Source organism: Cupressus sempervirens, chromosome 11 (assembly GCF_028749045.1).
Source record: "Cupressus sempervirens isolate cs-2001-9-10 chromosome 11, ASM2874904v1, whole genome shotgun sequence".
NCBI lineage: Eukaryota > Viridiplantae > Streptophyta > Pinopsida > Cupressales > Cupressaceae > Cupressus > Cupressus sempervirens.
Window position 1 is genome coordinate 355,400,664 of NC_143128.1, and position 72,089 is coordinate 355,472,752.

A 72,089-nucleotide genomic window follows, 5' to 3' on the forward strand; every position below is an offset into this window, starting at 1 on the left:
CTAGCAAGTGTGATGCTAGAATTTGATAAGGCCACAATGACAAAGGCCATTAAGAAGTAGATAGGGAGATTTTCCCCCAAATACAGGGCATTAAGTATTTTGAAAAATAACATTGAGGACATTGTTCAAAAATCTACCCAAATACAAAAAGTAATATATGGATTGACAACACCTAAGGCAATTAAGTAGACACCTATTGAGGTAGGTGTAGATAAAGGTGAGCAAGAAGTAACTAAGGTTACTAAAAATGGCATTGAAAAAGATGCACATGTGGAAGGCACTGAAAAGAATATAGATACACAGGCAACAAATGAAGTTGAGCAACAAATAGAACATAGTATACTAGATATACAAATGTCGAGTGATAGTCCACAACATGTGATAGATGTAGACACGGATACAATAAAGATCAAGGATGTTTCTAACATTGTCATTCAAAACATCAATCCCATAATAGAGGAGGATATGAAGAAGATATTGCTAGACACCACCACCAAGGCACAACTATGTAGTCATCCTATATTGGTGATTGTAGATGAAATTGAGAAGGTAGAAAAGACATCTATAGAGGAGGAAAAACAAGACATAACTCAAACCCCTCAATTCACAGTGGTACAATTAGTATACCAAAGGAAGGAGACAAATATCAACACGATGGTGTAAAATGTGTTAGTACAAGAAGTTGTTATAGAATCAAAAGAAGGGAAACAAGTTCAAATAGGTCAAGAAGATACTCCTGTACCTAAACAAAAACTCAAGGTGCAACTAAAATTGAAAAGAAAGAATAGGATAGGACTGAAGAGTCAGTATTGACTACCAAGCCTAAGGAGTAATTAGCAATACAAGCATTGGTTACTCTATGAGAAACTACTACTCCTCCAAGTCAAGCTCTTCATAGGCCGAGTGTAGAAGCTACACCACTGCAATCATCAAGGTCTAGTCCTAACACATCCAAGGCAGATGAAGTTACATCATTTGGTGATGTCAACTTGGATGAGGTGATTTTTTTGCCAAAGTTTGATCTTGCAACAATAACTATTGAATAGATGAACATACTTTAGGATGCTCTTGCAAGGAAAAAGCACCAAGAACTACTCAGAAGGGAGAATAAGAAAAAGCAAGCATTTTGAGATATCAAGGACATCTTTCTTGATGCATTTAGTCTACTTGGACTTGAAGAAGACAAGCCAGTCATGGAGTAGTTGGAAAACATAGTAGAAAAGATTAATGATACAAACCTAGATTCAAATGCAAAAGTACTTGAATGGTTTGAAAGGAATTTTCAAAGCAAAGTCAATGAAAAGATATAAGTGCCATTGCACTTAGTCAGGTTGAATTAGAAACTAAGATTGAAAATGTAAAGAAAGTATTGGAGAATATTTTCTCTTTGTACCAAGTTATGTGATAAAAATCTATTCATACAAGAAGTGCAACAACATATTGACAATCTAGAGGGAGATATGAAGAAAATAGGTACTACTCGACCTAATTCTCCAGCTCAGAGTCAGAAGCACTTTAGGAATTCAATGAACTCCCAAGGTCAGTTGGTAGCCCTACATGCTCAAGACGCAAACATTTGGGCTACATTGATCAACATCCAGTCCATGTTGACCCCACACATGGAGATAGTGCACAAGGAACTAGCCTTTATAGAAACAGTGATGAAGACAAATCCCCATCTTTCTATACATGAAGGCTTAGTTCACCTTGTTGTCGAGTTAACTATCCAAATCAAATCATTGGAGGTAGCATGTGATAATTTGGATGCAACTTTGAAGATAATACTTGAGGTCCATAAAAATTTCTTGGACAAACACACCATACATGTATAACCCTTTGACCTAAATGTCAAAAAAGGGGTGAAATAAATAAGGGGGAGAAACAAATTTTGGGGAGAAATAAGAAGAATAAGAAATAAGGAAATGGGAGAGAGATATTATATATAGCATTTTTGAGAGAGACAATGACTCCAAGGAAAAAATGAATATAGTTTTGGGGGAGATCAAACAAAGGGGGAGTCAAAGATAGAAACAGAGTAAAACATAGATTCAACATATGCATATTTACTCAACAGGAGTATTGGTTTAGATTCAGAACAACATGATCAACTTAGGGGGAGTTATAAGATTTTGAGTTATGATTGTTAAGTCAAGTTTTGCAAAATTTTGAAATTTTGAATTTTTGTACATGTGCCTAACATAGATAGTGAGTATCTAAGTTATGCTCATAGGTTAAGATCATTCATGCATGACCATGTGTTTTTACCACTCATGTCAAAGGTGGAGATTTTTGATCTTAGATTAGTTTTGACATATGAGTGTTTATACACTTAAGTCATCTACAAGTTAGAACTTAGTTGATGCCAAACAAGTAATGCATGCTGAGTGTAACATGTCAGATAATGCATGCTGAGTGAGATACTCAGTAAATGTCGAGTAAACAATTAGTGCTGAGTCACTCAAGTGCCAAGTAGTTAGTGTGTGCCAAGTTATTTAGATGTGGAATGATAGCATTGAAGTTGCAGTTGATGTCAAGCATCAGGGACTTCAGATGTCGAGCAAAACAATTTTGACATAGTTGTTTGTAATGAAACAAACTACTATATAAACCATTTTGGAGTAGACTTAAGGATTTCTTTGCGATCCTAGATGATAAGAATGAATCTTAATTGAGAATCCCTATGCAATACATATAGTCAATTAGTTAAGGGGATGAATTGAGTAGCTAGATTGATGAATTACAATCGTTGATTCATACTTAACCCTAAGTCACTTAGGTCTTCTTAAGGAGGACAAACCCTAAAACATGGTGTGAGTGAAGAGATAAGTTTGCATGTGCAAACAAAGCATTCAAGTGTGACTAAGGAAGAGTAATCATAGTGTATGAATTGCAGAATTAGTTAGAGGAGAATAGAGTAAAGGAATTATAGGACATAAGAGATACATTTGATCAAAAGATGATCAAGGATACATGCAAAGAGGTTTTCTATTATCTAGCAGTAGAGTGTTCACCATAGGATCATTGCTGAGATATTCTAACAGGTGAATCAATTCAATTTCTTCACATAGTAGTCTTAACAATTTGTTATAAATCCTTTAACATGGTGCTTACTTCATTGTAAGTTGAAGTCCTTTAACCATACACACTTCTAATAGGGTGTTGAAATTATTTAACAGGGTAAGATCTAACAATCTTGTAAGCCTTTAATATGCAAACCTTTCATAGGGCAGATCATATTTCATGATGAAACATTGTAACCTTCATTGGATACACTTTACAATTGCAGTAGTGAAGATTTGTGGGTGTCATCCCCATCCCAGTTTTACCTTCTCATTGGAGGGTTTCTAGATAATCATATCTTGTGTTATATGTGGGAATATTTTTTTTTTCATGCCATGGATGTATATGATTAATTTGGTATTTTAATTTACATGCACAATTGTGAGATGGATGTGTGGTGAAAGATTTTATGGTTGAAGTTTTGAAGGACTGATTCACCCTCCCCTCTCAGAGTTTACTTTCCCTATTTTATTTCTAACAATCCTAAGACCAAGGAATTTTCCTTTAACCTTTCTAATGCTATTTATGTTGTGAAGCAATAAGAGACTTCAAAGTCTCAAACATCTAACAAAAATAACAATTTTGCTAAGAAAAGACATGTGTATACACCTATGGTTGAACCTTATGATGTGGTATTGAAGACCTTACTTGCAAAAAAACCTATCACACTTCTATACAACTCTTGGCCCTATGATCCACCCATCAGACCTAATTGGTGGAAAGAGGATCATTTTTACAACTATCATAGAAGCAAGGGCCATAACACTGAACACTACTTTAAGCTAAAAGATGTCATCTAAGATGTCATCGATGCTAACAAAGTTGTGATGGATGGATTAGTCAAAAACTTTGGTCACAAAGCCTTTAAACTACCATTACTAGAGTACAAGAAAGGAGAATCATCTAAGGCTAATAAAAAAAATCACGACGCAAAGATCAACTACACATACATTGACATTGACAATGTCATTAACATGACAAAACCTGTTGAATAACTTTGCATGATGGGTCCAAATTTTGACAAAGAACCCAATTATGGTAGAAATGATGAAAAACCTAAGGTTATCCTAAAAACACAAAATGCTCAACAACAACATAGGGATAGTCAAGCTAAGGTAGTTCTTAGAGTGGCATAATCTTCCTCCTTGCATGGTGAGATTCTTAATGCTGTCACTAGGGGGTAATCAAAGTTGTCCTTAAAGTTGCAAATGATCCTAAAAATGCCTCATCATCTAAAAAATAAACTACCTCAACCATCTCTATCAATGACCTTGTTAGTTAGCTACAAAAAAACCTAACACAAATATCCATCTTTGCATTGTTAGAGTTATCTCCTTTGCACAAGGATATTCTTGAAAAAGCCTTATGCACTGCCAATGTCCCCACAAATATTGATGTAGAGTGGTTCCAAGCTATGGTGAATCACATTTCTTCACCTCATTATGCCACATTTTTCAAAGAAGATGATAGATCTCTTAGTCATCCCCATATTCTTGCTCTCCACATAGAAGTTCAAATCTTTTGTACTCGTGCTCACCGAGTCCTGATAGACAATGGTGTAGGGTTAAACATTATCTCTTTCAATGTTATCCAAAAATTATGCATGTCTGAATTTTCCATTGACCCTAGGTGAAAGATCACCATTAAAGCCAATGATGAGGTTGAAAGAATTTCTAAAGGTCTCCTTGTGCTACCAATTTGTGTTAGTTAAGTTGAAAAAGATATAGTCTTCCAAGTTCTAGACATCCCACTCATATATATTTTGTTGCTAGGAAGACCTTGGATTCATGATATGCAAGTAGTACCATCTACATACTACTAGTGGATAAAGTTTCGTTTCAACAACACTAAGATAATCATCCTCGGAGACAATTCAATGTCCATCAACACACTATCTGCTACCAACACATTGGTTCCTCACAATCACTCTTCTCATGAGCTCAAACCATCTTTCATAGAGTGTGATTAAAAATTGAAAATGAGCCTGGGTATGGGTGAGTACACTCTAGATTCTATTGCTGCCCTACCAGTTTCTCGTCAATCTTATGAAAAACCTTCTAAAAAATTGAAGCTCTTGGCTTCCACTATGACCATTTTTGGCACGTTTGTTTAGTCCCCCCTAGAAGGAGAAAAAGAAGACCAAGCCGCTAGGGATTGGATACATAGGGAAGAGGAAGATATGGAGGAAGTCACAGTCACTAGTCCTATCTATCCTAAATGTTATGGCAAAGGATACAAACTTCTACAAAACATGGGATATCATGGCCACAGGTCCTTAACTGGTAATAAGAAAGCTCTCACGAAACCCTGGAGTCACACTGGGGGTTGCAACCATAGAGACACTACTAGCCTAAGCTTTGGGATAGAAGATAAATTACCCAGATTTGACAAAAGGGTTCTTGTGTTTAGTGAATCAGAGGATGAGGATCCATCCTTTATTGCTACTACTTTACAAAATGAGGATTTCCTGCCTCAAACTTCCCTACTTTGTCGAGAAGAACATATGATCACCTCTAATGATGTTGAGGCTTCCACCTCTTGACAATACCATTCAGATGAATCTAATCATGAAGATCCAAATATAGGATAGATAAGAGAGAATATTGCTCACTTGATTGCCAGGAACTAGAGTACAAATTTTGGCAAATATGAGTGGGAAATCCTTTCTGATACATCTTGGGAATTAAGCATGGATGTCATACATGCCTATGCTACCAATCAAACATAGCTGAAGAGTCTAGTCTAAGGTATGACACGTTTGGTTCACAAAATGCTTTAGTGGAACACATTGATCTTTCTAGGCCTATTCCTGATTTGTATGCCTTTGGAACTTTCACTATAGGCTTAACTTCTCATGTCACTAGAGATGACTCTTTTCGTATTATAACCTTGAAGCGTCTACATCCCTCTCATTAATCGACCCCAATCTCATAGATTGGTCTGTTCAACATCAAAGACCTCCATTACCATCTTTCCAAAATGACTAGGAGATTGCTTGCTACTCAATGCCATCGAACCAGTGATATCTTCCACCAGTGAACCCATAATTAACATAATAGAAACATATATCAAGTTCAGATGGTGAAAACCACTTTGTGGTTGTGTCTGAACCACAAAATAAAGACTTCTCTAAGAGTGAAAACCTCTTTGAGGCACCCAAGGATGAGGTGCTTGGTAGTTTGCCAAGTTATTTTCATGATAGATCTTTGGTTCTCATTGAACCCACATAGCCTATCAACTTGGGTATAGAACAATCTCCCAAAATCATTCATGAGGTTCAGTCTCTATTAGCTGAAGAAAAGAACTTTACTAAGTTCTTTTTGTAGAGCTCTAAAACTAGTATGTGAAGAAAATTTAATAATTTAACTAAATATTGAAAAACTATGTAAATCAACACTACTTATGATAAGACGAAGGAAACACCATTGAGGCAGGCAAACTAAGAATGTTAAGCTCCCCAAGTGTGATCTTGATGTTATTGATGTGTCTGAGTATGGATGGATGTGTGCTCAAGCATGCTTCAAGCCTTCAATGGTTAAGAATCTTCAAATGGATGAAATTTGGTGTATGGGGCGAGTGATGATTTCTACATGGCAAGGGTGTGATTTAGTGATTTTATCTCTAAAGGGACATTATAAGTTTGCATGGAAGTTGAATGATTTATGAGAGGAGAAGGGTCCAATTTATAGGCTAAGGGGTAGTGAGATGGAGGGTCAAGATGTGAGGAAGGGCTAGGATGCAAGGAAGGGGGAGCACATGGATTGTGCTTCTTCAAAGCTCTAGCCTTGTGACAAGTATCACAAGGGGATTAGATGGTCAAAGTAGAGGGTCAAAGGGAATTATGAGGGAGGAGTGTGGAAGAGGGCTATAGGAGGCATTGAAGGGCATTTAAGGCATCTAATAGCCATAAATGCTCTTGGATAGGAATGTAAGAGGATAGGGAAGACTTTTGACTTTGGTTTGGGTTAGAAAGTCTTAACCCATGTTTAAGGGTGCACACATGTTTAGGAGGGGATTAGGTTTAGCTTAGGATGATATTAGGAGGCAAGTGAGTTGGGGCTTAATGAGGTAGGTTAATTAGTTGGTTAAGTGAGTTTAGCATGGGTGAATGGGTTGGATTTAGCTAATGAAAGAGTTTAGGGATGGTTAGGGATTTGGGATGATTTATTTAATAAATGGGGGATGTGAGATTAAATTAAATAAATTCATGCATTTATTTAATTCAATTGAAAAATTAATTTTGGGTTATCATTTGATTTTATCAATTGGACTATAGTTAATTAGATGAATTAATTAACTAGGGGATGATGATTAATTAATTAAATATAAAAAAATTAATCAATAATTCCCTAGGAGATGACTAAATAAGATTACCTAATGGTGTAATTAGATTTAGGTGTCTATATTTTGCCCCTCTTTGACATAGTGTTAAGACAACACTATTTCAAAGAAGTTCGAATGTAAACGAATTGAATAATATTTTTAAAGCAACAGGGTTGCACCATTCTCGAGTAGAAGAGGAGAGAATGGACTGTGTGATGGTCCCCCAAGAAGGTGGTTGAGAGAGAAAATGAGGCTCATCAATTTCTTGAAAAGGGATTGTTGGTGTTTTTTACACTATTAAGAAACAAAATACTTAATACCAAGATGATTAAAAACACAATAACCTAAGGATCAACTACTTCCCATAAACAATTATATGTTCTTTAGATCTAGACCCGATTTCAACAAAATCATGGAATATTTTCTACTCTTTTGACTTTGCAAAACCAAGGCGGGTGCACCTGAGGGATGAAAGATTTTATAACCTAATACTACATACATATTTCACTCATTCCATGACATATTATAATAATACACATCCCTTATAGCAGATTGGTCACAATTCTTCTTAGATCTACAAGTAATTTTGGGCAATAGTAGCTAACTAAGACTCCTAATTTAAATGTAAACAAGTGATGACCAGCTTTGACATTCTTTAAACATTAAAGTAAAATTGATTTTGATTTTAAGCTTGATGCTTATTAATGGTTTCTCCATATGTAGATTGAACTAGTTGATCAGTGCCTCGTCCATTGGGATTTAGAGTCTATCCAAAATCTTGACCTAATTGATTGCATTATAATCAATATTATCAACAATTCTTACTGAAACTCATTCTTACACATATCCTCCCTGCTACCATGGATATCCTATCATATCCACTAAAGCATTTACCTAATTCATTAAATTAAAAGAAATAGTGAAAAATATATACAACTCAGCCTAATTGTATTTAATTGAACAAGCTTTCCTCATGCAATTTCAAGATAACCAAGTAATAAAAATGGAGACAAGATTCAAAAAGAAAAGATATGGGGACAATTCATCTTTATATTAATTTCTTTTGAAAATTGTATAATAACTTTAATAGAACTCAAAATGACTCAAGATAAGACATCAAGATCCTGTAACATTAATGTATTCTTAGATACTTGTAGAGAAAATATATCATAAAGTTTGCATCAAAGACTTGACTGAACAAAACTTAGTAAAATTAAAATTATACAATGACTCAGACCCTTTCTCTAGCCTTGGAATTTCACTTATATAGTGTGAGATGCAATAAGATTCAAGCATAGAGAAACTAACAACTATCCTTAAGACAAAAGATATTTACATTGTTACTATCATAAAAAGATAAAAAATGGTGCAGCAGAATGGTTTACATCATGAATATTCTTTTGTAGGGACCACTTCTGTTTCACCTTTTTCTATTTCTTTGTTGCTGAGAATTTAATGATTGGCTTTATGGCTATTGTAGCTCCTCGAAAGATGTAGCCAATGGAACTACACGTGATTGATTTGACTCAGATGTCTACAGAGTTACTTTATCTCGAGATCTTCTATCCTTGTCATCACATACTATCAAAATTATAGTTACCTATGATTCTTTTGTTGTATTATCAGTTTGAACCCCAATTTTGGTAGCTAAAGTTGGTTGTCCATTCTTGTCTTCTAATTGTACTAATGTATCAATTATTTGAATTTAATCTTGAACATCATTAGTTTCATCAAGTTCTAACTATCTTGCATGGACAAAGTCTATCATCCATTTGTTAAAAAGTAGATCATCTAGCCAGTTAAAGCTTAGAATATCCCGCTACCTTTTAATTACATATTTCCCAATTCTATCAATTTCAGAAAAATATTTCCTCAAAGAATCATAAAATAACTGTACCTTTACAATTTCTTTACTTGTAGCTACCCACCATGCATTCCCTTTCTCATTTATGACATTATTCATTCAAAGAAAAAATAAATCATTCAATTCCTTAGCCCATTCCTATTTATTTTTCAATTTGTCCCTCTTGTCTATGGCATGTGGGAAAAGTTTAAAATCAACACTCTTATATTTGTCAAGATAATTAACAATCCTCTTTTGAAGCTCAACTCTTTTATCATTGAATTCTGAGAGATCATTGACAATATCATAAGTCTTTTCTATATGTTCACAAGATAAACTGATAACAAAAAACATAGAAGAGTAACACCTTTACTCCTTTTACTCCATTTATTGACAATTGGCTTCAAGGCTTCATCATTTGCCTTTATCTCATCCCATATATTTATTGTCTTTGTTAGTTGCTCATAAAATAAGGGTCAATCAATTTTATTAACTAAATACATGAGAGCTTTCCTTAGTTTATCCTCATATTGCACATTAAGCTCTACATGTAATGCCCATAACTTACTTTTTTCTTCTTCAAAGTCTTATGTAGTACAATATTCCAGCCTTTGGGGAGTATTTGGAATCTCAACAAGAGGGGTGGATTTAAAAGGCTCCATTGGTGGATAAGGATAAGTGATTTGAGGCTGGCTAGATTCTCCTACCTTACTCTTTCCTAACTATTTATCCATCTGGGATACTTGAATTTCCAGCTGATGTATCCTGTTCCCTCTTTCTTCATATACCTTTAGTATTTCTTCAAAATTTGCATTGAGTTCTAGGAATTTATTTTTATCTTTTCCAGCAACTACCACCCCAAAGTCCATCATTTCTCTAGTCATCTTAGACACTTTCTCATTGTCCACTTCATTTGACCTGTACACAATGATATTACCTATATGCCCAGCATTTGAAATTTCTTGTAGCCTAATTTTGTCTCTTTTTTCAATTGACCAAATCACCAATTCTTGGTGATCATTGATGTAGTTTATTTCTCTATGGGTCTATAAGATTTCCTCCTTAGTTTTAAATTGGGTATTTTTCTCTTTCCTGATAGAATAAAAGACTATAGCATTGGCTATGTCCCATTTAGGAAATATCAAAAGTCCTAATTCTTTCAATAAGTATCTTCCCCCTTCAGGGGTCAATTGTGAAAATTCCTCCATGAAGTTAGCTTTAACTTCTTCAATTTTAGAGTCCAATTTATTTGGTTGCTCTGCCTTTATTAATTTGCATTTATTCTCAAAATTGCCAATGCTGCTTCTCCACAAAAATTGAGCAAAGGCTCTAGACTTTACAAAGTTTTCATCATTAATGAATTTTTTGGAGGCTTGCACAATTATAGGGTCTATCTCCCTACCTCTATAATCTGCAACAGTAAGGTCGAAAGATGGCACATGAGGCTCTTCAAGCATTCCTCCTTTAATATCAATAGTAGTAATAACAATATCCTCTTCTCCTCCAATTTCTCTTAGCTTTTCTCTTAGAGATGCCTCATCATCTATTCTAAGGGGAGTCTAGGATGGTGAATATTCTTCAGCATGAGAAGATGATCCTTGTTCTAACCTCTACTTCTTGGGGCATTTGTATCAAGTGGGCTTTCTGATCTTGGCCTCTTGTATGGAGGAACATATTGCATATTTTGAGCCACTACATATCCTGCCTTTCTTTGTAGTGTGTATTGGCCTAGGGTGATAATCATTCTACTAGCTAGTCTTCTCTCCACCTCAATAGCCCTGTTTGGGTATGCTTTTCTTATAACCTCTTTCTTCTCATTTAATGTTTGCATGATCCCAACAAAGTTGTTCATTAACACATTTAATTTCATTCCCCAATGTTTTTTATCTGACAAGGGATCATATTTTGGCTCAAAAACATTTATAAAGTCAAAAAATTTGCTATAGACTATCCATTTTTCTTTTTTGACCTCTTGTTTTTGCAAAGAGAACTTATTTTTGATTATATCCTCAGGAAAATATATAAATTTTGTTTGGGCCTTAGCCTTACTCCTTTATTTGAGGAGGTTATAGAATCCCTCTGAATCAAAAAAACGAGCATGGGATTGGGTCATTTGATATTTATCTGATAATCTCCCCAAATTTCTCTATCCCTTCTTAACAAACAAAAAATCATGAATGATAGTAACTACTGGAAAGAAAGTACCTTTAGATCTTCCTAACAAATCCATCTCATTAATTGATCCAATTTCCCATAATAATTTTGCAATTCCTACCTTCAAAGGCACTTGATATGGTAACACATGGGGTTTTCCCAAGAAGCCATAAACTCTAAAAAAGTAGAAACAACATAGGGAATGATATCTCCCCAATTGTGGCTTACAAATAGTCCTTTAGCATGATATATAGGCCTTATCAATTCTAATAAGGACTGTGGTATTCTAGGGCTATCCCCTCTCAACAATAATCTGAGCGTTGAAGCAAAATATCTATCAAATCTAACAAAATTGGCATTAGTGACCTCCCATTTCATGTCTGCAATCCATAACTGAACCGAGAGCCTTTCTCCATCTCTTTCCAATTCTAGTTTCATTTCTTTGGAGAAAAAAGTAACTCCTTTATATAGCTAGATATGCATTAACATTGAGTACCAACAAAAAGGCCTATTAACCTTAGCCTATGCTATTCCAATTAGACCATTATGAATTTCTTCAGCTAAGAAAGTAGCAAATTCCAGAATTGAACTCATTTTATATTATAGAGTTTGAGTTATAATAAGAACAATAGATCCTTGGATATGATCTTGCTCATCCATTCCAAAGATTTTGCAAAGAGAGAAATATAAGGCCTGTGACCTGGGATTAAAACACTTTTTCAATAAGGGTTATGGGGTATTTAGTGTGACTAAAGGCAATGATCCAATCTTAGCAAAATGCTGTTACAATGGCCCTCCCCTTAGATATGCCCATTTTGCATCATATCTGGCATGAAGGTCTTCCATGCCAATTTTCTCATGAACAACATGGTTAGGGTTCAGCTTGAATACCTCTCTGATCAGTTTGGGTGAAACCCTAAAAAGTTTATCCCCTACATGGTTCTTTTCAACCCTAGTAATTGGATCATAATTCTTGGCCATGTCTGCTAGTAGATCACCATCAAAGAAAACTCTAGGGGTAATCAGTTTTCCTATATCAAATTCCTAGACATTGCTTATTGGAGTATCTAAATTCTATTCTACAAACCACTTCTTGAAAAGTTCTAAGCCTCCCATAGAGACCTCTACATCCCTCAAGTATGTTGCCTTATCATAGAAAATCTCACTAACTAGTAACCTAGGATTTTTCAAAATAAATTCTCTACCCTTAGTTAACTCATTTATTGATGGAGGCATTTGTTTGAGAAAATCATCATGAACTACTCTCTTCAAGTAATCTATTTGGCCAGAAAAATCCTTGTGAGGAGGCATTTTTAATTTACCCTAATATGATCACAATTTTTTAATTCTTAGAAGTTTCAGAAAACTTAGTTGTCTCTTCTTGCTTATTTTCCCCTGTGAATCCCTTTGTAATTTTTTGAAAACCTTAAAAAATTCTTGCTCTAGCTTTGGAAATACTAGCACTATAATAATTTTGTGATCTTCTAGCTCAAAAATGGTGAATTTGACAATTTATTGTAGTATTAAGGTTGCACGAAGTGGCAATGAACAAAATTAATGCTTCTAATAGTCAATATTCATGTTGCACCTTGAATTTTAAATTTCCTCTATCAATCATGAAGCATCAGACAACCTAATTTGAATTTAGAAAAGTTGTGTTGAAAGTTTGGAAAATTTTCCACACATCAAATAGGTGCATTCTTGCATTTTATAAAGTTTAGGCATCTTAATGAAGTGTTGAAGCACTGATCATCGATTTTCCAAAGATCTAAGATCACATAAAATCATTATAACTTTATAATTATAGCATTTCAAAATTACAGCCCCACTGGTACACTCACTTACAACTTAGAAAATACATGTACAATCTTACAAATCACTACTCTAATATCATCATGCTTTTCTACCCTGGCATGATTCGACAATCTCCTTAATGAATATTTATGCTTCTGGTGAGATTGTATGAAAGTTTATAGCATCAACATTTTAGATTATACTACATGATCCATCATCAGGATGAGAGAGCTAAGAAAAAACATACTATGTTGTAGACCTAGACTGAATAAAAAGAAAAAGAGAGGGGGGGCTAAGGAGGACAGCACACAGGTCAAGGAAACAAAAGAAGGAGAAGGAGGATACTAAAGAGGTCAAAAGAGAGTAGGAAAAAAGGAAGATAAGTTAATATGAAAAATTAAAGGAGAGCCTAAAAATTAAAAACGATTAATAATAAAAATGAAAATAAAAACTAAAAACTGAAAAGAAGAAAATAATAATAATTAAGAAAAACAATAAGATAAATTAAAAACACAAACAAGAACTAGAAAGACTGAATTACACATAATACTAATACTAATATATAAGCAAATATGCAAAAAATCTGAATGTATATATATATATATACCTACTAGAACATATAAGAAAATGAAAAATGAACGATAGAAAATGAAAAAATTACAAAAAGAATAAAAATGAAAAAATGGAATTATTAATCGTGTTTAATTTTTAGGCTCTCCTTTAATTCTTCATATTAACTTATCTTCCTTTTTTCCTACTCTCTTTTGACCTCTTTAGTATCCTCCTTCTCCTTCTTTTGTTTCCTTGACCTGCGTGCTATCCTCCTTAGCCCCCCCCTTTCTTTTTATTTTTATTCTACAACATATTATGTTTTTTCTTAGCTCTCTCATCCTGATGATGGATCATGTAGTATGATCTAAAACGTTGATGCTATAAACTTTCACACAATCTCATCAGAAGCATAAATATTCATAGCATGGATTGTGGAAATCTGTTACAATCTCCTTAATGACCGGTCCCACTTTGCCACATAGTATGTAGGCACTTTATTACTTTGATTAAAGTTCCTTCACTTTCACATTGCAAGTAAGTGCTACCCATTGATCTTCTCCAGATCAATAGTGTTATAGATCTTGCCCTATTTGATCCAATTAGAAAAGTCATCCCATGAATGCATTGTCCTTTTCCAACGTGTTTTGAAAATTTCCAACTATATATACCGCATTACTATCTTTTAAAAATTGCAGGCTTATAACCTCATCATATGCCACATGTCAAGAAGGTGCTTGCCCACTTCATCTAAACTTTGAGCTTATTCACATTGTGGGTAAGCACACCTGTTGATCTTCTCAAGATCAATGGTGTACGTATCACATGTCCTTTGAACTATATCACCACCCTTGTGACATCATTAAAGACACATGTTGCCAGGGCACTTTACCACTTTGTTTTAACTCCCCACATCTTCATGAAGTGGTAATATACCCACGATTGATCTTTCCAAGATCAATAATGTGTAGATGTAACACCCCAAAGTGACCCCACTTCTTAGTTCAACCAGTGAGATGACTTGAAAATTTGAATGTGCTCTAACACTCATTAATAGCTCTAAAATTTTTTGACAACTCTTGGCCTTTTATGGCACAATAAATGAGTTATCATCATGAAATACCATGTGCACAAAGACACTTTCTTGCATTACATAAACTTTGAGAAAATTCATCTTGCAGACATGCGACCATCGTTGATCTTCCAAAGATTAATGATCAGCAAGAACAAACCACCACAATTAAAGCATTTTACCTAATACTTAGGAAATAACTATGGTTAGGGCACCACTTAAAATGAAAGGCTTATTTTGTGAAAAGTAAATAAAATAATTATGAGAAAATGAAAACTTAGGATAAAGGCTTCCCATGCAATTTAATTGAAAAATTACTGTCCACTATTTTGAAGGCTAAGGCACCAAAACAAAGGTTTTTGAAATTCAAAAGATTTTCATCTAGGGTTTTAACAAATTTCTCAAAGTTTAAACACAAATCTAGGGTTTTCACTATAGGGTGTGACAAAATATAAAGAGTGAAAAACTAGGCCAACAGGGACAACAAGCTAGGGTGAGTAGGTGGATGTAGAAGGACCAAAACAGTGTTAAAATTGTACTTAAATTACAAAAATAATAGGCTAGAGGAAAAGGGGGTTTCTGGGGCGGTCAGAGAGGGAAATAGGGCACCATAGGGGGGTCCTATAAGGGGGTCTAAAAGGGCTAGGAAGTGTTATTTTCTCTCATACCTACAATGAAGTATTATGATTTGGAGCTATGAGTCAAAGTACATGATAGCTATGTAGGGACAACCGTAGCATTGAGCGAATGTGGTATGATGAGTACGAGCATGACAGACACTAGACCTATTGATAGGAGGGAAAAACTTTGCTTCGTGATTTTTGCATTTTATTTTAGAGTGAACCTAAATTTTAGAAAGAGTGTTCTTGTAGGCACGGGTCTGGTGGGATCGCTCTAGGGATCCATGGGTTCATAATTTCATGAAAGGGTTGAGAGGACAGGTGAAAAAATGGGTCTTGGAGGCCATTTGTGAGAGAACACAATTGGCTAACAGGTTTTGTGAGATCATGAGTTTTCTTAGAATTTTATGCGGTTTAGCAAACTTGACCATAGGGAAGCCATCCCGCTAGTGGGATTGCAATCCCACGAATAAGGGTGGGTTAGAAAGAGTCAATACAAGAATGTGTTAAGTTTGACCTTGAGGATGACCAGAGAAGATGCATTCCTGCAGTGATTTGTAGCTACTGGAATGTGGGGTGTAAAATGGGTAGCAAGAACATTGGGTAGGGTTTGGTTAGGACTAGAAAAGGTTAAGGAGCAATCCCACAAAAAAATTTAGCAACATGAATGCTAGGGGAAAGAGGGCCCATGGGAAGGTGGGGAAAGGGTAAGGTACTAAGTGGGTGGGAAAAGGGACGGTGATGATATATAGGTAGGCATTTTTGTAAGCAAAAAAAAGGACTAACATGAGTGTCTCTTTGCTTGATGCAGTGGTCATTGGATGCCTTTGTGTCACGAGAGTGACGTGCTATGGTGCTTTGCATCAGAGAGTAGTTTAAACTAGGTTACCTGGCTAGACTACTACATGCACAAACCTATATGGCTATGGTGACAACATTATGTGAGCACTGGCACAATGCAACCAATACATTTCATTTGTCAATAGGCAAGATGATAGTGAAATTAGAGGATTTGTAAAGGATATTTAGACTACTCATGTGGGGTATGCTAGTGATGGCTAGCTAAGATGTCACAAGAGAGGTGGCTGTGCGATGATTGGTGGGGCCCAGAGTCTAGTTCTATATTCAGAGGGGCCAGTTTGCTTTAGACAAGCATTTGGATTGGGTGACTGTGGCACAATAGATATACTTTTATGTCTATGGGCTAGTATCAGGGTATATTGCCCTAGATATTAGTAGTACAGGAGTAACACTGACATTGATACCAACGATCATTTAGATCATGGATGATGAAGTTCCCACAACATGAGGCTCATTGATGCTAGTGGAGCTATATCAAGACCAACACCAAATAGTTTACTAGGCACAGGGCACCACCAAGGGAGGAGCATGGGCTTCTCTACCTTATTGTAGGTTTGGGCTTGGGAACATATTGCGATATTTGGGCTGATTGGGTGGAGAGATAGGTAGCCAGAGGAGCCTGTGGTATATAGTTGGGGTGATTCTCTTACTTATTACCATATAAAGGAGGTTGACTACTGGGAGTCCAGTTGAATGAGATATAGGTAGTCATATGGAGGTTGTATATGCATCTAGGGCCATGGGAAGAGGAGGGGCAATAGTTGTCATATATTATTTCAGCTTATTTCATTTTTGGGCAATGTGAGTACATTGTCTTGCAGTATCGATCAGATAGGGTGTTACGATAGTTTAGATGGCCACAAGTGGTATCAGGGGAGCCCGTCTAGTATTAGAGGGTGATGAGAGAGTCTGTGACTTTATTTAGACCAATGCTCTAGAGAGAGGGGTTGCTACAGGCATGATAAGACCTAGCACCATAGGATTGGGATTGGTTTGACAAGGTAGCATATGCCAACTCTACACATGAGTACATGGATGGGTTTCAGTGCCCGAGACTAATAGGCCAGGCATAGGTGATGAGAACAGTGATAGTGGCAAGGGAGATTTCCTGAGTGATATAAAGGGGGAGGTATGAGGTTAGGGGCTTGAGAAAGTGAGCAAAGGCTATGGTCTAGGGGGAGGTGCCACAAAGGCGAACACAGAGGGTGGTAGAGGAGGAGGGGAGACAAGAGGATACAAGGTTGTAGCTAGAGAGAGGAGAGGAAAGGAAAGAGGAGGTGAGGCTATAGGGGGAGAGGTCAGCTATGGGGGGAGGAGGAGGAGGTAGATCATCTCCAAGTGGAGGAGATGATTTCAGGTTGGCAGGGATGTATGTGTTGCTTCAACAGACACAAGATATTATGAGCTAGCTATTGTGTGATACACAACAAGAGAGAGACTAGCTCAGGGTAGAGCAAGATTAGTTTTTACAAGTGCGAGATGTGGCTGAAGGACAAGAAAAATGAGTAGAGGTTGATTTGAAGACATTATAGATAGAGTCAGGGTGGTTAGGGGGAAATTGGAGGTGATGGAGGGGGAGAGGGAGAGGCTATCCGGGAGATTAGACATGGTGCAAGAGGAGAGAGATAGATTGGTGGTGGAGGTAGTGATCGTGCTGGCATAGATGGTGGTGGGGGGAGGGGTGGAGGAGCTAGGATGACTAAGGAGGGAGGTAGCAACTTTGAGGGTGCAGATGGTAGTGGGTTGTGGTTTGGAGGAGCTAAGACAACTGAGGGAGAGGTGGAGGACCTTCGGGAGAGAGCATAATTCTATAGAGGGATGTATCATGCAGCGGATCAGATTGAGCACTATAGGCAACTGACATAGTTAGGTACTATTGGCACTCATATAGGCACACAGGGTAGGGGAGAGAGTGGATGGAGCACTAGGGGCTTATAAAGGACTGGCAGGTCTCAGCAGATAGGACAAAGTCATAGGTTTGGGCTGAGCCAGAGACGAGACAAGGGGGCAGTGGGAGAAGAGATGAGGTTGAGAGCTTAAGCACTAGAGGAGGGTAGATGAGGTCACCACCACCACCACTAGTGGTGATGTAGGGTGTAGAGAAGGACCCTTATGTGTCTCATGATAAGGATGGAATGGATGAGGATGAGGAGGAGCAATGATATGCTACTGTAGATGCTTAATATCGTCCCTAAACACTATATTAATTAATTTTAATATTGCCTATGACATCGTAATTAATTATTAATTAATTAATTATATTGCTCACATTCTTCTACTTATTTAATTAAATTAATTAATTAAATAAGTTTAGTCTCCTAGTTATTTAAATTTAATTTAAATACTCCTAGCCTTAATGTGTTAAATTAAGTTAACACATGATCCTCCATATTCCTCTTTTTAAACAAATTTTATTTATTTAAATTCTCCACATCCTATTAATTCCTCTAAATTGATGATTAAATTAAATCTCATTTAATTTAATCTTAAGCCTAGCCTTGAGCCTAGCCTATAACTATCATTTTCATCCTCTTAAGCCTATTTCTTCTCTAATCCCACTTAATCATTCCTAATCATCTCTTTAATCCCCCTCATTAGCCTAAGAGTGTGCTCACATGTGTGAGATGGCATGCCTACACACTCTTGTCTCCCACTCTTCTTCTCAAGTTTTCTCACACATGTGTGAGCAAACTTTGAATTCTTGACCATTTGCATGGTTTGCATGTCACCTTATGTGGCATCTACATGGATGCCACCTCACCAAGCCCTCTCTTGAGCCTATAAATAGAGGGCTTGTCTCAAGCATTTTCATCTCCCATTATTGCATTGTTACCATGCCATTTTGAGTTTTGAGTTTTCATGCTTGATTTGTATAGAGATTTCTAAGATCATACTAATCATTTGGTAGCTGATTTAGTTTGCATCTTGCATTGTTCATTTAGTTTTCTTCATGCATTTGCATTTCCATTCCATAGCTTACATTCTTAGTTAGTTTCCTTTATTGCATATCATCTTCATTATTGAATGCTTTCAAGAATGGCTCTCTCCATAGCCATTTCTTGAATTGTTCTTCATCCCACATAGCTTAGGATCTTAGTGCATTTTAATTCACACTTGCACTCACACATTCAAAAGATTCATTTATTGTTGTGTTTGGGAGAGCACACCAAACATACCCCCATTTTAACACACCAACAAGGCCTCTTATGGGTTCCTTTGTTGAGCTGTAGAGGTGGCTGAAAGATTGGGTTTGTTAGCTGCTTAGGGTTGCAAAACCCAAGCAAGCATTAGTTAGTATTTTTTCCTTTCATTTTAATGAATCTTTGATGCACTTTCAAAGTTTTTAGCTAATGTTTTTTTTTAACCTATGCTCCTAATAGGTCACATTTTCTAGCACAAAGCTGCATTTTTTATGATGTACAATATTTTGGATGTATTTTTGCCGGCACAGACCTAATGTATCTGTATGAATATTTGTACTATATGGACCTGGATTGGACTATGATGGAATTTTGTATTCTTTCAAGGATGGGTGATGCATTATTTATTCTTTGAGAATGTGGGATATATATATATATATATATATATATATATATATATATATATATATATATATATATTCTTTCTTTTGGGTGGGATATGTGTGTACTAAGTACTGTGCCATGTGGTTGCTTTATTTGTATGAGCTACATGTGGATATAGGGACTGATATGTGTTATGCAGGACGTGATGTTGGATGTTATGATATGCATGATGTTATCGATGCTTTCTGCTATAGGATGTGATGTTTTTATATGAGATGTTGGATATGCATGATGTTACTGAAACTCTATGATGTAAGATGTGATGGTTTTGTTTATGTGATGCATGATGTAAAAATGAGAACTAAAATAAGCCTAAAAATTTAGGGTGATGCAAATGGACAACTTTAAAATAAACCTAAAAACTATGATGATGAAAAAATGGACAACTAGAAGTTTATGATAATGAAAATGAACCTAAGATTATGATAGTGAAAATGAACCTAAGATTATGATAGTGGAAATGGGCAACTAAAATTATGAGAAAGAAAAATGGATCAAAACTTATGATAAGAAAAATGGGGCTAAAACTATGATGATGAAAATGTGTCTAAAACTATGATAATGAAAATTGATCTAACACTATGATAATGAAAAATGGATCTAAGACTATGATAATGAAAAAATGGATCTAGAACTATGATAATGAAAATTCAAACTATGAAAATAAAAAATGGATGAGTTTAAAATGAAACATGAAGTATATTGTTATTTCTTGAATGATGTACCTATGCAAATCAAAGCTTAGACTATGCAAACATTAGTGGATTAGCACATATATATCAATATAAAACATATTCATGAAACATTAGAATAAAAACTTGAAATGTGAGCAAATCCAAAGATAATGAAATTGAAGAACAAACTATCAAATTAAGTCTTTCAAAAGCATCTCATGTCTCCCTAAGTATGATAGCTAAATTGTTCTCAGATCAAGCATCTCAGTGACATCCTAGAATGGGATATTGTGGGATGAAAATGAAACTAAAGCAAAACTAGCATGAATATGTAAAACTATAAACTAAAATGAAACTATAATAACAATGCATAAAAAATTCCTTGATAAATGAAACTATAATGACAATTCATACAAATTTCCTTTATTATCTTAAAATGAAAGTATAATAACAATGCATAAAAACTTCCTCTATTATCCTAAAATGAAACTCTAATAACAATGCATAAAAACTTGATTGAAATGCTTAAGATGAAACTATAACAATGCCTAAAAACTTCCTTTACTATCTTAAAATGAAACTATAATAACAATGCATAAAAACTTGATTGAAATGCTCTTAAAATGAAACTATAATAACAATGCATAAAAACTTGATTGAAATGCTCTTAAAATGAAACTATAATAACAATGCATAAAAACTTGATCTTTTGCTCTGCAAATACCTTGTATTTATATATTTTTCAAAGGGGTTGGGATTAAGTTTGGTTTTACCAAGGGCAAAAGGTTAAATAATAAAATAATAATATCCATGAACCCATTATGAATAAAATATTCATTATAGAGAATACACTCAATTATAATAATATCCATGAGATCCACTTTGAATAAAAATATTCATAATGGAGAATCACACTTCAAATATTAAGTTATTATTTTGGGTCCATTTGGATTAATATACAATTTTCATGATCCCACTTTGATTAACATATGATTTTGGAGATATTTGAATATAATTTTTTTTTGAGGATAAATGCCCATTTTAATTTCTTTAAAATTGAATTTCATGTGTAAATTTCAAATTGGTCCAAATAGTTGATTAATTTGAATTTTTGATATAATTCAAATTTGATTTATTTATCCTTAATTCTCCAAAGTACATATGATTTTAACCTTAAAACCTTGCTAATTTGGTGAAAGCCCTGATTAAAAGATGTGCCCAATTTTAGGTGTCTACAAGTGCCCCTCTTTGAACTGATATATTTAGCATATTGGTTCAAATAATTCTCTTGAAAAACCTGATTGGTTGATGATTTGAAAAAAACTTGGATGCCCCAGTTTGATTGGCTGGAGTAGAATGGATTGAATGGTTGAAGAAGTTGGATGAGAAACTTAGATAGATGATGATTGATATTGATATGTTGCCCCCTTAAAAATGAAATTGGAAAACTCCAATTGTATTTCTAAAAAATGATAATGAAAAGATTGTAGAATGATAAGAGTGATTGCACTAAAGAATAGGATAACACAAAAACTTTAAATAACATAATAGTGTAATCACCAAGTGATATGGAAGATCAATCAACTAGGTCAAATAGATGAAACATTCCTATCTCAGGATTCAGAGTTGGGAAAATGAACATGTCCTATCTCAAGATATAAAGTTGGACAAATAAGTTCTTTAGAATAGAACCATTAGCTAGATAGCTAGATGTGGTTGACTTAGATTGATGTAGGATAATCACTTGCAATGAAAAAATGATGCATTTTTTTTGGAAATTTGTGAAAACAAGACTGTAGAGGAAAACTCAAGTCCTCTAGTGCAGATATTGCACATTGTAGAGATGAAATATGATTTGGTTGATTTGGATGAATCTAGTTTAGACAATGATTTCATTAATGAAACTAGAGAGAAGGCAATTCTTTATCAAATACAAAGAGATGGAATGAATGCAATGGTTCAGAGATTGGTGTGGTAGAAATAGGAGAGAATTCCAATAAATTAGGTGGCACCAATCATATGAGGTATCTGATCAAAAGATGAAGGCGTGGGTGCCTTTAATGAGCAAGAATTCATAGAGAAAATAAAGATTGTTTGGTGCCCCTAGTGATAGGATCCACCAAAGATGATAGTGGTTAGATTGTTTTGATTGAGCATGGATGCACCATAGGGTTTGATGATGAATTGGGGATAAAGAACTTTAATTGGACACATTGGTAGAGTGATGATGTTTTTGTTTTTGATTAAGTAAAATAGGTTTTACAAGAATCCTAAAACCTGAAAGTTTTTACAACATATCAAAGATAGAAATAATAAAAAGTCCAGCTACAAAGAAATGGCTTAACAAAAGCCAACCCAAAACAATAGGCTCGTGGCTAGGAAACAAAAAAACTAGCTTCACTATAACAAGAAAAAACTAGTTGCACAAAGAGAAGATGAGACAACAAAGTAGCACTAACTATCAGTTCTCTCTATTAAGAACCTGTAGGGTCTTTGCAGCTTCATTGGTCTTCCCATCATTCGCATCCTCTTGGTCCTAGTTCTGAGCATCCACCTAGTCCCTGGTTTCTTTCAGATCATTCTTAACCTACCTAATTTCCAAGCTGGCCTTCTCCATCATTTCCCTACCAAAACCAACACTAATCAGTGATTCCCCTAGAATGTTAATGTTCTCATTTAGAGCATTCAAAGTGGTGATCACCTGATTAGCTAGGTTCTGATGAGAGAAATCCATCCTTTGAAATCTTCATTCAACCTCGATGATTCTATTCTCCTGGTCTACCTTGTGTTCCTGGACATTGAAGTATTGTTGGCTTCCATCCTAGCTTCTCTCCTCTTCATTGTGCCCTTGGTCACTGCCATTTTTTTGGCTTCTTCCTAGTTTCTTTTCCCCTTTAGTTCTTCAATTTCATGGAATAAACATTTGATAGACTAAAATTTTTCTATCATGTTGTTCTTAGCATTGTTCACAAGGTTAAGCCCAGTTGCCCTCACATTATCTAAGATCATGACTAGAGCAGGATGAATGAGATCATCATATTGGACTTTGTCATCAATGTCCTCCATCACCTGGATAATTAATGGCTCCCTGACAATCCCCAAGTTTTCATTGACATGGTGGGTGACCCCATCAATTTTGACTCTCCCATTTTTCTAAGAATCCACCATAATCTTCGTGATGCCCACATCAAAATCATGAAGCTTCTCCATGAATCTAGTGATTCTTCCCTTTTCCAATTTATGCCAAACCTTCAATTTCTACTTCCAGTTCTCTGCCTCCTCTGACGACTCTCTCCTAATTCTCTCCCCTACCATGGTTTCCTCAGATATAATAAACCCCCACCTGCTCATAGATTGCTTATAGACCTCAACCTCCTTCAAGCTGTGAAACTCGAAAACAATTTTGAATTTACTAGTATTAATGGTAGTATTCAAGACAACCCTTAAAGCGTGCCGTGCGTACACGCTATCATGTTTTGAAAAGAGTTTTGCATGAATTTTATTAACTTCCACTCTAGCATGCATTCTAGCAAATCTTCCCATCATTAATTTTGGATTTTCTTAGTACTTCCTTGGATGCGATCTTGCAATATTAAATTATTTACTTCCACCATAAAGTTGTCACCAACATGCCACATCATCTTTGAATTATTAGTGACCACTTCATTAGCAAACTAGTTACCTATTGAATTGGCTTCCCTATACACATGGTTGATATAGGTCTTGTTGAACTTACCCAAGTTAGACTTTAACTCCTCAATCAAATTCGCAATGGTCCAAGATGGCATAGAGTTTCTGTTGAGAAAATTTATGATATTTAATGATCCCCCTCCAGCCATAGGTTCTCAAACCTAGAAGCTAGGGCCAATTTAACAATGTGACTAGCAGTACTAGCTTCAGCAAAATGGTTCATCTGATGTCCAAGTGGGTAGGAAAAAGCCACAATTCCCCCATCATAGCTATTTTTGATGATGCCTCCACTACCAGTGAGGCTGGGGTTCCCTTTAGCAACCCCATCAAAATTGGCTTTGTACCAATTTTTAGGGGGAAGACACCACCTAGCCTCCTATCTTTTCTTGTCCTTATCCATTTTCCTTTGTCTATTGTTCCCACCTTCTTCAATATTTCCTTCCTTTGTAGTGGCGAAGTTCTCCTTCATTAATCCTTCAATTTTCTTTGTAATAACAAACTTAGGGGATTCCCTATCTCTGAAAATTTAGTTATTCTGCTCTTTCCAAATACCCCAGCAGAAATGCAGGAGGGACCAGGAGAAAATTAATTGGGTGATCAAACCTATGTGTGAACTCCTCCATTGGCTGAAGAATTCTTGAATACTGATCAGGGGGCACCAACTGACCCCAAAGTCCCTAGTCAAGAGGTTCCAAACTTTGGAGGAATAAGAGAAATGAATAAATAAATGATTGACCATCTCCAAGTCATGTTTGCATAAACTAAATTTGTTGGGTATGATCTAGCCTCTTTTAGCTAAATTATCTAGAGTAAGGATTTTGTCTTGGAGAAAAAGCTAGAAGAAGATGTTGATTTTTGGGGTAAGGCCAAGAATCCATGCCTTAGACCAAATGGGTTTCTCCATTTTGTCTCACAATGAAAAGTACCCAGAGGTGACATAATATTGCCCATTCAAGTTACCTCCCCAGATGAATTCATCCCCCTTGTTATTTATGAGAATGGAATTCAAGTTAATCATCCAAGAATTAAGGTTCAAGGATATCATAGACAGGTCTTTCCATCCATTACCTATTATGTAATCACTGACATTCAGACCATATCTTCTTATGCATGGCTCTACCCATCTACCATAGTTAGGATGATCAATAAGAGGTCCCTGGCTTGTCTAGTCATCTTGCCAAAATAATATATTCTCACCTTTACCAATTTTCCATTTAGTCTTGGACTTAGCTAGGGCTTTTCCCTTAGGATCCCATTCCATATGTAAGATCCTTGAGGAATCTCAGTCTCATGAATCAAGAAGTTGAGGGACTACCTTCTTAGGTACTTCTCAACCATAATTTCCCTCCATTCTCTGAAACTTTGGAAGATGTGCTAGATCTGTTTTGCTAAAAGGGCATTATTGAGATGTCTAATTTTTCTAATACCAAGGCCCCCATAACATTTGGGGAGGCAAAAAAGATCCTAGTCGATAGGATGATATCTTTTGTACTCATCAACCCTTGTCCAGATAAAGTTCCTCTGAATCTTCTCCATTCTGTTAGCTTGCTTTGTCAGAATCCTAAAGAGGCTTAAGGCATAAGTGGGGAGATTTTGGAAAATTGATTTCACCAAAGTGCATTTATCAGCTTGGTTGAGAGTAGCAACTTTCAAGCCAACTAATTTCTTGTTGAATCTATCAATGATGCTGTTCCAAAAAGATTCTAGGGGTTTAGACCTCAAAGGCATACCAAGATAACTTGCAGGAAGGGTACCGGTACCACTTCCCAAGATACGAGCAATTTTCCTCTATCTCTTCAATGGAGTATTGATGAAGTAGACTGAACTCTTGTCCCAATTAATAGCCTAGCCAGAACCCCTAATATAAGAGTTCAGCAATCCCTTAAACACTCTGGCCTCTTGGACTTTGCCCTCTCCCCCCAATATAGTATCATCCACAAATTGCTAGTGGGTGAAAGAAAGATGACCAGATGAAGGCTTGAGACCTTGCAGACTCCAATCCTATCTTTTTCTTATAATAAGCCTTCCCAAACAATCAACCAAAATGATGAAGAGAATAGGGGATAGGGGATCACCTTATCTCAGCCCTCTTGAAGGGAAAAAGAATTTTGATGTGGAACCATTAACCAAAATGGACAAAGAAGGAGAAGAGACACACTGAGAGATGAGTTTACAAACCTGGGAGTCAAATCCAAAAGCTTGGAGGACTACAATAAGGAAATTATAATCCACCCTATTGTAAGCTTTAGAAATATCAAGCTTGAGTAGGAAACTTTCCCTCTTGCCAGCTTCAAGAGAGTGAATCACCTTGTGCACCATGATAATAGAATATAGGATCTGTTTCCTTGGGACAAAGCTAGTTTGCTAAGGGGAAATAATCAAGTGAAGAACTTTGAGAAGCCTAGAAGTAAGGACTTTGGAAATGATTTTGTAGAAAGAGTTGCAAAGACTGATGGGCCTAAACTTATCCATTGAATCTACCCCAGGATTTTTAGAATGAGAACTAGAAAAGTGGCATTGAGTTCTTTCAAAAGGTTTTTGGCCCCAAAGAATTCTTGCATAGCCTTCACAACGTCCCCTTTGACCACCTCCAAATAGACTTGGAAAAGAAAGTCAGGAAACCATTTGGGCTAGGGGCCTTATCACCTGGAAGGGAATTGAGAGCTTGAAAAATTTCCTCCAGCAATGGGATAGCTTTCAGCATAGATTTGTGGTGGGCTTGCAGTAGAGAAGGAATGGTAGACAAAATATCCTCTTGATCAGGCATTGAAAGAGAATGATTGTTAGAGAGAAGAGAAGAGAAAAATTGCACTTCTTCATTTACAATCTCATTATCTTTGGATAACAAAGTTTGTCCTTTCTTGATGTTGGAAATCTTGTTACTGGATTGATGTTTTAAAGTAGATAAGTGGAAGAACCTGGTGTTCTAGTCCTCTTCTTTAAACCAATTAAATCTTGCTCTCTATTTCCAAAAGTGTTCTTCCCTGGAGATGATGTTATGGAGGTCAGTGAGAATAGACCTTTCCTCCAACCAATTCTGATCATTATATTCATCTTGCTGAATCTCTTCTTGGATTATGCAAAGCTATTTAGTCTTCTCATCCTTATCCTAGAAAATGTGGCCAAAGTCAGATTTGTTCTAGATTTTAATATTTCTTTTAACATTCTTCAATTTTTGAGCCACCTTGAACATTACAGTTCCCTCCACCTCAATGTTCCATCATGAAGAAATCTTCATTTCCAAAGATGGGTGGGAAATCCACATTTTCTCAAAATAGAAAGGGAAGGAACTTTTGAACGTAAGAGGACAAATAGAGAGAGATATGGGGGAGTGGTCTGATCCCATTCTAGGAAGAAGGGAAAGTTTACAGGAGTGGGTTTGAAACCAAATAGGATAAATAAGGGCTCTATCAAGCCATACTTGGATATGTTCCCCCCCAAATCTCCTGTTAGACCAAATAAATCTGCCTCCAGGAGATCAACATCCATTAAGGCCAAGTTGTTAATGAAATTTGAAAGGTCTAACTTACTCTCTTGATTCGGGGTAAGCCCTCCACTTTTTTCATCATCAGAGAAGGGGGAGTTGAAATCCCGCATTATGATCCCTTTGTTTATGTTGTTGGTGTTAATAACCTCTGTCAACTTAGTCCAAAATACCTTTCTCTCCCATTTGGAATTGGGAGCATAAAGATTTAAAATAAACCAGGATTCATCACTATAAATATGGGACACCTTGCAAAGGAGGGCATTACCAACATTGTAGATAGTAAATATCTAATAAACCTTGTTATTATAGAGAATCAACACCCCTCTTGCAGCTCCCTCCAAGTTTGTGGCCTCGCTACTCATATTTTTGTTGAAAGAGAGCTTGCTTACCACTTCTTTTCTCATTTTGGTTTCTTGAATCAATAAAAAATCTAGTCTTTGGTCTTTGATCATATTCCTAACTGAATCCTATTTGTGAGCCCTATTTAGGCCCCTTATATTCCAAGAAATGATCTTCATCTCTTACTTCCAGAGTATTCCTTGATGGTTCTCTGGCTCCCGTCTGCCAAGTTCTTTCTGGTCTTTTCCTGCAATAATTGGTTTGTATTTTTCCTTCTTGGAGTCTTGGGTTTTCCCCCAACATCAGCGTTAACCCTATTTCTGGTTGTCACTAGTGACAGAGGAGGGTGGTCATGGTTCTACTTATTTTGTTAAAGCAAACTCCAGTCATTAATGCTGTCTTGAGAGAAACTATCAATCCAATCTTCCCTTTGTGAGATCTGATCTAGAGAATAGTTGTTAATGAGCTCTATGATCTTAGTCCCCAGACCTTTGGATGCTGGCAGGTTTGTTAGGGGAATAAGATTTCCCACCTGACTAGACCCATCATTGGCAACTTCGTCACATTGATTGTGCTCCACCACCCTTAAGGAATCATCAACTCCATTATTCAAGGGGTCTGAGTTAGAGGCCCTTGAAATCTTTGCTTAGGGGGTTTCCTACTTTCCTTCATTCTACTCCTTTTCAGACATTGCATTATCTTCTACCATAGCTATGGCCATAACAGTTGGGCCGTCCACCATAGACCCCTTTGGGACACTACCATGGACACCGTCCTGTATAATAGAGTTAGAGTGGTGTGGACTGTTGCCACTTTTATCACCTTGGACTCCATCCTGCCTGGTGGTGTTGCTCTTAGCCTCCTTGTCATCCTTGTTCTTAGGCTACTTAGCAGGTTTGCATCTCAAGATCAGTTTCTTCTTTCCCTTGACAGAAGTTCTAGTGGGCTTGGATTTATTCCTTGCTATGGCCATGTTGACAGGAGCTTGACTTTCCTAACTTTTCTACTTCATAGCCCTTGGGCAATGATTTTCCTTATGACTAGCCTTCAAGCAAAGGAAACATGCAAAAGGCATAGTTTCATATAACAGTTTTTGAACATGCACTCCAAGTTTTGAGTGAAAAGCCATAGTTTCTGGCATGTCTGTTCCTTCTCTAACCCCTATGTAGATGCGAGCATAGTTAAATCATCTTTCAGAGGTAGTGATTGGATCAATAGATAGAAGCTCTCCAAAAGACCTAGCTAGCCCCACAAAAACATCTTCATTCTAGAATTTTAAAGGCAATTTAGGTAGTCTAACCCATATAGGGGCTTGGACAAAAAATGAGTCATTTAGATTCAGCTTGGAAGACCACTTCTGGAGAACCAAAGTGGAACGACCAATAGCCCATTGATCTTCATTGAGAATGGCCTTGAGGGCTTGATCTCAAAGAGGGAAGACCATTTAGCTGGCTGACCTCCATTAGGAACCAAAGGAATCTTGACCACTTCCTTGGGGAAACATTTGGGTCCCCATTAGCATTCTCCAACTGGTCCCCTATACACAACTCTTGACCGTCCCCCTTCTACGACCCGTGCTCTAGTCTAGGGATCCAAATCTAACAGTCTAGAGGGATTCTGCCCTTTCCAAAATTCAAAATTTGAAAATTGCCTCTGCTTTCGCTTCTACTCACCATTATCTACATGTTAATGTTATAGTAACATATCAATTTTTTTATGATGATGTTGTTGTTGATCAAGATAGTGTCTCTGATATCAACTATCATTAGGGTCATGAATAAAGGGTAAACCTCAAACTTTATACAAACCTTTGAAAATAACTTTTAGATGAGGCCAAATGGGAACTGAAGGAATGAAATGTGAACCTATATAATATGAAATGTGATGCAACTAATTGTCACTTTTGAAAGAGATGCCTTTTAATTTTCATCATTGAGCACTAAAAATATGATATAGTACAACTACCACTGGTTCAACCATGGTAATATGAATACTTTATTATTCTGAACAAACAAAAGAAAATAAAACTATGTACACAAAAAAAGAACTAGTTACATTATGTACACTAAATTACAAAATTGCCGTAGTATTTAACAAACATTGTAAATAAAAAATAAAGAAAAGGCCCATGATTTCATCTTGGCATCTCTAGTCTCAGACATCATTGAGTCACTAGAAATCATGGCATAGGAGAAAATAAGAATTTTTCAATCCTTTGAAGTCATGGTCGTGTGTGAAGCAAGTGTAATATACAACATATGTGCAATAAATGGGAATGTGGTCCCCACTTGGAAGAATAAAATTTGTGAAAAATAAAATAGTGTGAGTTTTTATGTTTGTGGACGCACATTGGATTTGACTTAGTGTATGACCACTAGAAAAAGAATAAGAAGAAGTTGAATACCCTTAAAAATGTGCCTAGCCTTTGCTAGCTTCGAACAAGGTAAGCCTAAACCTTTCATTTTTCTTTAAATTGTGACAATTCAATGTTCTACATTTAGATAAGAAGTTGATCTCTAAAATTTCATTGGAATTAGGCCTATGCTCTCAACTCTTTGAGTTGATAAAAATGACAAACATTCCAAAGAAACATATAGAGAGCAATTTGGGAAAGAACAAACACATAGGCTAAATAGGAGCCTCATGTCTTCTTTAGTTTAAAGGCTCGTAAATGAACAATCTATGTTTAATGTGTTCAGAGAATCATAGTAGGGATATGCTCTCATCCTTTTAGGGTGATCAAATTTTGTAACCTACTTTTGACTCCTATTTCCTTGATTTTCATAGGTAGATTACACAACCATAGTAAGGCATACCTCCTAAGAATTTTCCTTGACAAGGCCAGTGAGAGGGAAAGCCTTTGACTTGCATTCGTAATGGGATGCAAGACAACAGTGTTCAAAATATAGCCTTCCTCGAGTAGTCTCGTGAGAGATTACGCCAAACCTCCTTTGCATTGGTGGGAAGCTCTCTTTTTAAGAGAGGCAAATTTGAACATTATTAGGGATCTACCACTAAAACCTTGTAATAACCAGCTTGTTTAGAGCCATTCATAGGAAGCCATTTTTGATTTTTAGGCGCATGTCTACATTTTCTATCTTTTTGGTGATTTGTTGATGTTGAATATGATTTTGGAAAATTAAAATGAACATTTTAAAAGAACAACTTTCAGACAAATTTGGGACACAAAAAAGCCACAGATGACAACATTTGAACAATACATTTGAACAATCAAATAAAACATTTTAAAATTCCTACAACACATTTGAGGAAACAAATACAACTAGTGAGTACTTGCACTTCAAATATTGAAAATCAAAAATTAGTTTTGGATACCCTTGTTCCTAATCTACATGCTATAATTTGAACAAACCAAAAGGACCATAATTCATTTCAACTAAGCAAGACATTATTTTGTTATTTTGTTGTCTGCAAACAACTAAGTTCAAGTCCAACCAAACACAACATCACCAAGTTTCTTGATAGTTAACAACATGATAGTTTACATCATTTATCTCCAACTTTAAAGAACTTGGTTTGATCTTGTCGCATTTGAGTGACTTTTCATCTTGCTTAGACATTTCATCCCTATTTGGTCCCAAGGTTTTTCCTCATTTTGCAACATGAAGAGGCATTATTAAGGTTATACTTACTACTCATGTCATTAATAAAATCTATTAGTACCCCAAAAGTAAGAGGAAACAAACCCATTACTTTGAGAATAGAAGTAGCAAAAAAGGTACCTACATGCACAAGTGCAAGATTATCAAGACAAGCTATGACCACAAGTTCATCACTATCGTCAAACGCTATTGACTCTGAAATTGAAATGAACCCCTCATCTCTTTTTACCAATATGATATATATTGATCAAGAATCTAAAATAAACCAAGTTGAACAAGAAGACCAAGCAAAATAATCGTCAATGAAAATGGCCTTCCAAGGGTAACTAGGAAGTGATGATATTATAATAGAAAAATTGATGAATTCTAATAGGACCCTGATTTTCTTGATGTCATGAACAAAATGTTTGAAAGGAACAAAGAACGATACCTTTTATTTCTTGTAGAACAAGGAGCCAAATCCCTTCTAATTTTGACATAATAAATATTAAGAAGGATCATGAAGACACTCCTTTTGAGATTATGACCCAACAAATGTGAGACATGGAACTACAAATGAGTGTCCTCTGACAAGAAAAAGCACAACCAACACCTTTTAGTGTAGAGAAGATATGTTCCTTCCCATTTGACAAACAAGTCATTTTGGTACCATTTCCTCCAAATGTGCAAATTCTAAAATATGACAAATACAATGGAACATCTAATCCTAAAGATCACTTGTAATAATTCTACATGACAAGTATGGAATTTCTACATGAGACAACTTACCTAATGAGGTTGTTTCCAAGAAGCCTAGGAGGACAGGCCATGGAATGGTTTTCCAAACTTCTCCCAAACATCCAAACTTTTGAACAATTGGCCTTGTTATTTGTCATGCACTATGCCTAAAACATCGAGAAACCATTTACCATGATTGATCTTTGTAATATAGAACAAGCTTCTAATGAGTCCTTTCAAAACTTCCTTCAAAGATGGTGACGAGTATTCACCAAATACAATCAAAACATTCTAGAGAATGAAAAAATTGCCATTTTCATGAATTGCCTTGTCAAACTTATGAGGTATTGGTTACAATTACAATTTCCTCAAAAGTTTGATAAAATGATTGAAAATGCTGCTAATGTTGAAGCAACCTTAATCAATAATGATAGTCTCAAACTTTTTAGAGATGAGATAGGATTTTCTACTAGTCCTTTAAGTTCCAATGACTCCACCAATAACTCTACAGACAAATCAAGAACTACATGGTGAAATAGTAATAAACATTTGGTTAGTGATGGAGTTGTTGCCAACAATCTCCATCAACAATCTTCCCGCAACATGTCAAGTTCATCATCTTCCAAAAATGATAATGCCAATGCTAGCAATGCTATTTGATGTGATAACAATCCCCCATTTTATTGATGTAATGACCAAAATATCTCAAATAATTCAGTGTCGTACAATCAAGTTCAACAAAATGTCTCAGACGATCAAATATCGTACAATCAAGTTCCATCACCACAAGGGTATACCAACAAATCACCTAAAGTATATACCCCATTAGGTATCCCTTATGAGGTAAATACACTCTTAGTTGATAATCTCATAACATTACCTAAGTCTAAGCCATATGAATCCATAAGTAAACCAAAGTGGTGGAAAGAGACAAAATATTGTGCCTACCATCAAAATCAAGGGCATGTTACTCAAAATTATCACTCTCTTAAAAATGCCATCAATAAGTTAATCAAAGGTAATCAGATTGAGGTCAATAGTTTCTGAACCATTGAAGATCACAAGACATTTAAGACCCCCTTTTATGAATCATGCGAGGGGTGAATCATCAAAGGATAACCGCAACAAAAATATTGATGAGAAAGTTAATTACACTCGAACACATGACGATAAAATCAACATGATATCAAGTTTTGATGATGTGGCAGGTGTCATTACTACCAAAGAAGAGTGTGAAAGCTAACATGTGAATGTTACTACTCAAGGCCAAGCCTCTAAAGTGGTGTTTCCAAGAGTAACACATAATCCAAACCAAGCCATGACAAGTTCGAGTACTACAAAGTGTAATTTGGTTAACCAATTTCTCAAAACTCCCGTGCATATCTCTATTTTTGAATTGTTCATGCATATCTCTATTTTTGAATTGTTAAATATATCTTTATGTGTAGGGGATATATGTAACAATTCAAAAATAGAGATATGTGCAGGAGTTTTGAGCAATTGGTTAACCAAATTATAATTTGTAGTACTCAAACCTATCATGGCTTGGTTTGGATTAGGTGTTACTCTTGGAAAACCACTTTAGAGGCTTGGCCTTGAGTAGTAACATTCACATGCTAGTTTTCACACTCTTTTTTGGTGGTAATGACACCTGCTACATCATCAAAACTTGATATCATGTTGATGGTATCATCACATGATTGAGTGTAATTAACTTTCTCATCGAGATTTTTGTTGTGGTTGTCCTTTGATAATTCATATAATAAAGTTCCACCAAATGTCTCAAACAATCAAATGTTGTACAATCAAGTTCTATCACTAGAAGGGTATACCAATAAATCACCTAAAGTATATACCCCATTAGGTATCCCTTATGAGGTTGTGTTAAATACACTCCTGGATGATAATCTCATAACATTACCCAATTATAAGCCATATGAACCCATAGTCAAACCAAAGTGCTGGAAAGGACAAAATATTGTACCTACCATCAAAATCGAGGGCATGTCACTCAAAATTATTACTCTCTCAAAGATTCCATTGAGAAGTTAATCAAAGATAATCAGATTGAGGTCAATATTTTTTGAACCAATGAAGATCACACAACATTTAAGACCCCCTTTATGAATCAGGAGAGGGGTGACACTAAATTATTTGAGATATTTTGGTCATTACATCGATAAAATGTGGGATTGTTATCACATCAAATAACATTTCTAGCATTGGCATTATCATTTTTGGAAGATGATGAACTTGACATGTTGTGGGAAGATTGTTGATGGAGATTGTTGGCATCAAAAACTCCATCATTAACCAAATGTTTATTACTATTTTTCCATGTAGCTTTTTTACTTGTCCTTAGAGTTATTGGTGGAGTCATTGGAACTTGAAGGACTATTAGAAAATCCTTTCCCATCTCTAGAAAGTTTGAGGCTATCATCATCAATTAAGGTTTCTTCAACATTGGTGGCATTTTCAAGCATTTTATCAAACTTTTGAGGATATTGTAATTGCAACTAATACCTCATAGGTTTGACAAGGCAATTCATGAAAACAATAATTTTTTAATTCTCTAGAATTTTTTGATTGTATTTGGAAAATACCCATTGCCATATTTGAAGGAAGCTTTGAAAGGACTCATCAGAAGCTTGTTGTGTATTACAAAGATCAATTATGGTAACTAGTTTCTCAATGTTATAGGCATATTGCATGACAAATAATGAGGTCAATTGTTCAAAAGTTTGGATGTTTGGGGGAAGTTTGGATGTAGTTTTTTATTTGTCCTCTTAGGCTTCTTGGAAAAAACTTCATTAGGTAATTTGTCTCATTTAGAAATTCCATACTTGTCATGTAGAATTGTCATAGGTGATCTTGAGGATTAGATGTTCCATTGTATTTGTCATATTTCAGAATTTGCACATTTGGAGGAAATTGTACCAAAATGACTTGTTTGTCAAATGGGAAGGGACATATCTTCTCTACACTAAAACATGCTGGTTGTTCTTTATCTTGTCAGAGGACACTCATTTTTAGTTCCATGTCTTGCATTAGTTGGGCCATAATCTCAAAAGGAGTGTCTTCATAATCCTTCTTAATATTGCTTATGTCAAAATCAGAAGGGAATTTGGCTCCTTGTTCAACAAAAAATAAAAGAAATAGTTCTTTGTTCCTTTCTAACATTTTGTTCATGACATCAAGAAAATTAGGGTCTTTTTGGAATTCATCAATTTTCCCTATTATAATACTCATCACTTCTTAGTGACCCTTGGAAGGGCATTTTTGTTGAGGATTATTTTTCTTGGTCTTCTTATTCAACTTGGTTTGTTTCAGATTCTTGATCAATATATATATCAGATTACTGAAATAGATGAGGGGTTGATTTCAATTTCAAGCTCAATAGTGTTTGACGATTTGGAGGAACTTGTGGTCATAACTTGTCTTGATAATCTTGCACTTGTGTGTGTAGAACTGTTCTCACTACTCCTATTCTCAAGATAATGGGTTTGTTTCCTCTTGTTTTTGGAGTACTAATAAATTTTCTTGATGACATGAGTAGTAAGTATAACCTTATAATGCCTCTTCATGCTGAAAAATGAGGAAAAAACTTGGGACCAAATAGGGATGAAATGTCTAAGAAAGATGAAAACTGCACTCAAATGGGATATATCAAACCAAGTTCTTTAAAGTTGGAGATAAAGGATGTGAACTATCCTATTGTTAACTATCAAGAAACTTGGTGATGTTGTGTTTGGTTGGACTTGAACTTAGTTGTTTGTAGCCAACAAGATAGAAAAATAATGTCCTGCTTAGTTGTAATGAATTATGGTATTTTTGGTTTGTTCAAATTATAGCATGTAGATTAGGAACGAGGGTATCCAAAACTAATTTTTGATTTTCAAGATTTGAAGTGCAAGTACTCACTATTTGTATTTGTTTCCTCAGATGCATCATAAGAATTTAGAAGTGTTTTGTTTGATTATTCAAATGCATTGTTCAAATGTTGTCATCTGTGGTTTTTTTGTGTCCCAAATTTATCTGAAAATTGTCCTTTAAAAATGCTCATTTTAATTTCCCAAAAGCATATTCAACCTCAACAAATCACAAAAAAGGTAGAAAATGCAGACACATGCCTAAAAATTGAAAATGACTTCCTGTGAATGGCTCTAAATAGGCTAGTGACTACAAGATTTTAGTGGTAGATCCCCAATAATGTTCAAATTTACCTCTCTTAAAAAGAGAGCTTCCCACCAATGCAAAGGAGGTTTGGTGCAATCTCTCACAAGACTACTTGAGGAAGGCTATATTTTGAACACTATTATCTTGCTTCCCATTACAAATGCAAGTCAAAGGCTTTCCCTCTCACCGGATTTATTGAGGAAAATTCTTGGGAGGAATGCCTTACTATGGTTGTGTGATCTACCTATGGAAAGCAAGGAAATAGGAGTTAAAAGCAAGTTGCAAAATTTGATCACCCTAAAAGGGTGAGAGCATATTCCTACTACTTTGATTTCCCAAACACATCAAACATAGATTGTTCATTTACGAGCCTTTAAACTAAAGAAGACACGAGGTTCCTATTTAGTCTATGTGTTTGTTCTTTCCCAAATTGCTCTTTATAGATTTCTTTGGAATGTCTAGCATTTTGATCAACTCAAAGAGTTGAGAGCATAGGCCTGATTCCAATAAAATTTTAGAGATCAACTTCTTTTACTTATCTAGGTGTACAACTTTGAATTATTGCAATTTAAAGAAAAACAAAAGGTTTAGGCTTACCTTGTTTGAAGCTAGCTAAGGCTAGGCACATTTTTAAGGGTCTTCACCTTGTTTTTTTGTCTTTGGCTACACGTCCTGCAAGCATGAGTTAGAAATTTTTTTTATGAGTTTTTCTTTGACATGCTTTTTGCAGTAAAAAATTCTTGGCAACATCCCAAACCTACAATAAAATATTCAAATTAGAATTCCATGATTTGGGTTACAAATTTAATTTGTTTATAAAAAATCATTAATTTTGTTTTCTTAAAAATATGGGTTTGATCACAAAAATCTAAATTTTTTACACTAGGCTCCTTTAAGCATCCCAAACCTACAAAAAAAATTGAGATTAAAATTTGTTGATTTGGATGTTAAATGATTTTTTTTTTAATGAAAAACAATAAACAAATTATTAAAAATTGATTGTTGCTTTGAAAAATCTGAATTTTTTGCTGTAGTTGCAAGCCATTTTCCAAAACCTTTAATAAATTTTTTAGAGTGAAATACATTGTTATGCATCCCAAAATAATTTGCATATGAAAAATCATAATTAAAAAATAAAATAAAATAGAGGTTTTATTAGAAAGATCTAAAATTTTGCATGTGATTTTGCCCTATTGTCTGAAACCTTCTATAAAATTTTCAGACCAAGATTCATTGATTTGATCTACTTTTATGATTTTTATGAAAAATCATAAAAAAATTGTAAAAATGGAATTTTGATCATTTTTTTAAAACTTTAAAACATGAGAAGGAAGAAGAAGATGAGAAATAAAAGAAGAATAAGATGGAGAGGAGGAAGAGATCTCTCAAATGCTCCTTCAAAAATGATGATTGTTGGGTATCTTCTCAAAGCTTCTTCAAACTTGCAAAAACAAGATGATGAAGCTTTCATGGTGGGGACCATTTTGTATGCTCTTGAATGATGTACATGTGCAAAATCAAAGCTTAGACAATGCAAACATTAGTGGATTAGCACATATATATCAATATAAAGCATATTCATGAAACATTAGGATGAAAACTTGAAATGATAGCAAATCCAAAAATAATAAAATTGAAGAACAAACTATCAAATTAAGTCTTTCAAAAGTGTCTCATGTCTCCCTAACTATGATGGCTAAATTGCTCTTAGGTCAAGCATCTCAGTGACATCTTAGAATGGGATATTGTGGGATGAAAATGAAACTAATGCAAAACTAGCATGAATATGCAAATCTATGAATTAAAATGAAACTATAATAACAATGCATAAAAACTTCCTTTATTATCTTAAAATGAAACTATAATAACAATGCATAAAACTTCCTCTATTATCCTAAAATGAAATTGTAATGACAATGCATAAAAACTTGATTGAAATGCTCAAAATGAAACTATAATAACAATACATAAAAACTTGACTGAAATGCTCTTAAAATGAAACTATAATAACAATACATGAAAACTTGATTGAAATGCTCTTAAAATGAAACTATAATAAGAATGCATAAAAACTTGATCTTTTGGTCTACAAATACCTTGTATTTATAGATTTTTCAAAGGGGTTGGGGTTAAGTTTGGTTTTTACCAAGGATAAAAGGTTAAATAATAAAATAATAATATCCATAAACTGATTTTGAATAAAATATTCATTATGGAGAATCCACTCAATTATAATAATATCCATGAGATCCACTTTGAATACAAATATTCATAATGGAGAATCCCACTTCAAATATAATAATATCCATGAGATCCACTTTGAATAAACATATTCATAATGGAGAATCCCACTTCAAATATTAAATTATTATTTTGGGCCCATGTGGATTGAAATATGATTTTCATGATCCCACTTTGATTAAAATATGATTTTGGAGATATTTGAATATAAAATTGATTTTGAGGATAAATGCCGATTTTAATTTCTTTAAAATTGAATTTCATGTGTAAATTTTAAATGGGTTCAAATATTTGATTAATTTGAATTTTTGATTTAATTCAAATTTGATTGATTTATCCTCAATTCTCCAAAATACATATGATTTTAACCTTAAAACCTTGCTAATTTGGTGAAACCCATGATTAAAAGATGTGCCCAATTTTAAGTGTCTATAATTATGATGATGGAAATGATAAGTAACATGGAACTCAAAGAATTATTATGATACAAATGATGACTAAAAATGAAAAGGATTATAGAAATGTGGTGAGAGGTGAGTGGACATGATATGAAATGTAAGTAGAAGATAGGGAAATGTATGTGGGTATAGGATTTGTAACATATCACTGATTGACAGTAGCCTTGGTTGGGGGGGGGGAACAATGTGCATAACTTTGGCCATAATACTTGTGGGACATGGGATCTAGGGAGATGTGATGGGTTAGAGGATCAAAAAGAAGGGAAAAGGGGATAGGCTATTAGATTGGATCCAAGGTAATGGGATGGAAATAGGGTGATAGGAGATTTAGGGACTTGTTTAGGAATAGAAATTGGTTAGGAAGGTGGATAGATGTTTGCGGTAAGAACGTGTAGGATTTGATAATACAGATGCAGTAAAAGGGAGATAAATGAGGTTTTCTTATTATGGAACAAGGTGTTGGGATGATGGAATTATGCTTGAAGCTTGAAAGTGGGGTACTTCATAAAGAAGTATCACCATGTAGTTTGAGCACTTAATTTGATATAGGAATATTGGTATATACCAAGGTTATTAAGAACAACAAGGTCATTACCCCAATATACATAGGACTAACTTGAACAAGCATGCAAGGATTGCCCCAACATCACACATGAATCCTAGAGGATTCAGAGTGGAAATGATACTGGGTAGTTCACAAGCAAACGATATTTTCCAATTCTACCATGTGATCATGAATGAGCTCATGTTTGGAACATTCAAGAGTCACATCCGACTGACTCACAAGAAGGAAAAGACTTGGTCAAAACCTTGCACTCTAATTGCCCCATTTGCAATGCACCATGATATAAAAGATCATGGTGACCTTGAGGAGGGAGCAACCAAATTGCATGGAAAAGATACTTTTGAGAACCAAAAGTGAAATCCAATATAAGGAGAAAAAAATAAATCCATGGAAAAAGTAACCTTTTAATAGAGAGATTGGTAGGACTGGATACTAATGAGCCAAGGTTAGATACAAGGAAGGATGCATCCTACAAGAACCTATCGGTAGTATTTGGGACTATGAAAAAATTGGCAACCATAACTTTCTTAAGACAACTCTTTGTTGACACAAGATCTTGCTACAAGGTTCAAAAAATGACTTTTCCTTTAGGAGAAATGTGACCGATGACTTGAAAGGAAATAAAAGGTATGTTCAAAGAGACTAGACTAAGAAGGACCAAGATGAAATGTACAACAAACTAATCAAGACATGCATAAGGATTTGTGTACAAAAGATTAGAGTAATAGACTAGAAATTTATATTTACAATGAGAAAAGCTCAGGATGAGGAGGTAGCATGATGTGATCAGATATAGTACACTATATTACAAGGGTATGATATACAAACATGGTACAAGAGATAAAGCACAATTGATGTGATACATGTGGTAAAGTACATGAGATAATATACAATTAATATGATACACATGGTATGGTACAATAGATAAAATAAACTAATATGATACATGTGGTAAGGTACAAGAGATAAAATACAATTGATACGATGCATGTGGTAAGGTATAGGGGATAAAATATAATTGATATGATACATGTGGTAAGGTAAAAGAGATAAAATACAATTGATATGATACATGTGGTAAGGTATAGGGGATAAAATACAACTAATATGATACACGTGGTAAGGTAAAAGGGATAAAATACAACTGGTATGATACATGCGGTAGGGTATAGGGGTGTGACATATGTGCTAACCATGATATATTATATTTCTCTGATTGGATTTCCAAGCTCAAGGATGGGGATAGTATGCTATGATAGTGATAGTGCGACGATGGAATTTTTGTAACACCTTGGGGAAATGGGAAGATGAACAATGAGACATGGAGGATGGTATGGGAGGTGTGGATTGCTAATAGATAATGAAAAGGTCAAAGTACACATGGCACGTATTTTCCAAGTTTTCACCAAGGTACCTATCCAAGGTGGTTGAATTGCCAAGTTTTGACCATTGGATGCTTATTTTTCTTTACTATTTTATCTTTTTTTCTTTTTTGAACCTTTATTTAAAATTTTTTTGAGGCTTTTTCAATAGCAGTAACAGGATACATTGAGGATCTTAGGCATATAATTTCTTGAGGTGAATGATGTTGGCAGGATCATTTAGTGTTTCAACCTCAAGTGTTGATAGTTGATAAGCTCTAGAGCCAAAAGATGTTGTGACAACATATGGACCAAGCCACGAGGGCTCAAACTTTCCCTTCTTTTCTTAGCTTCTTGGACCTTCATGTTTTCTTTGAGGACCATGTCACCTACTTGAAATTGTCATGGGTGAACCTTCTTGTTGAAGTTGCACTTTAGGAAATTTTGATAGACCATGGGATGGTCATAGGCATGATGCATTTTTTTATCAAGTAGATCTAGCTAGGTGAATTTAGCTACTTTGTAATCCTCATCGAATATTTTCCTGTGGAAATAAATGCAGAAGGATGGGAGTTCAACTTGTGTAGGAAATACTACTTCAAAACCATATACCAGGGAGTATGGAATTGTGCCTGTGGATGTACAAAATGAAGTGTGATAGGCCCATAAGGCAGGGTTGATTTGCAAGTGCCAATTGCAGTCAACATCATTGACAACTTTAATTAGGATTTTGAGTAGGGTTTTACTAGTTACCTAAGCCTGACCATTACCTTGTGGGAAGCAGGGGCTAGAAAAATGGTGATGGATGTGGAGGGAAGTGCACAACACTTCCATATTGATATTTTCAAAGTTACCTCCATGGTCAGTGAAAATTGGTAGTCTACATGCCAAAGTGACATATGATATGATATAAGATGAATTTAGAAACTTGAACTCCCACGGTAGTGATAAGTGGGATTGCTTCTACCCACTTAGTGAAATAATCACTCACAGTGATTGTCCACTTGTGTCCTTCTAAGGAGAGAGGTGATATAACACCAACAAGGTCAAACCCCTAGCATGTAAATGACCATGGCAGTGCAATAGGTTAAAGACTTTGAGCTAAGGCTTGGATCAAATTTTCATGTTGCTAACATGGTAGACATCCTTTGACAAAGTCTCAAACATCATGTTCTAGAGCAAGACAATAATATCCAGCTCTAAGTATTTTCTTGGCTAGGACTATACTAGTGTGAGTACCACAAAGTCTAACTTGTACCTCTTTGAGAGCCATTGCAACCTCATTTTGGTCTAAAAACTAAGAAAGAGTTTCTTGATAACCATAATGATATAGGTTGTTAGCTATGATAGTGTAGCAAGATGCTTTATGAATGAGTTTTTGGCATTGGGTTCTTGTGAGATGGGGAGATATGATACCATTTATTAGATAAGCATGAAATTTGTGGTACCATGGGGATTGGGGACCAACCAAGATGCATACTTGTGTAGCTTCATCATTCTCATATGTGGGCTCATGTAGCTGCTTAACTAAGAATTCATACCATGTAGCTTCTTGATGGATCTCCAAGAGTGAACCAATAGTAGCCATGGCATCTACAGCCTTGTTTTACAATCTAGGCACTTGTGTGAATTGGATCCGAGTAAAGCATTATTTTAGCTAATCTACCAATTCTTTGTAAGGATAGATTTTATCATCCTTGGTTTGATACTCATCGAGGAATTTCTTGATAACTAGCTATGAATCTCCAAAGATCTATAGCTCTGTGATGTTCCTCTCAACTATTATTTTGAGCCCTGCAATGAGAGCTTCATACTCTATGATGTTATTGGTGCACTAGAACTAGAGTTTGAAAGACTTCAAAATGTAGTCACCTCAAGGAGTGAGAAATAATATGCTGGCTCTAGAACCATGGGATGTGTAGGATCCATCAAAGTATAGTTTCCATGATGGTTGTTCCTTTATTAGGAAGAGATGTTCATCTGAGAACTCCATAATGATAGGTTGATTAGCAACCAAGGGCACATTGGCCAAGTTATCTACTATAGCTTGACCTTTGATGACTTTTCTATTGACATATTGGATGTCAAATTCACTAAGAAGCATGAACCATTTGGGTAGGCATCCTATGAGTACTGAGCATGATAACATATATTCCAAAGGATCAATCTTGGATTTTAGTTGCACAGTGTGACTCAACTTGTAATGATAGAGCTCATGAGTGGAAAAAACCATGGCTAAATAATATTTTTCCATGGGTGTATGATTAAGCTCATGTTCTTTTAATTTGGTTGCCAATTTGTGGCTTATCCTTACTAACTATCCTTTAACACCACAATTGAGTGATCACCATATTCTGCTTTCATTCTGACTACATCACATGGTTGTAGTCTAATTAGATCTTATAATTATTAATTGTGTGACCATACAATCAAGTATCTTTTAACTTTTCTCATGAGGTCATAGTGTGGTTCAATTTTCTTCTTAACACCGTGATTGCTTGATCGTTCTATCCTTCCTTTATGCTAATTATTTTTTTGGGTTGCTAACCTCATAGCTCTCATCCTTTTGACAATGTGATTGGGTGAACAAAAATTTATACACTTTATGGAAATGATCACTAGATCACAAATTATTCCTCTTCTTGCTTAGCTAACATTTCCATTGCGCAATTCAACACTTTCTTAACCTTTTCACCTAGCCGTAGTCTGAGAACTAGATACTGAATTTAATCATGCAAGCAACTGAACAAAGAACTTTTAGCTTTGTAACTTATTTCAAGATGTCACACTTAATTCTTCATAACATGACTAAAGTAGCTCGACCATGTGACTAAAGATTCTTTGTGGGCCTCTAATCATTTTTGCGTAGTCGTGGTTAACCTTCACACTTTATTTTCTAAGGCCCCAACTGTGTGACATGACCATTCACCTAGTTGTCAGAACTTAACACATCTTCTTATTGAGGTGACTATGTGACTAAGGCCTTCACTAGTTTGCGAAGCTATGTTGACAATTTGAGTTGATTGTTTTGCACCTTCATGACTTGATTTCCAATCACTCCTTAACTTCCTGCAACTGTGCAAAGAGGAATGATCCCACCATTGCAGATCATGAATGCTAATTTGATATGAAGGTCTTAAGAGACTTAAGACTAAAATGAAAGTCAAAAGTCTTTTTCATATCCCATTGGCTTGCATGGTAAATAATGAATAATCCAAAGGACATGAACATGGCTACCACATTGAAAAATGGATTTTTGAAGGAGGGACAAAAATGGTGAATAGCAACCTTTTGGATCCAACTTGTAGACATAAGCTAAATATGGAGGTTGTTTCTTGTGTGGTGTTTTAGCTCCCATGAATTTGAGGAGCACATGCTCTATGGAGAATTTGTTGACATGGACAACACTTGGTCAGTCCTAATCAATAAGTTTAGGATGAGTGAGTGGTAAGTCTATGAGACTAATGGATAGTTGGTAGATCATAGATTTTCCTAAGATAAGTGCATCAAGGAAAATATCATCATAGGATTTCTTCTCGACTTCCTCAGGGATTTTTTTAACCTCAACAAGATTATTCTAGATGTTTATAAAGGCATGACTATGTTTTGTGGTGCCCCCAGTTGTGGGTAGTCCATAACCTAGGCCTTTCTTTTTTTCTTCCTTCTATGCTTCTACAAGTTGTCTAATGCCTCACTCTTCACAACCTAGACCACCTCCTTGATAACCTCATTGCTTGGTAGCAAGGTGATGTGGTTGTGGATATTTATTTTTGAAATAGTTAAGGAGTTCTTCACCTTTTGGAGGTGGGTCTTTGTAAAACCATGTGCTAATATTGGGAGTTTTTCCCTCTCCATCGAGGATCCTATTAGCAAAAAATGTGGTAGTTTCAATTTTTTTGAGTTGGGGGGTTGTGTCTAGCTTTATCCCCTAATAGATTGAGCACCCTCTAATATGTGGATCAAGTGGTAAAGCACCAACAACAAAGGCATTTGAAAGACTATATTCACCACAGCCTTGGTAGTTGATCTTAGTATTGGAAAGAGTGTAGGCTAAAATGGTGTCTAGATCATGGCAAGTGCTAGAGGAGCTAGTCATGATGTGGCCAATCTTGATTATAGGACAATAATTGGTGTGTGAGGCTTCTACCACATTGCAATAAGCAAAGGGTTCAGGATCAACCTAGATGGTTATCTCAGTGCCACCATGCATAAATTTGATAGACTGATGATATGTGGATGGAATGAAATTCATTGCAATGAATCCATGGTTTATCAAGGAGGATATTTTATGGTAGGTTAAGATCAACCACATGACATATTATTTCTTGAGTTGTAGGACCAACTCTGATAGGTAGTAAGATAGTTCCTTCAACGGTCCATTCCAAATTGTCATATGCTTTGATAATGATGACCTCATTTAGGATATCTACCTAAATGTATCCTTATTGTTTGATGAATTTTAAAGTACATAAATTCAAGGCCGATCCATTATCTATCATGACCCTTTTGATAGCAAAGTCAAAAACCATGATGACTATGCAAAGTGGGAGTATATGATCTGGTTCAACAATAGGGATGTTTGAAGTTTTGAAACATAATGCACATTATGTGGATAGATGACCTACTAGGTTGTGAAATTTTGTGTCATTGATATTAGTAGGGATGCATGACTCATGAAGAGTATAGTTAAGGATCCTTGGTAAAGTGGGCTTGTGTGCAAGAGATCTAAAATGAAGATTTGAGCTAACATATTTCTAAGGTGTTCGAAGATGTTATACTTGTTGGAAGAATGAATTTTGAAGATACTTCTATGGGGGAGCATTTTAGAAACATGATTCTATCATTATCATGATGATATATTACATTCATGACTGTGTTTTTTATTGATGTCAACATAGCAATTTTCTATGGCATCTGGCAACAGAACAACAAAAAGATCAAGTTGGTATGGATAGATCATTGAGTACTTTCACTAAGCAAGGTTAAAGAGAGATGCTACTAGGTGTCTAGTATGTGTAGCTAACCTTAGAAATATAAGACATTAAGTATGGAAGAAGTTATGCAAGTTTTGGTGATGACTATTCTGAGATAGAGTTTTCAAAAGTATGTTTTGGTAAACTTGTTATATCTCTTAGTAGAGTTGTTATTCTAAGAAGCAAGGTTAAAGGCATGTAGAAGACATGTTGGAGATGATGTGGCTAAGATTTCTTGTTATGATAGTACATGTACAAAAATTTATTCAAGTTTCAAGGTGATAGATTAATGTTATTGCTAAGTGTAACATGTTCTTAATGAGGTCCTATAATAATTAATTGAGAATGTATAATAGCTAACTCAGAGAATTGTTTTATAGATTCAATATAAAGGAAGGGCATTTTCCTTTGTTATGTATGAATCCATGAATAATTGAAAGAAGAAAAAAGTGCAAAATGAAAAGATAAGCATAACAGAGTGAAGTTGGAGAGAACTCCATTGCCAAGGTTTTATTTTGAGATTTGAGGTTTGATATTTGGATGTGAGGTTCATGACCTAGTCTACAAGGTTTGACAATGATTGGTCTAGTTGATAGGATAGAGGCAAGAGGTTAAAGCATAGTATGAACAATTATTCTACAAGGAATAATTGAGAGATCAGTTGGATAGTGAGTTCAGTGGTCTTGCCCCAAAAGATATTTGGATAGTGGGTCCTTCTATCTTCTATAACTCCTAATAGGGTTGGAATCTCCTAACATAGATTCAAAGTCTCCTAATAGGGAATCTTATGTACTGAACATATTTATAGACTCCTAATAGGATCCATCCTCTAACAAGGAATATATATCAATAATCTTTGTGGGGATAATTCCCATCAGGGTTTTCCCTTTGATCAATGGTTTCCCTAGTTAACAAATATGGTATAATTGTGTATGTGCATCTTGTTATGGTTGCTATTTACTTTAATTGAATGGTTAAGATTAATTAAGGTTGATAATTATTTTAATTGGATAATGGATTCACCCTCCTCTTAGTTATCTTGATGGACTATTATTTCTAATAATTGGTATAATCAGAGCATCAGGTCCTTGAAATAAAGTTTAACAACTTTGGGAGATCCATGGCAAACATGTTTGAGAAAAGATAGTCTAAAGTTTGATGGAACAAATTATGACAACTAGAAAGAAAAGATGAAGACATATATGCTGTGTATGGGTCTAGGATATTGGATCTTGACAAAATTAGAAAACACAATTATTGCTAAAAGTGCTTTGGAGACTTGTACTGAGGATGAGAGAGAACTTTTCATGCGTGACATGAGAGCTAGAGAGGCACTATTATCTACACTTTCTAAAATTGAGTACAACTAGGTAAAAGCACTTGATACTTATAAGATTTTGAAGCTTTGCAAAATAGTTTTGAAGGTGATGAACATTCTAAGAAATTGAGACTACAAAGTTGGATTTGTGAATTTCAAGATGCTAAAATGATGGAAGATGAATCTATAAGAACATATGTAGGAAAAATATCATAAATTACTATAGGTATCAGATCTCAAGGAGGAACCAAGGAAGATGATGAGGTGGTCTGGAAGATATTAAAGAGCTTAACACCACCATTTAATCAAGTAGTTCAAATGATACAATTCTTAATCTCTTGTACTAAAGATTTTACAAAGGAAACATTACTTTGGAGACTTGAAGCGGTTCAAAATTAGCTTAGAGAGTCTAGAGAATTGACCATAATAGAAACATCTTTCAGTGCCATAAACATTCAACTGAGTTTATTAAGGAGCACAAGTGCTAGAGGAGATTTTGCTAGCAGTAGCAGATTTGATGAGGACAGAAAGATAGAAGAAAGGAGTAGTTCTTCTAGTAAGAAGAGAAAAATATGGTAAGAAAATCTTTAAATGTTGGACTTGTATTGAGATTGGTCATTATGCATCTAAGTGTCCTAAAAGAGAGAAAAAGTATAGAGGAAAGTTCAAACTAGAAGAGATAGAGATTGTTTATATGCAAATGAAGAAGATAATTTTGATGAACAAGTAGCATGTGGTAGTGATGATGAAATAGGATCTGTAGCTATTAAAGAAGAAAGTCCAACAAAAATGGCTTTGGTATCATAGGTTAACAAGAAATATAATTAGATAATTGATAGTGGTTGTCACATCATATGACTGGTGATATGAACAAGTTTTTTGACTTCAAAAGTTATGATGGAGGCATTGTCAGAGTTGGAAATAATGCAACTTGCCATGTGAAAGGTATTGGATCTATAAATCTTGATGGTAAGACTAACACTGAGGATGTATATTTTGTTGATGGTTTAAAACACAATTCTTTGAGTGTTGGAGAACAAGTGGATAAAGGTTATCAATTACAATTCATAGAGAAGACATGCATGATCAGAGACAAAGATGGAAAGGTAATTGGAATAGGAACTAGATCTAGAGGTAATGTACTTTAGTTGAATCCCACTAAAATGACATGTTTGGTTGCAAATGTAGATGATTGCTAGTTATGGCATAAGAGATTTTGTCATTTAAACTTTGACAAAATTATGAAAACTAGTAGTATGTTTGTAGTTAGAGATTTACCTAAGATTGTAAAGCCTACTAACACAATTTGTAAGGATTGTGTCTTGGAAAAGCATAACAAAGCTTCTTTTCCCAACAAGAAGTTTACTACTACAAAAAAGTTGGAGATTGTACTCATAGATCATAGTGATCCTACAAAGACTAAAGTATTCTATGGTGAAAGCTATTTCATGATTATTGTTCATGACTTTTCTAAAATGGAAAATTCGAAGGCATTTGATTAGTTCAAGATATTCAAGAATAGAGTTGAGAATGAATTAGGTATGAAGATTAAATTTTTAAGATCAAATAGAGGAGGAGAGTTTACTTCAAATGAGTTTAACATCTTTTGTGAAGCTAATGGAATCAAAAGATAGTTATCAACTCCAAGAACCCTTGAACAAAATGGCATTGCAAAGAGAAAAAATATGCTAGTAACAGAAGTAGCAAGAGCTATGTTAGCTAAGAATGATGTATCCAAGATGTTTTGGAGATAAGTTATGAATACAATAGTCTACACTATGAATAGAGTGCAAGGTAGGAAAGACACAAAGAAAACCCCTTATGAACTATGGTTTGGTCACTCATCTATAGTTAAGTATTTCAAAATTTTTGGTAGAAAATGTTATACCAAAAGAGATGATGATGTTGGTCAATTTGATGATAGAAGTGATCAAGGTATGTTTCTTGGTTATTCATTGAAAAGTAGAGCTCATAGATGTAATAATCTAAGAACTAAGACTATTGTTGAAAGTGAAAATATAAGAGTTGATGAGGAATTTAGGATACAAGAAAGAATAGTTGACTACAATTTTGATGATGAGAATGTTATTATTAAACAAAGGAATGATGAAGTATTCTTCGAGACTAACAATGATTTGTAAAATGTAGGAGAGCTAAGGCAAGACCAAATTTCAAAACCTAGAACTAAGCTGAGAATTGAGATAACAACTCCTACTTCTGGTAAGAATATGATAAAGAATCATCCACCTGAGAAGATCATCAACAACAGAGAAAAAGTATGAAGATGAGAAGTAGAATCAATGAAGAATTATGTCTAATATCTCAAGTAGAATCAAAGAATGTAGATGAGGCATGTAAAGATGACTATTGGAAGCAAGCTATGAAAGAGGAATTGGATTAGATAGTGAAGAATGAGACATGGAAATTGGCACCCAAACCAACGTACAAGAATGTGATAGGAACAAAATGGGTATTCAGGAGCAAGATGAATGAACAAGGTGAAGTTGTAAGGAACAAAGCAAGATTGGTATGTAAAGGTTACTCATAGCAAGAAGGAATAGACTATGAAAAAACCTATGCTCTTGTGGCAAGAATAGAAGTAGTAAGGTTATACTTAGCCTATGAAGCACATAAGAAATTCAAAGTGTATCAAATATATGTCAAGTCAACATTTCTAAATGGAGAACTTGAGGAAGAGGTATACATAGAATAACTTGAAGGTTTTCCTTTAATAGATGACAAGGACATGGTATGCAGATTAAAGAAAACATTGTGTGGATAAAAATAAGCACCACGAACCTGGTATGCAAGGTTGGACAAGCATTTGACAAAGCTTAGATTTAGCAAAAGTATGACAAACAATAATCTATACTGGAAAGAGATAGATGATGGATTAATGATTTTGGTAATATTTGTTGATGATATCATATTTGGAGGAAATGAGAGTGAAAGTGACAAGTTTGCAGAAGAAATGAAGAAGGAATTTGAAATGAGTATGATAGGGGAGATGATATACTTCTTAGGATTATAGATTGTGTAGGATAAAGAAGGAATCTTTATTTCTTAGACTAAGTATTTGAAAGATCTATTGAAAAGGTTTGTTTTGAAAACATGTAAATCAGTTTGAACACCTATGGTAACTAGACACAAGTAATCTATAAAGGATGAGACACCTATTGTTGAGCAAGAGAAGTATAGATATATGATTAGAGGATTGCAATATCTAACTCACACAAGGTCAGATAGAGAAAATGCAGTTGGAATTGTTGCAAGATTTAAAACTAATCCCAGAGAAGCACATTATGCAATAGCTAAAAGAACATTTAGAGATTTGAAGGGAACACCAGAGTTTGGATTGTGGTATGATAGTTCTAATGATTTCACTTTATATGTTTATACTAATGCTGATTGGGTAGGCAGTATGGATGACTAAAAGAGCATCAGTGGTGAAGCCTTATTTGTTGGAGGAAGATTGGTTTCTTGGTTAAGTAAGAAGCAAGACTATACCTCAAAAAGTACAACAGAAGTAGAATATGTTACAGCAGCAAACAATTGTAATCAAGTTGTTTGGATAAAGTAGATGCTAAAGGATATAATGATGTAATTCAGTGGACCTATTGTCATACATTGTGGTAACACAAGCACAATGAATATGTCAAAGAATCTAGTATTACATTCTAAGAGTAAGCACATTTCTATCAAATATCATATGTTGAGAGAGAAAGTTGCAGAAAAGGAAATCAAATTGGAGTACATAAGCATCAAAGAGTAGATTGTAGATATTTTCACCAAGCCTCTTCCCAAAGAGACTTTTGAGAATTTGTGAAGTATGCTAAGTGTTATGCCCCTACCTACATCAAAGTAGAAGATGCAAGAGTGCATTAGTCTAGTGTTATAGAGCACTATTGCTTGTATAAATTGAATGTTGAGGCTTCTTTTATGGGGGAGTATCTGTGATGGACAGAGTCGTCTAAGACTCTTGATAAATTTTGTTTTGAATAGTGTATTTGGACACTTGAGCAAGTTAGAGATAGTTGTTGTAGAGATAGATGGTTGTTGAAACCTTTGACATTGATGTCAGTGGGGGAGAGATTATAGCATGAAAAATAGTTTGATATAGAGTCTATTGAAGGGAATGATTATAGTTGATATAGACCACATTGAGGTATATCAATGGGGGAGAATGATTGATGAAGAGGATTTGAAAAGAAAGGATAATAATCTTTTAATGTTACTATTCTTGGAACTAGATATTTTTCATCTATGTTGCCATCAATGCCAAAGGGGGAGATTGTTGGAAGCATGAATGCTGATGATATATGGGGGAGTATTGTCAAAATATGACTAGATCACTATCATGATGATATGTTACATTCATGATTGTGCTTGTCATTGATGTCAACATAGCAATTTTCTGTGGTATCTAACAGAAGAACAACAAAAAACTCAAGTTGGTATGGATAGATTGTTGAGTACTTTCACTAATCAAGGTTAAAGGGAGATGTTGCTAAGTGTTTAGTATATGTAGCTAACCTCAGAAACATAAGACATTAAGTCTAGAAGAATTTATGCAAGTTTTGGTGTGACTATTTTGAGATAGAGTTTACAGAAGCATGTTCTGGTAAACTTGTTATATCTCTTAGTAGAGTTGTTATTCTAAGAAGCAAGGTTAAAGGCATGTAGAAGACATGTTGGCTAAGATTTCTCATCATGATAGTACATGTACACAAATTTATTCAAATTACAAGGTGATAGATTAATGTTATCACTAAGTGTAACATGTTCTTAATGAGGTCCTATAATAATTAATTGAGAAGGTGTAATAGCCAACATAGGGAATTATTTTATGGATTTGGTATAAAGGAAGAACATTTTCCTTTTTTATGAATGCATGAATGATTACAAGAAGAACAAAGAGAAAAATGCAACGATAAACAGAGCAAAGTGAAGTTGGAGAGAACTTCATTGTTGAGGTTTTATTGTGAGATCTGAGGTTTGATATTTGGATCCAAGGTTTGTGACCTAGTCTACAAGGTTTGAAAGTGATTGGTCTAATTGATAGGGTAGGAAAGAGGTTAAAGCATAGTACAAATAATTATTCTACAAGGAATAGTTGAGAGATTAGTTAAATAGCGAGTTCAGTGATCTTGCCCCAGAAGTTGTTTGGACAGTGGGTCCTTCTATCTTCTACAACTCCTAATAGGGTTGGAATCTCCTAATAGGGATTCAAAGACTCCTAACAGGGACTCTTATGTATTGAATATATATATATATATATATATATATATATATATATATATGTATGTATGTATGTATGTATGTATGTATGTATGTATGTATGTATGTATGTATGTATGTATGTATGCATGTATGCATGTATGCATGTATGCATGTATGTATGTATGCATGTATGTATGTATGTATGTATGTATGTATGTATGTATGTATGTATGTATGTATATCTTTGTGGGCATCATTATCACTGAGGTTTTCCCTTTGATCAAGGGTTTCCCTAGTTAAAAAATTTGGTGTAATTGTGTATGTGCATCTTGTTATGGTTGCCATTTACTTTGATTGAATGGTTAAGATTAATTAAGGTTGATAATTGTTATAATTGGATAATTGATTCAACCCCACTAGTTATGTTGGTGGACTATTGTTTTGAACAATACTATGGTCCTAATGGGGGTGGTCCTAACGAAGGTGGTCTTGATGGGGTAGGTATGGATGGTCTGGCTATGTTGAGTCAAGCTCTTCTAGTGGTGATCACACACTGGTTATCTAGGCCTTTGATATTTATCACACTTATAGAAGGCTTGACCTGAGATATGCATCGGGTCAAGTTTCCATAGTCTAAGTAGGCTGATGTATAGTTCTATGACTTGTCTTAGTTATCAACCTATTTGGTTTGATCATTGTTTGGTTTTTTAGTGATAGGATTGTTTGCAGGGCATTTTCCTATATTTTTGTTGTGTGGATGAAATGTGTTTTGATATAACAATAATCCTACATTTGGTGAGGTTTGTGCCCTCACTATGATTTCCTTTTGGTCAATAAGCTCTTGGACATAGTTCTTGAGTTGCATGCACTTGAGAGTGGGATGTCCCTTAATATGATGGAATTTAAAAAACTTATTTTCTTTATACTAGGATGCCATTGATTGATTGTAATCTAATGGTTGTGTCTATGGGTGCTCGATAAGATTTTCTTGGCCAATTTTTCAAAAATAACATCAAGGAGTTCACCCAAAGTAGTTTATGCTTAGGGTTTCCTTTTTATGCATGGCCTTGGTCTAATTGAGAATGTAATAACATTGTTTTGATTTTTAGGATTAGGTGCTTAGGTATTGTGTTGATTATTTTGCAACAAAGGCTATTGATAGATTGGTTGTTGTTGTTGATAAAATGTGTTGGGTGTGTCAGATCCTACTCCAACTACATGAACATATCATGTGTCTATAGGTCCATTGGTAAATATGTTTTTATTCTTGTTCCAGTACCATGGTTTGTCATTGTATTGTCCTCGATCTTGGGTGTTCTCTTTGTAGATCTTAATGACACCATATTTAATAAGTCCTTGTTCAAGGCCCATACCCTTCTCCTTGATGTCTTTTTATGTTTGGAGACAATTCATGATGATGTGATGTGCAAGACTAGGATGGGCATTGTTCATGAACATTTGAATGAAGTGACACTCTATGATAGTACAAGAAATTTGTGTTGTGAGAACTTGCCATCTTTGCAAGTAATCTACTTTCTCCTCCATTTTGTTTGGCATGAACTAAATCAAATATGGATAATTTGTTCTCAACTAGATGAGCACATTAGGCTACAAAGGCCTTTGATAGTTCAAATTTTTTTTTTGATGGTGCCATGAGGGATTCGATAGAACCATTCAAAAGCAGGACCTCTTGATATTTTAGGAAAGAGATACCTGAGAAAAACATCATTATAGGCCATTTCTTGGTAGTACATGAAAAATTCCTTGAAATGTGTGACCAGATCTCCTTTCCCCCTAAATTTATCAAACTTAGGGACCTCAAAATGTTTTGGAAATGGTGTCATTATTATTGCTTTATCAAATGGATATGGGCAAACTATTTCAAATTTGAAAGTTTTGGAATCTATTCCATCCTTGAGTGCCTTTAGAGAATTCTTCATCTGTTCCCATTCAGAGTTGATAGGTGTTGATATTAGTGCTCCGGTTCCCCCAGTATAGGGTATGTCTTGATGAAGTGTCGATTGAATGGCATTTTGGACAGGATTTATTATTTGTTGGAGTGGTGGATACGTGTATTACTACATCTGCTAAGAGGACTACTACTAGAGTGGGTAGATGTAGGATTGTTGCCCAAATAGATAACTCTATATTGGTGCTTGGACATACAATTGTTGGGGTGGTTGTTGTTGGAGAGGTGGTGGTAGAAAAATTGAGGTTACATTTTGAGATGGTACATTTTTCCTAACATATAGTGGTTGTGCTCCTACTTGAGAAGGAAATTGAGTGCTGATGGGTTCCAAATAGTTGGTGGAGGGAATCATCCCTATTGCTAGTGGTTATTGCTATGGGATTGTTTGGCTACTTCCTAAGGGTGGGATATAGAAGTATTTAGTGATGGGTGGTAATGGATTGATTAGTGATAAGGGGTTGATGTGTTTGGAAAGTTGGCATGAAAGGAGTAATAAATGGGAGCTTGTGGTAACCGCTTGTGTTTGCCCAAAACCCCAAGGACCAAATGGAAATGGAGTAGTGGTATTTGGCATAGATGCAAATGAATTAGAGGAAATGAAAGGTGTATTGGTAAGTCCAACTGATGACATTCCCATAGTGGATTGTGATGCTAATTGGACATTTATTTGAAATGTGCCAGATACACTACTAGTGGGTATGTTTGAAGTAGAAGCTACACTTTAGGAGGTAGAAAATCCTATGATACTAAAAGGAATGGATGCAACTTGTGAAGTAGTGATAGCAATAGTGATAGGGGTTGATGTGTTTGGAAAGTTGGCATGAAAGGAGTACTAAATGGGAAGCTTGTGGTAACCCCTTATGTTTTTCCAAAACCCCAAGGATCAAGTAGAAATGGAGTAGTGGTATTTGACATAGATGCAAATAGATTACAGGAAATGAAAGGTTGATTGGTAGGTGTGGCTAATTACATTCCCATAGTGGATTGTGATGCTAATTGGACATTTGGATGAATGTGCTAGATGCACTACTAGTGGGTATGTTTGAAGTAGAAGCAACACTTTGGGAGGTGGAAGATCCTGTGATATTGCAAGGAATGGATGCAACTTGTGAAGCAGTGGTAGTAATAGAACTAGAGGTAGTAGGTTGTTGAGGTGTTGTGTGGACTAATGATTGAGCAATGTTGCGTTGATTGTTTGGAGGGATAGGAGCACCGAGTTGGGTTAATGAGATATTGGGGGTCCATAGGTTATGATTGCATTGTTTGATGTCCCCCTTGTGGGATGAAAAATGGATCATTTGGATCAACTAAACCAATTGGTGGTGGCAATCTACCAAATAAGAGGTGAGAAGGATCAAATATATCTAGAGGTTGTGGTCTCCCAAAACCAAAGACACCAACATTGTGTAGTTTTCCTCCTGTAGTCATAGGATTTGCAAGAGTGGCAATTAGAACTTTACACCTTTTCTCTAATATTGATAATGTGTATATATATATATGTATGTATGTATGTATGTATGGAGGTTGTGTGTGCATTGATTATCTTGCAGGTGTTTGTCACAGGTATTTAAGAATCAATAATTTAGAGCTGGAGTAGTCAAAGCCAACTGGATTGCTAGACCTTCACAAAAAAAGCAAATCATTTATTGCTTTCTATTGTTGTAGTGCACAGATGTAGCTTCCACAATTTGCTATATTCCTAGATGATTTATTCATGATCAATGTTGTTTCTATTTTAAAATTTATGAGTTTGTAATTGATCCTCATTAATAAAGTGATCTTAGATTTAGGAAGTAGTTGTAGTTTCCTTTAAAATAACAACTATTGTAACTTTGAAGTCAGTCAGGAAAGAATAGAATGAGTTGATTTTCATAGCAGTAAAGTGTGATACTATTTTTCAATCAAGTGTAATCTTTCACCATGAATGAATAGAATGTACATTTCAAGTTTATACCTCTTATCATGATTGTATTTTCTATTCACTCATCCAAGGGGGTACACTTGGTGAGTGAACTATTCCATTAAAATAGATTTCATTTCCTTGTTGTTTCTAAGTAAGGTAGAACTTTGTTTCTCCTGCAACCATTGATAAAAAAATTGGTGAACTGTTTCTACAGCATAGGTGGTTAACGTAACTTCTATCCATGATTGTATGCTTTGTTAGAGTAATTTAATTTACTATTTCTAGTTTAGTTTTTCTGAAGCTAAAGCATTTGAATTCCATAGGTTAGTCTTAGAGTAAGAAGGTTTAAAGCATATACTTTGCAAATGCCATTCCAAGTTTATGTCCTTGGTCAATAATTAAATGAGACTGAATAATTCATTTAGAAACCAATTAGGGTGTCCAATCTTGAATAGGCAATCCATTGCTGTAGGTTTTTGATACTATTATTTGGCCAACCATTTTTGGCATCATTTCCAAGGATGGTGTTAATTTAAACTTATCTTAGTAGTTGCATTTCCAATTTTAATATTCTAGAGCTTAGTCTTAAAACATTTTATCCATAGAAGGAGAGAGCTCCTTGGGATATTTCTTCCTTGTAATAATCATGAAGATATTTTTAATCCTGTTCCTAAAGAACCTTATAGCAATAACAAAGAAGAATAACCCTTTGAAAATCCATTTGCTACTACTCAAGAATGAATACCCTCATCCTCTGAAGAATCCTTGCATTTGAATGAGCTTTTTGCTAATCCTGAATACCAAGACAATCTACTTTCCCTTGTTATCTATCAACCACCACTGCTAGGTCCTCCTCCAAGAATTTCTTAGCCTTAGCCTACATTTTCTTTTCCTATCCCTCCTCAGCAAGGTAATAAAAATTTGAAGAATATCCCTTCTATTGCACTTCCCAAATTCTATGGCCTAATTACTAAAGACCTTGAAACCTTCATCTTTGAGTTTGAAATCCTTTGCAAAAGTTATGACTATACCATTGATTCCCACAAGCTAAAGCTATTTCTATCTACCTTAAAATAAGTCGCTCTGAGATGGTTCATGGGGGTGGGTGCCAATGTTGTAGTAGATTGGCTTGCAATGAACAATTTGTTTCTTACAAAGTATAAAGAATAATGCAGGGGTTGAGATTTAAAAGGGGATGATATTTTCAAAATTTCCAAAAAGGAAGATGAAACCTTGGAATATTATGTCTCATAGTTCATTTTCAACCTAGAGTGTAACACACAACACTAGTTGAATGAGGAATCAAAGAAACATCTTTTTCTAAGAAGTGTAAATGATGGCAGTATTAAGGTCGTAGATCTAATGATAGGAGGAGATATCACTCATAAAACTAGACTGATAAACAAAATATATGTCTAAATTATTCAAGAGCTACTATGAAGAAAGGTAGGGGATTTAGAGACCTATCACATAAGGCTAATGGTAGTTTAGGCGTATCTAAGATGGAGTTGTCCAACTTGCTATTAGATTTTAAACAAGACATCATTAATGATGTCACCACTTAGCTGGATACCATGTAGGCAAGAAGGAAGAAGGACAAAGTCAATGCCATGTTAGCTGAATATTGTCCACATTGTAGGGAGAAGAAAATAAACTATAGATACAATTCTGTTGTAAGCCTAGAGTCACAACAAGTACCTATCGAGTTTAAAGCCATTGATGAAAATGGAGAAGTGCTCTATGTTGCTCAATGAAGGCCATGGGCTCAAAGATAAGGTATGCCACAAGATTCTCTACAAAATTATAATAGTAACAATCAATGGAAAAATTCTTAGAATATTGGTTTTAATGGGAATGATAATTGGCAACAACCCTAGCAAGGTTTGCAACAACCTCAACAGGGTTGGAAGCAACCTCAAAATTGGAATAACCAACCTAGTCAACAAGCCTTAATGCTACCATCTCAGTAAGAGGCTTTAATGCCTCCTCTTGTAGCCACTAATACTCTCCCTAAGTAGACTTAGCTACATGTTTAGCCTAATCCTAATCCAAAAAATACCAAACAACTAGCACAACAACAGAGTTATGCCATCTCCTTGAATGATATCCACTTAAGGTTAGGCACTACTCTTTCTTCACCACAAAAACCTATAATAAATGAAGTTGAAGATTCCCCAGATGAACAAGTGGATGTGTCAATTCAACAAAACTCTCCTATAGCCAAAGAGCCTCCATTTCCTCATAAGTTGATGGAACAAGGGTATCCTACAGAAAACCAATTAGTAATTGATTTTCTTAATTAGCTAAAGCAAATGAGAGTAAAAATACCATTACTTGATGCTATCAAGGAAGCTCCTACCTATACTAAAGCCATCAAGAAAGAATGTATCAAATAGCTAGGAAGAAAGAAGAAGGATCAAAAAACTATTCATGTCTTAGGACAATTGTCTAATTTGATGTTGGAGAAATTAACTGTACCCAAATATTCTGACCCTGGGAGTCCTGTGGTTACTATCACCATTCATGGGATGTAAGTTCAAAATGCTTTAGTTGACCTAGGAGCATCCATAAATGTCATGAAAAAGGAAGTATTATCTCAAATGCATATCATTGGTCACCAAGAAAAACCAACAATACTTTAGCTCATTGATAGTTCCACTATAAAGCCAGATGGGATGATAGAAGATGTGATAGTCACCTTAAACTCTTGGGAGTATCCAATAGACCTTGTTGTCCTTGCCCCAAAGGCTAATATGGGTGGATATCCTTTAATTCTTAAATGACCATGGTTAGCTACTATAGATGCCTATAGGGGTTGCTGGTCTGGGAAGATGACATTATCCAATGGTATCCATACTAAGAACCTAACTTTATATTCCCCTGCTCAGCCACTATTGCAAGATGACTAAATAATCTAGCTAGCCTTGGGTGATGATGATCCAGAGGTCAATTCCATCCATTAGCTAATAATAATAGGTTGAGAATCATTTGTAGCCTCTCAGGAAGAAGATGAGATAATTTTGTTCATTATTATGAATGAATACCGGGTAGAGTCTCAAGTGTGTCCTCAAGTGGAGTGTATCCTAGAAACCATATTACCACCTTTGAATACACCTTAGTATTCAAAAGACTCCCAATTCCTTTATTCATTATTACCTCATGAGGTGGATTCTTCTCCATTTTCTCAGTTTTTCATGATAGATAAAGTCATTAAGATGGAAGTTGGTCCAAAAAGAGAGTTGAATGTAAACTAAGCCCTATCACCTTCCCATTATAAAATTAGGTTGTAGTTACTATAGGAGAATCAAAAAGCATTTTCTTGGGACTACATGGACATGTAGGGATTAGAACCTATGCTCTACACTCACAAGATCTACATTAGTCCTAACTTCAAACCTGTTTGACAACCTCAAAGGAGAGTCAACCCTGTTTTGAGGAATATAGTTAAAAATGAGCTCTAGAAGCTATTAAGTGCTAGTTTTATCTACCCTATCTTTGATAGCCAATGGGTATCACCCTTGGTTATAGTACCAAAGAAGGGAGGAAAATGGAAAGTTTGCATAGATTGTAGGGAGCTCAATTCAACCACTAAGAAATACCACTTTCCCTTGCTATTTATAGATCAAGTTCTTGACAACTAAGTTGACAAGAATATTTTTGTTCTTTTTTGGATGGTTTTAGTGGTTACAATCAGATACAAATAGCTTGAAAGGACCAAGAAAAAACAACCTTCACATGCCCATGGGGAATGTTTTCCTACTTAGTTTTACCTTTTGGCTTGTGCAATGCCCCCACCACATTCCAACGAGCTATCATAAGTATCTTTTCTAATATATCCTCTGACTGTATGGAGATCTACACGGATGATTTTATTCTTTATGGGACTACTTTTGATGAAGCAAAAACAAATTTAGAAAAGGTACTCAAGAGATGCCAAGACTATAACCTTTCCCTAAATAGTAAAAAATGCTTTATGATGATGGAATGAGTAGTACTAGGTCATTACATTTCATCACAAGGTATTCAAGTAAATCCATCAAAGATTGAGGTTATTAGTACCTTGCCCACACTAGAGAAGCAAAAGGATGGGCAAAGTTTCCTTGGACATTCTGGGTGCTATAGAAGGTTCATTAATAATTTTAGTCAACTTCCAACACCCCTTTATAACATTTTAAAAAAGGATTATAATTTTTTCTGGGACTCTGAGTGTACTACATATTTCCTGCAACTTAAAGAGGTTCTCACCACAAAACCAATTTTGAGAGGGCCCAGTTGGGGATTTCCTTTTCACATTCATATAGATGCCTTAGATTATTCTATAGGTGTAGTGCTAGGTTAGAAGGTAGACTCAATTAAACATGCTAATTATTTCATTAGTAAAAATTTGTAGGGTGTAGAGTTTAACTACACTATCACTGAAAAGGAGCTACTTGCAGTTATCTATGCACTTTATAAATTTAGTCACTATATTACTAGATATGAAATATTTGTTCGTGCAACCACTCTGCTATAAAGTATCTAATGAATAAGCCTTCAATATTAGGAATATTTTCTTGCTGGTTGCTACTTATGAAGGAATTTGATATCACCATAGTAGATAAGCTTGATAAGGCCAATGTGGTAACCAAATTTCTCTCTCAGTTGCATGTCCCTGATGATCCTGTAGCCATTGGTGACAATTTTTTGATGAACATCTTTTCTTATTATCAATGCAAAATCCATGGTATACAGATATCATGAAATACCTAACCATAGGAAAGATGCTAGTTCACTTCTCTACTAAAGAAAGGAAGTTACTAGTTGAAAAGAGTTTTAACTATTCTTAGACTTCTAGATTTATTTTTTATACTGGTCCTGATCAAGTGATGTGTAGGTGTACAAGGGAAAATGAAACATATGATATCCTAAGGGCATGCCACGATGAGCTCTATAAAGGTCATTTTGCAACCAAGTGGACCACCTTAAAAATATTGACTACAGGTTACTGATTATGTAACTAAGTGGGTAGAGGACAAACCCATGAAACATCCAAGGGATAAAAACATTGCCAAGTTATTATATGAATCTATCTTTACATGATTTGGTGTCCCTAGAGAGTTGACATCTGATCAGGTAGCTCATTTTACATCTAATTTGATAGCTGCTCTCATGGAGGAATATACCATTTGACATGGTAAATCATCACCTTACCATCTACAATCTGATGGCCAAGTAGAAGTTACCAATAGAGAGTTGAAAGCTATTCTCACCAAAATAGTAGCACTCCATAGGGAGGATTGGGCCACATGCCTTCCTAAAGCTCTTTGGGCTTATAAAACCACCTAGAAATCTACAATAGGTTTCACTCCTTTTGAGCTTGTCTATGGTAGGTTAGTTGTAATGCTTGTGGAGTTTGAAGATAAAACATTGAGGATTGCTTTGGAGCTTGGTATGGAACTTACTATTTCACAACAAGACCGCATTCTGAGTTTAAATGGCCTTGATGAATGACATAAATCTGCATTGAATAATACATAATCATCCAAAATCAATAGAAATAGTGATATGATAAGTTTATCAAGGATAAAATGTTTGTTGTGGGGGATTGGACACTTCTTTATGATTCTAGGTATCGGCACAACCCAAGCAAGTTTCAAACTCATTGGTTAGGACCATATAAAATTGTTGCTATATTTCCAAATGGAGTGGTCTAGTTGTATACCATTGATCCTATTCAATTCAAATTACTTGTCAATGGGCATCACCTCAAACTCTACAATAAACCAGTCGCTCATGATGAGTTCTAACAATAGTTTTAGTATAGCAAAGACATATTCATTCTTGTAGTTAAAGAATCTATGTCTTCTACCCTAACTTCTACTAATTCTTGATTCCATTCAAGATTCCCATAATAAAATTTTTATTCTTGAAAGTTATTTCTCTACCATAAACTCCACATCACCCTCTCTCTTCACCATCTTTCCGTACCATCCCATCACTCCATCAATTCAGGTGATATTTTTTAGAACACTTTTCCTATAGTACTCACCAAGTTCATGCTACCTAACCTTGTACATATTTTATTTTATTCATTCTTTATTAGGAATTCATGTTGTTTAAATTTACTACTCTTGCATATCCTTGCATGGTGGGACCCATGCCCTTACTTAGTTGGGGGGATATTCATTTTTCAAATTTTCAAACTGCATGCAAACTTTGAATTTTTTGTCTTATGATATGACTGTCATCACATGTTTGATGACCTATCCTTTTGTAATTGCATCATTAAGGAAATTAAGGACATTAAAAGTTGAACCTTAACTTTTAATGATATATTAACAACATGTTTAGGGTGGCAGGCCTATACACAAGTGAAATATTATGAGACTTGTTGGTGTAAATAAATATTTACTATTTACACTTTACTTAAGTTTACTTAGGTTAATGTATTATTTTATTATATTTCATTATTTTATTATTTATCTAGGTGAGACACTTAGGAGTTTGTGTACCTTTTTGAGTTGTCATGTTGATAGCATAGAAGTACACAACTCTAATTTAGCACATGGTGTCTACAACACTGGAGTTTGCATCATTCATTGAGTTGTCATGTAGACAACATAGTTATTCACAATCCCTTTTTAGCATATGTTGTCTACAACTCTGATTGCATGCTACACCATTGTAGGCTTATCCTCTTATCATCACACTTACTTCTATACTTAATGGAGGATAACCCATATCTAGTGGACATGTGCCTAGTTGTATGACTTATCATGGTTCTAACTTCTATGCATTCTAGAAGCTCTCTAGAGGCCTTTATATATAGGCATGTACTTTAATATGGCATATTGAATGAATATATCATCATTCTAATCATACTCTCTCTTTGGTCTATTGTTGTGCTTTTGTTTGAGTTCCTTGGTCTTGGGTGAATTTTTCCCTAAGGAAAATTCTTACTTGGTATCAGAGCTCAGGGAGATTCTCTATACATAGCTGTTCAAGATTGTCCATACTTTAGCACCTCAACCTGAATCCAGAGAATCTATAAAAATTGGGAACATTTAGAGCCATATCTGACCTTGCCATTGCATCTAGAATGTTGCTTCAGTGAAGATCAACTATAAATTTGCCTATGTTAGGCTAAATTTGATCGTGAGGTAACTTTTTTTTGCAAGCTGGCACCTGAAGGCACCAATTTGCAAACTAGGTATGATCTAATTAATCTATTATTTAGATCTAATTTTTAATTTAATTCTCTACAATTATTTTGGTTTGGGTATTTTCAAATTTTTTTTGCCCAGTTAGAGATTTTTTTTTTTTTTTTGGCAGAATTGGGCAATCACACCCCAACCTTGCAAGTACGGATATTTGTCTTTTATTGTAGGGAATATTCATCATTATTTAATTGGTGGGCATTATAAAAATTCTACAATCACTGATGGTTTATGATGGTCTTCTTTAGATTAACTCCTGTGGGCTAAGTGTTTAATACACTTTCCTAAGCGTATTCCCCACCAATGTGGGATTTTGTTTAAAGAATACTGACGATTGAAAAACTTCATTCTGGCATGAAAAAATAGATCCGATGGCCCATCAAACCATTCACTAGTGCACAAAAAAAACCAGGGGTGGTTTAAATTCCTTGGCATCAAAATTCCATCCCAGCCATAGACTTTCATTTCTCAGTGCCACTACAGTCATTAACTCTAGCTATCATTTTAAAATTCTAGCAAACCTTGATTGCACCACATGGCATTAACAACAACATCCATGTCAATAGCTTCATCCTATGAAATATTTAATCTAGCATTGTGATAAGTTTTGACTATGTTTAGTGACTGCCACATGGCAGATTTTTATCTGACCAACAGTCTTCCCAATTAGCCTATTCGTATAGCATACTATTAGTGTAGCCAAGATAGTAGAATCCACTTGGTAGTACAGTTAGAAATTATGCTCACGCACGTCAGCAAATATAGTCAGTTACCATGTATCTAACATGTCATTGTACATGTTAGCAAATCCAACTCAGTGAGTTGTACATTTCCTTGTCATCCATTCGTACAATTCCATACAATGCTGACATCATCACAAGGCTAGAAGTCATTGACATCATCCTGTTCCTGAGCCTAAATTTGATGGCCTTTTAAGAGTCATTCTAAGGTAAATTTTAACTACTACAACAACCATATGATCGTCAAATTTAACCCTATCTTTTGTTGATGGAACCCCTCTCCAGATTGATTTTTGATTTTGTAGTCTGACTTTGGGAGGCCATATCTTAGTCATCTGGTCTCCAAATTAGGTGCAATTTTTTTTTGAAATTGGGTAGAATTTGCTAAAATTTTTAGTGGTGCAACTCTTTTCTAGTTTTGGTGCACGGATTTGTCAGAAATTGCATCTTTTGGTGACTATACATTTTAATCCTACATTTTGCAACTTCAAATGCTTTGTACGATCTTATCTAGACATGAAAATAGGTTCATTTTTTTTTTTGAAAGTGGATTATTTTTCATCTACTTTCTAGATCTGCAATTAGATTAAAGGGTTGTGGACAAAACTGTCACTTTCAAAAATAACACCTTTCTTTGCTTTGTATTACTTCAAATTGTTGTACATTGTAAAGTTCTAAATTTCTAATCTTTCAAGAGGTTGTAACAAGAAAAATTAGAAGTCCACAAAGGCCAAAATTGATAAGTGGCCATTGTAATCACACTACTTATAAAGTGCCAAAAGCATATATTTTGGGGGGTTTCTTGATTTAGTGAAAGGGGGTGTGTTCTTGGTGTTGTGTTCCTTCTTTTCTACAATTTTCTTTCATTTTTTGCATTATTGGAAATTTTAAGTTTCCAAAATTAACTCCACATGACTATGCTACATGGTCCATCAAAATGTGGTATAATTTAACACACAATGGAGTTTCTCAATATGTAGATGGTACCCTTCCTAAACCAACAGGTAATAATGTATCAACAAGTGATATTTTAGCTTGGGTGGCAATAGATAGGAAAGCCCTAGGTAATATATGTTTGGGGGTTGATGACAAGATCATGTATCAAATTAAGAAGTCTTCTACATCCAAGAAATCTTAGGATACCATCGAAAACCTATATGGTAAAGTGTCTGAAGAGGATGTTTTCAAAATTGAAGATGAGCTTGTCTCTTTAGATCCTAAGTCATTTGATTCTATACATATTTCATCATTAAGGTGAATGAACTAAGGACAAAGCTTATTGATTGTGGGAGTCCTATTAAAGATGACAGGTTGATATATCTTGTTCAATAAGCTGCCATCAAAGTATTCCACATTTGTTTCTTCTTATAACACCTCAAAGACTACATTAGTGTTTGCCTATAAGAATGCTTCTTTTGATGAATATGCTAATCTGTTGGGTACGCAAGAAAAGAAGTTGACATCAATGAGGATTCTCAATTCACCTAAGTCTAAAGCATTGGTGGCCAACAATGAGGGTCCTCAAAATTCAGCTGGATAGTCTTCAATTAAAGGAAAGGGTAAGAATAAGAAGTGGAAGAAGAAAAAATTAGAGGATGCAGAAAAAACAACACCACAATCCAATCAACAAGGCAAGTCTTCTTCAAATTCAAACAAGAAGGGGGAAAAAAATAAGGATCAGAAAAAAGTGTGCTTATTGCAAGAAAATGGGTCATGAAGAACATGAGTGTTATCATAAGAAGATTGATGAGTTGATCACTATCATGAGGAAACATAATGTTCCACTACCTAATGCTTATAAGGAGAAATGATCTTCAAATTCAAATGGCAAAGGGCAAGCACTCATGGTAGATTCAAACTCTTCAAAGGAATGGATTCTTGACTTAGGTGCCTCATATCACATGGGTTCTTTAAAGGAGGATTTTTTTCAATGAAGTAGTCAAAGGTACCACACGTCTTTGTGGGAGATGATACTAAAATGGAAGTTGAAGGAAACATAAATGTGGCAATGGAAAATGGAGAGCTCAAAGATATTCTCTATGTTCCAAACCTAAGTTCTAATCTCCTCTCAATCTACCAAATCTATCACCTTAGAGATGGAAATAGAGTTGAGTTCCTTCCTGACTTAGTACAAATGCACTATTTGAATGATGACTTATTGGTTGTAGTGGGGAAAGTGAATCATGACAAAAGGTTGTACTCTTTCTCGCATTTTGTGCCCAAGTCTCCTTCATAGGTCTTGTTATCTCAATCAAACTCAACAATTAAATTATGGCATAAGTGGTTTGGACATCTTTCCTTCTACTATCTTCAACAACTTTGCACATATAGAATGGTCAAAGGTCTACCCCAAACCAACTTTTCCCACGGTGAATGTTCAATAGATTCAGTGGATATGCATCTAGAGGAGAAGTTACTTAAAGGGAAGTCTTCAAGAGCACCAGTTGTTCTTTATATGGTTCACATGGTATTAGTAGGTCCTTTTGCAATAACAATGGTCAGCCAGGGTCACTACATACTTGCCTTCATTAATGACTTTTCAAGATACACTTGGGTCTACTTTCTTCATCATAAGAATGAAGTGTTGGATAAATTTCTAGCCTTCAAGACTCATGTTGAACATAAATCAAGGAAAGCCATCAAAGTTCTAAGGATGGACAATGAAAGTAGATATATGAATAGAAGACTTAAAGACATTTTCAAACTTGAGGGAATTGATCTTTAGAATTTGCCAGCATTCAATCTGCATAAGATAGATGTCACAACATATCTAAACTCTTAAGTCTATGGCAAGTTGCATGATAAAGGCTGAGTCTATAGATCCATCATTAGAAGTTGAAGCAATTAGCAGTGCCACTCACATTCTTAGTCGATCTCCTCATCTAGCCTTAGATGGAAAGACTCCTTTTGAGACATGGTGTGGTAGAAAACCTATTGTGACACACTTCAGAGTCTTTGGTTGTCCTGCATGGGAAAAGATATCTTCCAGGGGATGCAAGGCATAGTCACCTCGACCTTGTACTTTCATTGGTTATGAATATGGTGTGAAGGCATATAGGCTCATGGATCTAGAGATACATCAAATTTTTGTGAAGGATGTATACTTTGAGGAGAGTTCACCTAGCTTATCCTCTAATCCTCTCCACACAACATACCATATGGAAACTAATAGTGACACCAGTGATAGTGCTTCAATAGATTTAGACACACAGGGTTCTATCAACTATTGGAGAGAGAGGTCACTACATCAGTCTAGTCCACATGCATATATAACCACAGTGATAGGTCCAACACAATAGGTTACATCCAGTCTTCCAGGTCCAACTTTAGTAACAGATTTGGGGGACAATATTGATGATCTACCTCTTCTTCTTGATGCAGCAACACCTTCTTTAGTTTTCATGAGGGCTCCATCTGATCCTCTTGTTCATTCTCTACATGATCGATCATTACAAGTTGAAGTGATTGTGGATACTTATGATCAATAGTTGTAGAGGGGTTCTTCATTAGTTGAGGAGATAGAAAGTTCTTTAAGATAGTTTCTTCATCTAGTTGAGTAGGTTTTAGAGACATCACTTACCTATGGGATTCTTTCCACATACAATGGAAGTGTCTCATTTGTACCCATGTCATTGATTCTTCATAAGGGGAGGAACACCATTCTGTAGTCTTGGATCAACTTCTTCATCAGACCAGTCATTGGCAAGTATTCTTCTTTAGGGGGGAGCCTATTTTGTCTCTCTTCCTCTTCTAATTTTTATCTTATGTATATATTGGATGTATGTCATAATGGGGAGGTCTTGATTAATCTATCCATCCATACATCATATATATTTTTCATCTCTCTTTTTGGGGGAGGGTTTTTCCCATGAGGTTTTCCCTCTTTCTCCACTTTATGAGAGATTTCATTTCATTATGTACATGGTACCTAACATGGCCTAGTAGCTGGGACCCATCATGCACTTCATCCTAGTTTTTGTAAGCTTAAGAGCATTCCCCTAAGTTGCACTTAAGGGGGGTGTTGGTGTAAATAAGTATTTACTATTTACACTTTACTTAATTTTACTTAGGTTAATGCATTATTTTATCATTTATTTAGGTGAGACACTTAGGAGTTTCTGTACCTTTTTGAGTTGTCATGTTGACAACACAGAAGTACAAAACTCTAATTTAGCACATGGTGTCTACAACACTATAGTTTGCATCATTCACTGAGTGGTCATGTAGACAACATAGTTATTCACACTCCCTTTTTAGCACATGTTATCTACAACTCTAGTTTGTGTGCTTCACCATTGTAGGCTTATCCTCTCATCATCACACTTACTTCTGTGCTTAATGGAGGATAACCTATATCTGGTAGACATGTGCCTAGTTGTATGACTTATCATGTTGCTGACTTCTATGTATTCTAGAAGCTCTCTAGAGGCCTTTATATATAGGCACTCCTAGTGTACTTTAATATGGCATATTGAATGAATATATCATCATTCTGATCATACTCTCTCTTTGGTCTACTGTTGTGCTTGTGTTTGAGTTCCTTTGTCTTGGGTGAATTCTACCCTAAGGTAAATTCTTACAAGACTTGATGCAAGAAAAGATATCATGTGATTTTGTGCATTAAAAATCTTTAATTCCAAGAAGCACATAGCAATTATATGCTATTTTTTTCTATCTGTAACATCTGGTGCTGTAACACTGCAAGTTTTTTTAATTCACCATTGTTGAGTTTTGAGAACACCATGATTCTACTAAATTTTTTTTTTTCATAACAATGGATGGAGGTCTTTAGAGATATGAGCTAGTGGATCACAGGGTTTTATTGGGTGACACGGTCAGTTGTGAAATGTTTTAGAGAAAAGGATGGTTAGACTATTGCCTTAGTCTTAATGTATTTGATGAAGAGGTTGCTGTTTAATTTGTAAGCACCTTGAAAGATGGCTTTGTAATGGTCAAAGGACTAAAATTTGAATTTACAAAAGATGTTGTAGCTGAAGTGACTAGGTTGTCCCAAGAAGTAGAAATGTGGGTAAAGGATTTTGATTTACATTTAGCTAGGGCACAGTTCAGTTTGCACCCTGACCCTCTATTGGACATAGATAAGAAGTAAGGCACTTTCAAATTATCTTTACCCTTGGATTTTATTTAGCCAACAACATTCATTATCCCATACTTCACTTGTGAAGGTCTCTATAAGTACTTGCATGCCCTACATTTCAAAGATTTTGGCTAATCTTCGGCACAAAAATAGACCAGTAAATCTTCCTAATTTCTTATTTAACATTATGAAAAAGCAAGCTTGTTTAGTACAACCAGGAAAGGATCAATATGTCTCCCATCATTGTTTGATAAAATTAATTGTGGAAAGGGAATTAAACAAACGTTCAATTGGGACATGGGAAGAGTTTCTAGAATTAAATGAGGTAGAACCTAAATTGGTCACCCCTAAAGGCTAGGGTGTTGTGCAAAGGGAAAGAACATCCACTAGTTTTTGCAAAGGTATTCCAAGACTAGAAAATGTTCCTTAAGCTTCTTTCTCTAGTTCGAGACTGTCTAGGAAATGAATTTACAAAGGTGATGCCTCTATTTCTAGCAAGAAGAAAAGTAAAAATAAAGAAATTACTAGTGCCTCCAAGACCCCATTGTCTATTAAGATCCCATTGTCTATTAAGAGTTTCTAGAATTAAATGAGGTAGAACCTAAATTGGTCGGCCCTAGAGGCCAGGGTGTTAGGTGAAGGGAAAGAACATCCACTAGTTTTTGCAAAGGTATTCCAAGAACATAAAATGTTCTTGAAGCCTCTCCCTCTAGTTCTAGACCATTTAGGAAATGAATTTACAAAGCTAATGCCTCCCTTTCTAGCAAGAAGAAAAGTAAAAAAAAAAACAATTTCTAGTGCCTCCAAGACCCCATTGTCTATTAAGATTAGGTCCACTATTAGGGGAGGCAAGGGAGAAGCTATGGAGCTAGAAGAGGAAAACTTAGAACAATAGTCTGATAGTGAAAATAATATCAATGAAACCTTACACTCGCAAGGGGAGGAACCTTCAGAAAAAACTCCTGAAGCAATTACAGTAGAAATGACTACAAGTAGGAGGCAATGAAAGAATCATCCATGCTTGTATACACCCATTACAAGAAGAAGTGTGATGCTTTTTGATGGTAATAGGGTTTTTGAATCCTCTATTCCAATAGTTAACCTAGAGTCCTCTGAGTTTTTGAAGGAGTCCTATTTGGAGGGAAAATTTCAACAAAATAAAGCCAGAGACTCTAACAACTAGAGTCCATAACTAGAAGTTGACCTTAGTTTTAACTATGTACTTGTTGATTATGATAAGGATTTTGAAGAGTCTAAAGCATCTGAGGAGTTTGAAGAAAATCTTGTTATGTAGGACACTTATGAAAATTTAGAAAACCTTCCTTCTAAGGAATACCCATAATTTAGACAAGAAGTTGTTTAAGAAGTGATAGAAAAGCTCAACTAGGATGGATTAGAAATGTTGGCTAAGGTAGCAACTAAGTCTAGTAAGAAGGAGAATGTGGTGATAATTCTTGTTATATGGAAGAGAGAATGATCTGTTGGCACTAAAAATTGTAGCCCAAATTTTGAGCACCATTGAAGAAATTGAGCCCTATAAATGCTTTTGATGTGATTGTACCTGGTTGTACCTTTGAGGCCTAAGAGGTGTTTAATGTTTCTAACACCTTCCATTCAGCATATCCACTTGTTTCATGAAGTTTAATTGAGATTCTGAGCCATTTCGTGAAGTCTCATTTTGAGCTAGTGTCAAATCTGCATTTTCACCTTAGTGTCAAACAGCGATAGGAGGCCTTGTTTGCAAGTGAATATCTCTCACCTAGAAATGTTTTGTGACTTTCTACTTTGGGAGTGTCTAGTGTCCATACTCGAGAACCTATATTTTAGATTTTGAGTCATTTTGAGTCTGTTTGACTAGGTTTTGAATTATAGATGTCATAAACTTGTTATGTTTCAAGTTTCAACTCATGACAAATCCGTTTGATCAGTTTTCAAATACAATTCCAAACGCAATTTCTATCTTTTTATTGGTGTCAAGAAATGCAGATTGTTTAGTACCCTTGTTCATGATGTTATAACTCCTAATCCACGATAGGTGAGGTTGAATGGATTGTACCACTATGTTGTACTCTAAAGTGTGTCAATTTTCACATCTTGACGAATCTGTCTGCACACTTTTCCAGGTCAATTCCATTTGCAAAAATCACATTTTTGACAGTGTTTTCAATTTGCAAAATCCAAGTAGCCTACTATGATCGATTTCCAAATGTATCCTATTATTCATCATGATCCTAAATTGCAAATTTATACTCACCTCATGACAGAGAATCAATGCCCCAAGTTTCATCCTCCCGAGTGTCAGTTTACCCAGTTTTTGAAGCTGATTCTGAACCCAATTTATTACTTTCTGACATGTTTTCTTGTAGGTGATTCTGAAAGGGTCACTTTGATAACGAATATCTCTTGACCCTAAATTTTTCATGAGATGAGATTCAACAGGGTGCAAGAATGCAAAATGAAGAATCAATGTACCAATTTTCA